Source organism: Papaver somniferum, unplaced genomic scaffold (assembly GCF_003573695.1).
Source record: "Papaver somniferum cultivar HN1 unplaced genomic scaffold, ASM357369v1 unplaced-scaffold_128, whole genome shotgun sequence".
Classification (NCBI taxonomy): domain Eukaryota; kingdom Viridiplantae; phylum Streptophyta; class Magnoliopsida; order Ranunculales; family Papaveraceae; genus Papaver; species Papaver somniferum.
In genome coordinates this window covers 9,467,761-9,539,849 of record NW_020621936.1, presented here as the reverse complement: position 1 = coordinate 9,539,849, position 72,089 = coordinate 9,467,761, and the positions used below count along the sequence as shown (strand labels likewise).

Genomic DNA, 72,089 nt, shown 5'->3' with positions numbered 1-72,089 from the left:
AGCAGCAACAAGTCTGAATTTTATCTCTATGCAACTCCAACAACGGCGGCAAGCGCGTCAAATTAGGTCTGAGCTGTTTTTCTTTCAATATCCGACAACATCAGCAATTGGTGAAGGCAGTGTAATGACTACAAATGACAAGGAAGAGTATATCAGTGGTAAGTTCCGAGAACCCCCAAAATTTAATATTGTTTCTGTTGTTGATTAGGGGGATGGATAATGGAGGGTAGAAACTGTATAAAAAATGGTCATTGATATGTAATTGAGGTATGCAGTGAGCGATGAGGAGGGGTCTGAAAAACACTTTAATTAGCTCTCTCTTGTTCTAAGTGTTCTTAAGAAATCAGGGATAAATCATTTTGGTTCAGTTGCTTCAATGGGTTTAATTATAATAGAATCTCATTTATCCCCTGCTTTAGTTATGTGCTAAATTCTGCAGCTAGGGTTAAGATGAAGGGCTTACCCTGATTAGATTATTTTAGAAAAATATGTTGTTTTGTTTGAATATTACTGCATATAGAATGGTTTAATACTTGTTTACCAACATATATATATACTAGGTATCACCCCGGCCTACGGCCGGGGCTCAACCTCTTCCAAATTTTATTTGGTGTTTCGTCTATTAGTATGTATCTTTCCACAATATTTGAGCAGGACCATACCAAATGTTTAGGAAACATAGGCAACCGCCTAGGGTCCCGGATGATAGCCCCCCCCCCCCCGCGCAAAAAAAAATCGTGTATATATTAATTAACCCGGGAGAAACCCTTATCTTTGGCCTCATAATTTAGTATCCAACTTTGTATAAGTAAAACCTAACCGGATAAATTTTGTTACTTTACGGTTTACACGAATTGATTTCGATATTCCCGCTCTTGACTTTGTATCCCTCGACACTCTCTTCCATAAGTTCATCGATTAGAATATGTTTCTCTTTTTTTTCTTTTAATTTATGTTCAAAATCGACATGACATCATTGAGACGGGAATCTATATTTTAAGATTAGCAGTATACATTAGTAATTTCGATCAATTTGCTAGTTAGGGTTTAATAAAACTAAAAGACTACGCTTTTAGGATTTTCTTATGTTATTGGTCGTTTTATCACTTATCGTTTCTATTTGAAACTTTTATTATACACACACTTCTGTTCTTTTTTAGCCGAGGGCCCGAGGCCTATGGCGCCGATCGATGTTTGGTTAGCCGCGTTATAGTATCACTTTAGTTGTTGTAGCATCGTAATGGGAACGACCCTGGCATTTAGTTACTCGGGTCAGACTGATCCATTATCGCCATAGTACCATTGACTTAAATTCATAATTTCATCCGCGGGTTCGTATTCCTCAATGATTTTTTATGATTTCACATTTTCAAAAACAGCAGTGTGCATTGTCTAGAGTTCGTTTTTTTTTTAAGAACGACATGAAAGTTTGTAGTTATAAAATAGAATTCTATTACAACTCTTTTTTACTTTTCTTTGAATCAGATTGATACTATGTTTCTATGCTAGCCGTTGCAATGATTTTTGATTTCTTTCTGTGAGGCTGACTATATGTTAAAGTTTGTACATCATCATATACTCATTTATGCTTCAAAATAAATAAAGTGTATACTCATTTCAAATAGATTCGTCTCTTCATTGTTAAACTACTAATGATTGGACCTTTTGTTGCATTTTGGTTTTCTTGTTATTGATATTCTCTTTTATCATTTAAAACGGTAAAAATGCCGAGATTAGTGATGGGAATGTTAGCTGAACATATGAGAATAAATCTTAAAGAAAAATGTCAATAAGGAAAGGTGGTTTAGCATTGGTGACTTGAGAGTTATTCTTAATGGCTAAGTGGCTTTGGGAATCAAACGGTAAAGGGGAACATGCTTTATGGTGCAAGATAGTGAGGCGGGGAAGTCTGGGGCTAGATCGATGGAGTTGTCACCTGGATTGACTAATATGACGCAAGGGAGAGGAATGTGGAAAGGTTTTAGAAGTCGCAACCAATCAATTCTACAACAACACAACAGGCATACGGTGAATAATAATTCTATATTTTTTTATGGTTAAATGGAGTCACGACTGCGATGGAAATTGTTAATCAGCTTGTTAAGAATGGTGACCGAGGCTTAGACTTAGAGTGGCATGGTATTTTATCCTCCACTGATATTGTTGCTCGTAACCAGTTGTATGTTGTGCAGGGAAACTTCTTAAACACTGGTGATGTACTGGTGACTTCAAGGTGAAACCGTGCTATGATTTAATGCTTAATGGACAGTCGATTGACATTCAAATTCAAGACACCTCTCTTTATTGGCCAAAAGACGTACCTCCGAAAGTCTCGTTTCTGTTGTAGGCTGCGAACACAAACCTATGGTTATGCTACGTTTTAGAAGCTAGAGGTATCAACGTCCAAGAAAACCTTCCCAACAGATAAGAATATTAAGCTGAACTGAAGACTTACATTAAGTTAGATCAGGAAACGTAGTCACCGCAATAAGGCAATTTTTTATTAATTACGTCAAGTGGTTAGGTTAGTCAGCGTTGATCGGGCCGCGGCATAATCTGTAACGTCCAAAATAATAAAATCTCAGCTTATTTAATTAATGGACGTTCGGATTTGTCCCACTTCTTTTGGACGGTGGATCTATCCCGAAACAAAAGCAACGTTTTTCTATTATATATATATATATATATATATATATATATGTAATTTTCACTTCAAACGTCTTGTATCTGTAGTTGCTAGGATATTTATATGTTGTTGATCCAACTCATGCTTCATTTGATATGATTAATCTTGATTAGTTGTGCTATAAAAAGACATCTAATTTTAGGGATTAATCCTTTAGTTGACATTAGACCATCTACTTAAGAATCCTTACATTATCGGAAGAACTGAGACTTGTATCTCTACCGCCGATTAAAGGGACAACACTGTTAGCTAAACTATCTAATCTAGGTTAAGTACTGGATTCAAGTGCCCTAGTACTTTCCACTTGTGTGTTTGAAATCCTCTATTTCATTTACTTTTTGCATTCTAGTTTGTACTTAATATCAACTGTTTCATCGTATCGACAACAACCTCTTGATCTGAATTAGCATTGGTTAAACTTAAAAATTCAACTTTACACCGACCTAGTCCCTGTGGGTCGACCTGTATTTTCCCTGTCCTACGTAGTAGAAACTGTGCACTTGCAGTTTAATACAATTGTAGGTATATTTTCTTAGCCTACCAGATGTACTAGGAATCATTCCTTGATCTCAAATAGAGTGAGTCGTGCTTACAAGAGATATGCATATGTCCGTTCTGGGTCATAAGTCCACCGGGGACGGCTTTACGCATCTATGGAGCCTACATTACCAGCAGTATCTCGTCGAGGATGTATACTAGGAATCATGGCATCACAATCAGCTGCGTCTCGCAAAGACATGCTGGAATTGTGGCTCTTCTGGTTCATAAGTCCGTCGGGGATGTTTTTACGTTCTACAGAACCTACGTGACCAGCAGTATCTCGTCAAGGATGTACGCTATGAGTCACGGCATCACGACCAGTAGTGTCTCGCGGGACGTATACTAGAAATCGTGGCTAAGAGTGTCTTGAGGGCAAAGGGCTTAATCTCTCCTGTGAGAGTTGAATTTTGTCTACGGTCTTGAATCGACACTTTTGCCCCTTATCCAAATTCCACCATCTACATTAAGTCCCCTACTCAGAGTAGAACCTTGATTGTTCTATGATGAGTATATAGATGGTTATGAATCGTTCAGGCACGAATTTACAGTCTTTCTTGCAGAGTCCCTGAATTGACGCTTAATCTTTGCTTGCTCTGATTCTGGATTCCGAATCAATTCTGGACTTGGGAGCTTTCTGGAATTTTTTATTAGGAGACACTACTAGCGTTACAATTGAGCCTTGATGAAGTAAAATTTCCGTTTTGAGATACTAGACTTGCGAATTAGGGTTTCTTTGACCAAAACCCTAACTTATTCCTCATGTGCAACTCTGAGCTTGGAATTGACCTTGGACTTGGAATCCTTTTAGGCTTTCGCATTGGGAAGCGTCATGGAAATAGAGTCTTGCGGAGGAAACTTCCATCTTGGTCAAATGGGATTTACAAATTAGGGTTTACTTGGACAAAACCCTAATTTTATTTCTTTATGCGTCCTTGAGCTTCCGAGTTTTTGCAAGCGAATATTTGGCGAAGAGAGGGATTTGAGCGGCTTCCTGGATGTCCGGGAAGTTGGAAAAAATCCCATGAGAATAAATTGGCACTTGATTTTGCAGTTACGGATTTCTTATCCCATACAAATTCTGAATTGAGGCTTGTACTGCACATAAATCCTAATTTTTCTCTTGTTTGCGTCTGACTCCTTCAGACACTCTGGATAGGCTTGACGAGTCTTGGAAGGTGTGCATGACGAGAACTCGTTCAATTCCTTATACTAACCAGACACTCCTTTTCGAGAGAAAATACCTATCTTTGAAACCAAGGGTATCTCCATCAAAAGATAATATGAGCATTATTTTTCTGACATGAAATACTTCGTGAGACTCCTTAGGCACGGTCACATCTTGAGAGAGGGAGAGAGGCGCATGTCTGGTTTTGGTTTTGGAAATTTTGAACTCAAACTTCCTTGTTTGAGCTAAACTCCCTTTATTTTCTATGACATTTCCTGAATTCCGTTTCAATCTCGTTCTTCTTCGAACATTTGGAGAACTCAGTATTCACGCGTATGAGGCCTTTGGAATGAGTAGATGAGATCTTGGTCGGTATCTAGCTGTATTAAGGCCTTTTTCTTTGAAAATACTCAAAATTGCAGTATAAGGGTATTCTGGTCAAGATCCCTTATGAGCTCGTTTTTATTGAAGAGTAATGAGCTAAAAGGGATTTAGAGGGTCTTAGATAACCGTCCAATAGAATGGGAGAGGCTCGGTCCCTTCTTTTTTAAAATAAATCCCCTTTTCACCAAATTCTTGAAATTAGGGATATTTTCGTCAAAGCCCTAATTCTCTTTGACTTTGATCCCTCTGGAAAACTTCCGAGAGAATAATCACGTCCCACTGGCCTAGGAGAGAATACTCACGCATGAAAAGGTCTTGTCCACGGTTTGGAGGAATTTTAGAAGAAAGAAAACCCTCAGTTTCCTTATTTGATCCAAATTCCTCTAATCTCCTCTTTTAGCTCCAAATCCTTTTCCTTTTGCTTCAAGGCTTCCCATTTGAAATCAAATTGAAAAAGAGAGATACTTTGACGTGCCATAATGTTTGGAAATCGGTCTACCTGCTCTCACGAATTCTCTTTCCATTAGAATTCCATATCTTTTGATATATATATATACACACACACGCATGTGTAGTTGAATTTCATGAGCAATTTTCGTTTTCTTATTTTTATAGTAAAGCAAACTTCATTCATATTATTCCTTCTTTTGATTATAACTTACTTTCCATCATGGCTTCAAACACGCTCAACGTTATGATTTCCAGTGATGTTAACAGTAGCAGCGATTCCGCTTATTCTCGTTAGAGTTCGATGAAACCCGCAAATACTGTTAACTCAGTTGTAAAACACAAATCTTCTGACCAGGTATGCGTTCCTACTCTTAATTCATTATTACTTTTTTTGTTGCTTCATATTCTGACAGAATATATTTCTGTAAAATCATATAATGCTCAGGCAAGTGATCTTGAACATATGCTAGAGTCCCCGGGCAGGCGAACCAGAACTCTTCCTTGACAAACTATCCTGGAAGAATGCTATGATAAACTTCAAGTTGGTCTTGTGATTTCGCGCACGAGCACTTGCTTTATTAGAGCTCGAGTTTTAGTTTTCATTAATGAAGCAGGATTTAAAGTGCTCAAAAATAGTCATCCATTCTTCATACGTATTCGGCTTTGAACCCTCGACCCCAATTGTGGAAAGAAATATAAATATCTAAACAATCCAAAAGGAATAGCTTGACTCTGATTTAGTTAGGTTAACCAGCTAGGCATATGCTTTCGACTTCATTTTTCCATTCCCTCGCTCCTCATTGTGTGATAATCTGAATTGATAAAGGAGTCTTTGTCTTGTTTGGACTCCTGACATGCCCCAATGTTTCAACGTCACCATGAATTTGAGTCAGATCATAGAGCGTAACCCTCGTTCTTTGGAATACTTAGATGCCAACATGGAAGCTCCAATTTATTCTTCACTTAAGACCGGTCCCGCCGAGTTGTGTGGTGATGGTTTGACCGCTGGTCTTCACTTCATCCCAAGCATGGAAACTATTTACCCTGGTTATGAAATTATAGGTGGATTTAGTGTTCCTAGTCGTCATACCTTACTGTATTCTGAAATATGAGAGAAATTTGGTCATGTTGCTACAACTGAAGTTTTAAAACATAGATCCCTTCTTTTTACGTTCGTGGAAGAACTTTTGTCTACTGTGGAGGAGATACGTTCAAAATCCTTCAATGAGATTACCAAAGAATCGATATCCAGATAAGAAAAGATGATTTCTTCTTGCGAAGGCGTTCGCTTCAACATAGGATGGTTGCACTCCGAGTTTGAGTCCATTTAAAAGGAATATGCATCTCTTCGAGAGTTCCCCGATTTTTCATATCCTGTCTTGGTATTGGAAGAACAATGGTCGAGGAAGGATTGGCTCTCGGACTCATGGAAGAGAATTTGGACAACAAAGTTTCGACTTGCAGAAGGTTGGAACATGGGCACGCAGGGAAAAGAAAGTGCTGAGAGGTTTCCTCTAAAGGTTTTCTCTTTTTCTTTCGAGTGATCTCAATTCCTTAGGTTAAATAAGTTTTGATTTGAAATAACATTACTTAAAACTTCCATGAGATATTGCAATTTTTTTGTGAAATTACATTTTTTTAAGAAAAGAGATGTTCAATTCTAAACAAAATACGCCTTAAGCCACTTTTCATTGATTTCCAGACCTTCCTGCTTGCCATTCATGTCTACTATATCGTAATGCCCACTAGTTGTAGCCTTCGAGATGACAAATGGCCCTTCCCAGTTAGGGGAAACTTTGGAGCTGACTGATTTTGCCGAACGTGTTTTGCTGTCATCAAAACTAAGTCTCCAATTGGAAAATTCTTGGCCTTAGTGTTTTATTATACGCGCGCGAAAGTCGTTTCTTGTAAATATCAAGATGATCTTCTGCCTTAGCATGTCTGAAGTACACTGTATCCAAATCCGCTATTCGAGAAAGCGAGTCTTCAATCGTGTCCCATTGAACTCCGCTTACCATATCAATTCGAGCTGACTGAATCTTGATTTCCACAGGTAAAATTGCATTTGTTCCTTAAACTAAGGAAGAAGGAGACACACCTGTCCGCCCCTGGGTAGCAAGGCAGTCAGCATGGCTGTTACCTGTCCTCCCCACATGAATCATGATTGTTTTAAAAAAATGTTATAGGAGTTTTTGTTCTTCGGCTCTATATGGCGCAAACGTAATCTCCTTTAACGATTACAACCCATTCATTTGGTTTATCAATAATTTAGAATCACCTCTAACTTCGAGACGTGAAGCTCCAGCTTGTTTGGATAATGACAACCCTATCAGAAACGCTTCATATTCGACCGAATTGTTGGTACATTTAAAGTCAAGATTGAATGAGTGAGAAAATATCTCCCCAGTCGGGGATACCAAAACCATACCAGCTCCTCCTATTCCAATGTTAGGGGCGGCTGACCCATCAAAGTAGAGAACCCATTCATCATCTTTTATTAAAGAGATCTTTAGGAATTTTCCGGGTACGTCTTCATGTAATGAGGTACTATCCTGTCCTGGAAAAGATGCTAGGATATCTGCTACGGCTTGCCCTTTTATTGCTTTTGGATGAATACAATCTATATCGAATTTGGACATCTATAATAACTACCGGGTCGTTCTTTCAGAGAGAAAATGTTTCGCCAATAAAAATCTTATGGGATCTGTTTTGGTAATAAGCGCGACTTTGTTTTCCAACAAATAGTGTCTAAGATTTTTGATAGCGGACACAAGGGATAGACATGCCTTTTCTACCTTCGGATATCTCAGCTCTGCTTCTTTCAATGTATGACTGATGTAATAAATTGGGTGCTCGGTTCAATCATCATCCTCTTGAGCGAGCAAGGCACCAAATGTTGTATCACTCGAAGCAGTGTATAGAAGTAATGGTCGTCCCTGCAATAGAGCTTTCATGATGTTAGGCTAGAGTAACAATTGTTGAATCTTTTCGAAGGCGTGTTGTTGGGAGGAAGTCCATCTGAATTGAGCATCTTTTTTAAGCAGAGGAACAAAGGCAGCTACGAACTACGCCAAGCCTGAAATGAATCGCCGAATGTATGAAACTTTCCCCATGAAACTTTTAAGTTCTCTCGCCTTTTGCGACGGGGTCATAGTGGCTATCGCTTGAACTTTACTGGGATCCACTTTAATCCCTTCCTCTGTCACCTGGAACCCTAAAAACTTTCCGGAGGAGACTCTGAAAGCGCATTTTAAGGGGTTCATCTGAATATTGTACCTCCTGCATACTTCAAAAACCTGTCGGAGAATTTCAAAGTGGGAAGCTCTGGTTTTTGATTTGACAACCACATCGCCAACATAATCTTCAATTTGTTTATGCATCATGTCGTGAAAGATCTTCGTCATTGCTCTTTGGTAAGTGGCTCCTGCGTTCTTAAGTCCAAAAGGCATGACGGTGTAATAAAAATTCCCAATGGGAGTGCGGAACACAGTTTTTTTGGCATCTCCCTTGAACATTTTTATTTGATTATATCCGCTATAACCGTCCATAAAAGAGAACATGGCATGGCCGCTAGTGGAATCTACCAACATGTCAATATTTGGTAATGGAAATCATCTTTCGAGCAACCCTTATTTAGATCTCGGAAATCTACACAACACCTGATTTGCCCATTTTTCTTCTTGACTGGTACAACATTCGCTAACAAGGTAGGATGTTGGATAGGTTTGATAAACCCGGCTGTGAGCAGCTTCTGTACTTCAATTTTTATCTGTTATTGTACTCCATGTATGAAGTGCCTTGGATGATGCTTCATTGGTTTAGATCCAAGAATTATATGAAGATGATGCATTATCAATTTTTCATCTAGCCCCGGCATCTCGTCATAAGTCCAAGCGAAAATATCATGGTATTCTTTGAGTAAAGATGCCAATAGTAGACGTTCTTCTGGTGACAGGGACGCACTGATAGGTATATGTCTAGGAGATTCCTCAGTTCAAACGTTTACCACGTCAAGGATATCTGTTGTGGACATTGTACCATCTTGCAGTCGGGGAGGTGCTTCCTGGATCTCTTCTTCCTCTAGATTATGAGGTTGATCAAGAAGTCGGGGACGAGGGCATCGTTTCTTCTTGTATTGCTTAGATATGATTTCCATAGATCGTTTTCCATTAGAATTCATAAATCTTCCCATCTTGATAGTGACCATGTTTATAACCTAACCTTGCAACTGACTGGACAACCTCCTATTGTGGTCGCCAAAATGTAATTACCTAAAATATGAGAGAGGTTAGAAGTGGGATTCTAGGGTTTCTGAAAGTGAGTTATGGGAGGTTGAGCATAAACAGTCTTCGCCTAGACCACACAAAGTGGCCATTCAAAGGTTGCTTCAGTCATATAGAAGAGATTTAGGGCTGGTCTTAGGGATGGAAGCAGATGAAGAGAGAGATCAGAGAATTCTAGGGTTTGAATAATAATTGCTCTGAGAGGTTATTAGAAATATGATTGTAGCTTGGAGAAATAGATGACCTATTTATATATGAATTCTCTAATCTCAGGTCGGTGAAGATAAGGATTGCTTTCCGTACCGTGCGGAGCAATTCTCCCGTCTCTTCAGGAATAGATAGAGATAAACTAGGTTGAGTTTATCTCATTATTCCAACGCCTTTACTCTCTTCTGCGGTGAGAAATAAGTCGGGTATTTCTCACACGTGTCGTAGACTGCCAGATCAAAACCCTAATTGTTATCCCCCCATTTGTGTGAATCTGAGTCAGCCTTTGTGATGATGTGTTGAGAGAGAGAAATATTCTCTTTAGCTGAGTTGGCCAAGATAAAGAGATATTCTCCGGTTGGTAAGAATGACTAGGATGAGTCACGTAAAAAGGCATGGGATTCCTCAGAATTCATGTGGAGAGTCTGAAAAAGATATTTGATTCCTACGTGAGGCTCGTGCATACCATGGGGAATATTCAGCCTTGTCTGAGATTTCCCTAGAGATTTTGAAGAGAGGTTTGAATCTCTCCGAGATTTTGCAGAGAGATTTGAATCCCTCCGAGATTTTGCATACGGATTTAAATCTCTCCGAATATTTTCTTAACGGATCTGAATCTCTGTGTGGTCAGTTGGGACTCATCCTGGAGATAGAGAAAAGGCTTTGATACGCCTGATTAATATCTCTCCGAGACTTTGGCTCACTTTTCTTTGACCAGCCTATCTTGCAGAGATGTGATAGGAATCAACTGTGTGTCCATATGATAGGACAACAAGACCGGTGTATCTATAAAGGATGTTCTATGAGTCTGTCGAAAGGGCCCGGAGGTATAATATCCAGCGTATCTCGCGGGGATGTCCTAGGAGTTATTCGGACACCTCAGTAAGTCGAGTCAGAGCCTAGATCAGACATGACCAGTGTATCTCGCGATGATGTACTAGAAATTATTCATTGATCTCAAATGTGGTGAGTCGTGCTTACAAGACACGTGTGATAGGATCCGGAGATACCTATTTATATAAACCGCAATCGCACGGTGTCCAACTAATAGACAGAGGCAAGTACGGGTCGTTCCCACAAGGAGCGGTGGAAATACTGTAACCAATATTCTTAATCGATTAACCAACAAAAGATGTTTTTGATATTTTTAGAATTGTAAAAACAAAGAAAATAAATTAAACAAACTAAACGAATTCAATGGAAAAGTTGGTAATCGGGGTTTATAGTATCCACCACAACTTCTACTCAATTACTGAAATGAAATATAATCCATGAATTATTTATCGTTCGTTCTATCGACGTCACCTATTATACGTATTAGAATCGCAAATATCACTGGACACCCTAAGCATGGCACATCAAAAGATTGAACCAAAGCATGCACCATCAAATTGCGTTAGCGAGAAAGTTATACGAAACTAATTATAGGTTCACAAATAATACCCAGCTATTCTAAGCATATCCCATCAAAAGATTTAACCCAAGCATGGAATATCAAATAAGTAGACAAATATATTTCCGATCCTAACAATTACGCGCAAAGGTTATACAAAACCGGAGAAGCGAAAACTCATATTTCGATTAATCAATAAATAAGATCATGAAATTAATTTATTCAAATCAAAATAGCCTCAAAACCATATATGTTTTCAATCAAGGTAGTCTAATGCTCCAAAGTGGTTTCAACATAAATCCTAGTTACAAAGAAATTAGGACATAGCTATGAGTTTCTCAAAACCCATACCAAATAAATGACTAAAAAATTAAAAAGATAAACCAATAACAATCGCGCCGTCAACCACGATGAAATCAGTCGTTCTCGCCTTCTGTATCTTCACATCCGCACCTCCTTTTCCTTCTCCTTGTTTCGGCTCTGTCGCCGGCTCCCCCAAAAACCGGCCTCCACTTTCTTTCTGTTCGTTTCTGTTCATATAGGTGCTGCTTCGAATCTCATAAGACCTAGCAACCTTTGCAAGGCCCAGCCCAATACCACCGTTCCATCATCTGTCCGTCGATGGTTTAGCTCATGACTAACCCAGTTCACCATCAGCCGACTCCGGCCATCAGTTCATCTTCGGAGCCTCCATCTCAACAAACACGATGAAAGACAGTCCATCTAAATTCCGGCCACAGCATCTTCGTCCATTCTCTTTCCTTTTCCATCGCTGCCATACCCAGACTAACAACTCCGACCCGGCCAGAACTGACAACTTCACTTGCCTATTCACACCCCATGAAGAATTAGTCTTCTATCCCATCTCCACTGCTCGAACACTTCAGCCAAGAGCTTCTCAAACTCGAGCATAACACGAGCAATATCATCTCAGTCACGTCCAAATCCCGCTTCTCCTTAATGTAACAATCAACAGTATCCATCTCTGCCTTCAATTACTTCAGCCACTTCAAGCTTCTTCGCAATCTTGTACCCCCATTACTCCGTCGATGATGTCTTATCACACCTTCAGCTGGCCTTCGATATGCAACTGCCAGCAACCATCGAACTCAGTTCACCACTGCATGCTTTTACTCTCTCAAGAAATTCCTCCATTGTTGTTGTACAACAAATCTATTGCGAACCCCAGCTATATGTTAGATTGATTTAAAATTTGACCCGTCTCCATTTGCATCTGCCGAGCACTACATTGTAGTGGATAAGCTTATTGTTTTTTTCTCTTGATAATGGAAGACGAAGTACATCATCACCTGATGATTCGAAGCTTCTCGTCCGCAGATCTTCCCATTTCCGTTCACGACAACCCCATTTTCAACCATCAGAACCAACTGCCTTAACATCGTTCTGTGTCTGCCAAAGAACTTTCTTCACCTGCTGGATTTAATCGAGCAGGCGACTGCACAGCTTATGTTTCTTCCATGTCCTCCAATTTCCGAGCTCTCTTTACAGCCACCGTAACCGAGTGAAACTTCTCTGAACATCTCACTACCCCAGAAATCTTCATTCTGTCGGTTCAACGTAAACACCAGCGTATACCAATTCATTCTTATTCACGGCTACAACACCATTTCTGACCTCCTCCACTCGAGCACAACCCAAGAGATTCAGTTGAGCCACTGCCTACAACGGACCGTTTCTGTTTGAGACCAACTCTCTTCGAGCACAAACACATCTTATTCCTTGCTTCGCTGTTGCTATTAAACCCGTCACTGCCATCGACATCTCGGCTACAGCAATGAACTCCATCTTCTTACCTGCGAACAATCCCATTATCCTGATTGCACGTTCAATCATCATCTTACTTCGTTGCTGTCAATCACCCATCAAACGGATTGATCTTTCTTCTCTGCAGCTGTTCATTTGCCTCACTGAGTACTGGCAATCGAAACCTGCTTCACTATCGTAGTTGCTGCCAGATTCGCCGCTTCAGCTTTCGATCTGCAGTTCCATGGAGGGCACACAACCATCTTCAATTACGAACTTCTCTTGTTACTGCCTGCACAGCCAAATTTAATCGAGACATTCTTCTTGAGACCATCGTTCACAGCCAAGAACTCCACACAAATCCCATCCAGCTAAAGCACCAAGCTGCTGCGACTGCAACCATCTCCATTTCCGTCTCGATCCTGTCCAACACCACAACAGCACCAAGCACACATACAACTCCGACCAACTCCAGCCGAAAGAACTCCATCTGCTGGCATTCAGCTCACCAAAGATTCTACACACAGCCGTTGCAGACACCTTCTCGATTCTCGTCTCAGATTTCCAGTTCAATATGTTGCCAATCCGAATCAACTTCAGACCCTACAGTTCCTCCTCAACTGATTCCGTTCTGATTTCGGAGGTAGAATTTGAACTCCATCTGCCGAGAGATGATGAAGGGAACGCCATGAAGCACCTTGGTGGAAACTAGATACGAATGTCTCCATTTCTTCCCTCTTGAAAATACTGAGATGCATTTGATGCTTAATAAAGTGAGTTGTGGCCTAGAGTCTGCCACGTCCTCTGCCTAAGCCAATAGTGGGACCCTCATACACCATGCTGGTAACAACACCATTTCTTGTGTCACTTTTATTCATTCTCCCTAGTGCACCTTCAGGTGCTTAAGCAAAGGCAGTTCTTTGTTGTCTTGAGTTTCTGACCTTTGTGGTGATTTCTGTAGTGCCATTACTATGCCGACCAGGGCGAGTCACAATCAATTCAACTGACTCCTTCGGATGCTTTGAACCGCAAACACCATAATAATTCTTATTTAGGTAGTTATCTCTTTAATGATTGGATTCATTTGTATTTTCTACAAAAACACTAAAATAGTGTTGTTAGTCAAAATATCGAGTCCTAACTAATATAAATATGAGTGTAAAATGTCGCACTTACGTGCTTATCAAACACCCCCACACTTATATTTTGTTAATCCTCGAGCAAAACAAATAATTGACCCGCTACACAGCTGGTCATATCATAAGAAAGAGTTAGACCCGCTACACAGCTGGTCATATCATAAGAGAGAATTAGACCCGCTACATAGATGGTCATGACAAATATCATACACAAGACCCGCTACACAGCTGGTCATGACCCTAAAAATTTTAACGATAATATTTTTTTTATACTCTCTCCGTCCCACTCCTAAGTGACCTATTTGAAATTTGCACAATTTTTAAGGCAAGCAAGTAAAATATTACTTTTAAGCAATTTTACAATTATACCCTTATGAATAATAACTATCGAAATTTAGAAATGGTTTACCTCTCAAAATACTCCACGGATGTTCGCAAACTTCATACCATTGAAAAGCATTTTAAAACACCTACGTAACGAATATAAACATGCCTATCAAATTATGCATATTTCGTATATTCTTTATAATTAACTAAAAGGATAATTCCCGAATATCTCATTGTTTAATGATATAGGTCACTTATCATTGGGACAAAATCTAAAATCAAATAGGTTACTTAGGAGTGGGACAGAGGGAGTATTTTTTTAAGACCCGCTACACAGCTGGTCATAGTATGCATTTTTTATTTTTTTATTTTTTTAACAACGAAAATGCCACTCCCCCACACTTAAACATTACATTGTCCTCAATGTAATTGAATCATCCAACGTAGAAATTAAGATGGGAAATTCAAGCAAACAAATAAAAGAAAGAGGAAAGAAAACAAATCTGATGGGTTGACTCCCATGAAACAAAATCGTATGGGTTGACTCCCATAAAGCATAATCTTTGTATCCCTGGAAAGCATATATATAAAGTCTGAAAAGTTGGGGATCAATCCAACAAATCAGTTCAGCTACGAATATGAACCTGCAAAGACTATAAATCTCCAAAAAGATGTGTAAGTCCATTCCTAATAGAAAACAATCCTTAGTCGAGATAAGTAAATCAGTCACATGGACAACCGACATAGAATCCATATTAGTTTCTATTCGAGAAGCACACTCTAAATCAGGTTCTAAATCAGCTGAAATACATCCGGTCGACACATTATCTTCATTAGAGATCATAGGATGCAATGTATTGACAATGCAAAAAGGTACCGATTTATCAAACTCAACACAATGGTTTAAACTTGTATCTAATGGTTCAAGTTTATCAAAATCAGAAACCCCTAAATCTGGTTCTGAGTCCGCGGAAATAACTTTCATTGTTGAGTTACCTTGATTATCCATTGGAGACCGCAATGCATTGACGATGTCAATAAGCATAGGATCATCGGAATCTGCAAAGTGGGATAAACAAACTGGGATCGGTTCAAAATCAGTAGTTACCTGATCAGTACCAATTGCCTCCACATCCACATCAGCAATCAGAAAATCACAAGATGGGTCAGCAAAACAGGAGCTCAATGGAGCAACAATATCATGAATAATCGCCTCATTATTATCTGCAACTAAGTGACCTATAGGAATCTCGTTATTCAAATGATTAGAAGGTATCTCATTACGAATGTCTATTGTCTCTAAGTCGTTAGACTCAACAATAATATCTTCTGTATAAACAGGTTCTTCTAATTCATCATTATCTGAATAAATGGCATCTCTAACACAACTCTCGTCCTTTTGAATAGACAAATAATCAGTTAGATCATGAGTTGTGTAAGATACAATAGATTCAGATATTATATCGGTATCATAACTCCTAAAATCACTTATAGTATCAAGTTCCTTTTCACCCTCATGGTATTGGGGTAGATACTCATCTGAATAACCATCGATAACGAAATTACGTGGATTCCAAGTTCCATATCTGAGACGATTATAAGCAAGAACTTCCTTATACCGTGACCCATACATGTATTCCCCAAGCGTCATAGACGACGTCTCGCGCAAAGCACTCATTGTTCTCAAAAAGGCTCCTGAAATAAAATTCTGAAGCACAAAACAAGTCAAAAGGAAAAAAAAAAAATCCTAAAAAATAAAAATACAGTACAAAAATAAAATAAAAATAAACACCTAACTATTTACAAAATCAAAAATACTAATTACAATATTCCACAACCGCTCCCCGGCAGCGGCGCCAAAAATTGATAGGATCCGGAGATACCTATTTATATAAACCGCAATCGCACGGTGTCCAACTAGTAGACAGAGGCAAGTACGGGTCGTTCCCACAAGGAGCGGTGGAAGTACTGTAACCAATATTCTTAATCAATTAACCAACAAAAGATGTTTTTGATATTTTTAGAATTGTAAAAACAAAGAAAATAAATTAAACAAACTAAACGAATTCGATGGAAAAGTCGGTAACCAGGGTTTATAGTATCCACCACAACTTCTACTCAATTACTAAAATGAAATATAATCCATGAATTATTTATCGTTCGTTCTATCGACATCACCTATTATACGTATTAGAGTCGCAAATATCACTGGGACACCCTAAGCATGGCACATCAAAAGATTGAACCAAAGAATGCACCATCAAATTGCGTTGGCGAGAAAGTTATACGAAACTAATTATAGGTTCACAAATAATACCCGGCTATTCTAAGCATATCCCATCAAAAGATTTAACCCCAAGCATGTAATATCAAATAAGTAGACAAATATATTTCGATTCTAACAATTATGCGCAAAGGTTATACAAAACCGGAGAAGCGACAACTCATATTTCGATTAATCAATAAATAAGATCATGAAATTAATTTTATTCAAATCAAAATAGCCTCAAAACCATATATGTTTTCAATCAATGTGGTCTAATGCTCCAAAGTGGTTTCAATATAAACCCTAGTTACAAAGAAATTAGAACATAGCTATGGGTTTCTCAAAACCCATACTAAATAAATGACTAAGAGATTAGAAAGATAAACCAATAACAATCGCGCCGTCACCACGATGAAATCAGTCGTTCTCGCCTTCTGTATCTTCACATCCGCACCTCCTTATCCTTCTCCTTGTTTTGGCTCTGTCGCCGGCTCCCCCAAAAACCGGCCTCCCCTTTCTTTCTGTTCGTTTCTGTTCATATAGGTGCTGCCTCGAATCTCATAAGACCTAGCAACCTTTGCAAGGCCCAGCCCAATACCACCGTTTCATCATCTGTCCGTCGATGGTTTAGCTCACGACTAACCCAGTTCACCATCAGCCGATTCCGGCCATCAGTTCATCTCCGGAGCCTCCATCTCAACAAACACGATGAAAGACAGTCCATCTAAATTCCGGCCACAGCATCTTCGTCCATTCTCTTTCCTTTTCCATCGCTGCCATACCCAGACTAACAACTCCGACCCGGCCAGAACTGAAAACTTCACTTGCCTATTCACACCCCATGAAGAATTAGTCTTCTATCCCATCTCCACTGCTCGAACACTTCAGCCAAGAGCTTCTCAAACTCGAGCATAGCACGAGCAATATCATCTCAGTCACGTCCAAGTCCCGCTTCTCCTTAATGTAACAATCAACAGTGTCCATCTCTTCCTTCAATTACTTCAGCCACTTCAAGCTTCTTCGCAATCTTGTACCCCCATTACTCCGTCGATGATGTCTTATCACACCTTCAGCTGGCCTTCGATATGCAACTGCCAGCAACCATCGAACTCAGTTCACCACTGCATGCTTTTACTCTCTCAAGAAATTCCTCCATTGTTGTTGTACAACAAATCTATTGTGAACCCCAGCTATATGTTAGATTGATTTAAAGCTTGACCCGTCTCCATTTGCATCTGCCGAGCACTACATTGTAGTGGATAAGCTTGTTGTTTTTTTCTCTTGATAATGGAAGACGAAATACATCATCACCTGATGATTCGAAGCTTCTATCCATCCTTATTCTCGTCCGATGATCTTCCCATTTCCGTTCACGACAACCCCAGTTTCAACCATCAGAACCAACTGCCTTAACACCGTTATGTGTCTGCCAAAGAACATTCTTCACCTGCTTGATTTTATCGAGCAGGCCACTGCACAACTTATGTTTCTTCCATGTCCTCCAATTTCCGAGCTCTCTTTACAGCCACCGTAACCGAGTGAAACTTCTCTGAACATCTCACTACCCCAGAAATCTTCATTCTGTCGGTTCAACGTAAACTTCAGCGTATACCAATTCATTCTTATTCACGGTTACAACACCATTTCTCTGACCTTCTCCACTCGAGCACAACCCAAGAGATTCAGTTGAGCCACTGCCTGCAACGGACCGTTTCTGTTTGAGACCAACTCTCTTCGAGCACAAACACATCTTATTCCTTGCTTTGCTGTTGCTATTAAACCCGTCACTGCCATCGACATCTCGGCTACATCAATGAACTCCATCTTCTTACCTGCGAACAATCCCATTATCCTGATTGCACGTTCAATCATCATCTTACTTCGTTGCTGTCAATCACCCATCAAACGGAATTGATCTTTCTTCTCTGCAGCTGTTCATTTGCCTCACTGAGTACTGGCAATCGAAACCTGCTTCACTATCGTAGTTGCTGCCAGATTCGCCGCTTCAGCTTTCGGTCTGCAGTTCCATGGAGGGCACACAACCATCTTCAATTACGAACTTCTCTTGTTACTGCCTGCACAGCCAAATTTAATCGAGACATTCTTCTTGAGACCATCGTTCACAGCCAAGGACTCCACACAAATCCCATCCAGCTAAAGCACCAAGCTGCTGCGACTGCGACTGCAACCATCTCCATTTCCGTCTCGATCCTGTCCAACACCACAACAGCACCAAGCACACATACAACTCCGACCAACTCCAGCCGAAAGAACTCCATCTGATGGCATTCAGCTCACCAAAAATTCTACACACAGCCGTTGCAGACACCTTCTCGATTCTCGTCTCAGATTTCCAGTTCAATATGTTGCCAATCCGAATCAACTTCAGACCCTACAGTTGCTCCTCAACTGACTCCGTTCTGATTTCGGAGGTAGAATTTGAACTCCATCTGCCGAGAGATGATGAAGGGAACGCCATGAAGCACCTTGGTGGAAAGTAGATTCGAATGTCTCCATTTCTTCCCTCTTGAAAATACTGAGACGCATTTGATGCTTAATAAAGTGAGCTTTGGCCTAGAGTCTGCCACGTCCTCTGCCTAAGCCAATAGTGGAACCCTCATACACCATGCTAGTAACAACACCATTTCTTGTGTCACTTTTCTTCTTTCTCCCTAGTGCACCTTCAGGTGCTTAAGCAAAGGCAGTTCTTTGTTGTCTTGAGTTTCTGACCTTTGTGGTGATTTCTGTAGTGCCACTACTATGCGGACCAGGGAGAGTCACAATCAATTCAACTGCCTCCTTCGGATGCTTTGAGCCGCAAACACCATAATAACTCTTATTTAGGTAGTTATCTCTTTGATGATTGGATTCATTTGTACTTTCTACAAAAGCACGAAAATAGTGTTGTTAGCCAAAATATCGAGTCCTACCTCTGTGTCGCTGACACTGTTGAAAAACGACTGTCTCTGGGAGTCTGTTCTTCTCGTTCTTCAGCACCAGCAGCAGCAGAAAATAGCAGCAGGAAGCTTGATGTTCGTCTTGATTTCTCACTCCTCAGCCCTTCTAAACCCCCCCAAAATCCCGACCCCCTCTCTAGGACTCCCAGGGAATCTATTTAAAGAAAAAACACGCGTTGAATCTCCTCCATTAATCCCAAATAATCTTCTTTTACTCGGGATATTTTCTTTCTTTTTTTATCAATGATTTTGATTTTTACGCATCTGCAGCTGGATTAAATTCCTTATAAATCTTCTTCACGTTCCAAAGTGTTGATTAAGGCTTCCAGACACGTGCAATACACGTTTAGATTCACCACAACTTGTGTAAGCTCATGTTTTTCCTCCAACTCCCTGTTTGGATTAAACCAAGTTATCCAGACAAATTTGATCGAAACAAACACCCATACTAGATTTGTTAGGACATATCACAACTACCCATGAAGTTTCAGCGATTGAATCACACAAAAACTCCTCCAAAATCCGATCGAAAACTCTGCCATTGTTGCTGCCATTTTTCCCGCCTTTTTTCATTTTTGAATTTTGGGAAGAAGATGTTCTCCCCTTAATCCTGTACGGGTGTCCCTTTAGCACTTGCCCTGGGGTGCAAATAGTATTTTTGGGCGTAAATAGTAATTTTTCTGGGATTCCTTCAGCGCATTTCTGGGGTGCCTTTAACACATTTCGGGGGTGTAAAACACCACTTTTCGAGCCAATTTCGCCGCAAGAGCTTATTTTTCCAAAAACATCTACAAAAACATAAAACACCATAATAAGTACGAAATCGAGTACTAATAATACAGAATATTGAGGACAAATTAGACACAAAAATGTGTCTATCAAATACCCCCAAACTTATTATTTGCTAGTCCTCGAGCAAAACTAATAAAAAATAAAACCGAGTTAATCTCGGGAGGGTTTACCAGAGCTGTACCCACAAAACAATTACTTCTAATTAGTCACAAGTATCCAAAGAGCTATGAGGACATATATATTCTCAACCTATCTCCAAGTAACTAGAATGCCAGAGAAATTAAAGGTGTCAGCTCTAAAGCTGACTGAAGAAAAGGGGAGACACATCCGCAACACTGCTAGATAAAGAGATATCCGCTACATAGCTAGATAAACATTGTAAGATGCTTCCGCTGCTTTACAGCTGGATAAGATTAGGAGAGAGATAAAGATGAGAGGGACATCTGCTACACAACTGGACTAATTACGTGTGATGAGTTAAACCAGTGCTAGAAAGATCTTGTGCCAGATTGAAAGCGGACTAACAAAGCAACCAAATGTATCTTTCTTCGACTCTCTCATAGTGCTCAGTAGAAACAACGTCTTCTTCGGTCTTCAACTGTTGATGATAAACTATCGAACCTCATAGAACCTTGACAATTAACTTTTCTTCGATTTCTTCCTTGACTTACAAATTTCTACTTCCCTTTGGCCTTATTGAACAAAACGTAACGATGATTTTTTTCATTTTTCATTTTTTTCATTTGTTTTTTTTTTTCATTTTTTTTTTGTTTTGTTTTGGAAACAAAAATTACAAGACAACAATATACATGGCCATGAGAGAAGGACTTTCAAAACTTGGATCTTCGCAACTTGTGATGTCTTGGTATCATGGATTCTAACAACTTATATCATTTGCTCTTATAACTTCAACTTTGATTTTTGAATTATTCTTTTCTATTATTGCTTCTAAACCTAAAACGTCTTCAACTTTCTTCATAGATTTTGATGTCGCTCCACTTGTTGATGATGATAAGTTTCTACTGAGAGAGACTCGCAATCCAGTAACTAAGACTACATTGTGAGGTTGCTTTGTCTTTCTGGAATTTCCTGACCTACTTGCCTTTCCATCATGTATGGTTAGGTCCATCACGGTTACCCTCTAAAAGGAACAAGTTCTCTCCTGAATTTCAAGGATCTCAATGTCTTTTTCTCTAATGTCTCAAAAGGTTGTTATCCCTAGCATTCTAATTTCTATCTTTTCAGTGAGAAATAATATGTAAACTTAGCTAACCGGATACCATGTGAGGCTAGAAGTTTCAAAAGTGCAACTAAAAAGTTCTTCCCCACCCCCAAACTTAAATCTAACATTGTCCTCGATGTTCTAAAGACAAAATTAAAAGCATGAACAAGGAGAAATTGTTACCACTTGAAGAAAAAGAGTTAAGGAAAGATATTACCATGTTGCATGAGCATGGGTTACCTCCAAAGAACTGAGCTTAGAAAAAGTGGGGGTCTGTATAGCAAATGTCCTCCGGGGGTGCCTTGAGTAACTTTTCGAGCCGAATTTTCCAAAAATGTTTATTTCCGTGTCGCAAGAATATTGGGTTACCTCCCAAGAAGTGCTAAGTTTAAAGTCTTCAGACAGACATTGGAAGAATTAGTCACCTCATAGAATCATATAGAAGTAGCCGGAATAACTGTGGGTCATCTGGATCAAAAAGTATTACCCACAAGAAGAGGAAACTGCAACAGACCAAAAATATACCGAACATACCCTTGTTTAAGACAACTACATCTAGTTGTGGCTCAGGTTCAGGTTCTATAACTGGGTCTAGATAACAGGTTTTCATCGATTGGATTTCCTCAAAGCTAAGATCCGGTTCAGGTATTAGAGTCTGGAAAAACTCAACTAAGAACTTAGAAGCACATAACAACAACCTGAATAACTGGGGATCCTCTAAGTCAATCAGATTTGACTCACACAGCTGACCACAATGAAAGAGGTGGTACTCCTTAAGAAAATGTGTCGACCCTAATATCCTAAAGTGATTAGGGGTAGTCTCAAAACTTAATAACCGACACATCTTAAAATCAATAGTTCCCATAATTGGAAGAAAAGTTTTTGGTGGGAAAACAAAGTCAATCTTGGTATCATAGCCTGGGTTAACCATATCAACCAGAGGATGGGTTTCTAACAACTGAGCTTCTTTCTGGACATCATTAGGTTCGGGAAAACGTGTATGAAGATAATCTTGTAAGATGGTTGAGGCACAAATGTCAAGTCCTACAGGAGGGTACTTAAGAGTTAAAGCACACGGAGAATGATAATCACCCCCAAACTTAGAGTTTTCTATGTCTCTAGAAAGACTAGTCACAACTTCCCTAATTTCTAGGTCATCAGATTCCTGGAAATGGTCAATAGATTCTTCTAAGTTGGGTTCATCCTCACTTATTTCTACGAGTTTATCATCTTCTAAGACTAGTGTTTCTAAATCGCTAGATTCTAAAACAGTATTCTCAGGGTAAACTCTTTCCTCTAAACCATCATCACAATCATATAAAGGATTATCATAGAAAGTTTCATATAAAGGCTCATCAACTAAGGTTTTAATCATAGTTACCTCCTCCGATTCACTGATAGACACATCAAATAATGGATTATCCAACATACTGCAGGCTAAAGGATCATGAACAACATCGTCTAAAACGGTGGTATCTCTAGGAAAATCCACATCCTTTTGAATAGGTGAATAATTATTAAAATTATTTGGATTTGTACTAGAAATAACACGATCATTATAAAGCTCAACCGGAGTAACAAATTCCTGATCACTATGCCTACATATTTCATGTTCTTCATCAATACTATCCTCATCATAATCATCACTATAATAATATGAAAATGATCGAACCTTGTCAAAACAAGTAGTGTTACCAATTCTAACCTCGTCATCTTGATTATGTGAATAAAAATTATCCTTATTTTCGAGGGTGTTATTGGGAAAACTACACTGGAAATTAAGACTATCGTGAGCAAGTATTTCCACAATCCTATTTGTACTCTCAGTAAATTGCTTGAGGGTCTCTTCTAGAGATATCTTAGTTGACCGCTCTACGGACTCTTCTGGGAGAAGAATATTATAAGTATCTTTCATAAATAACTTATGTGCTGACTCATTGAAACTCTTGAGAGACTCTTCTAGAGAAATAGAAGAATTGTTTTGCTCGTATGACCTGTAGGTATGTGGATAATAATTGGGCTCAAAATGGTATGGACCATAACCTTCAAAGGTTTCGCGTTCCCAATCACTATTCACACTATGTCATAAAAAGGATAATGTCTAAGCTGCTCAGTTGGATACTCATTGTGTTGGCTATTATAATACCAGTTCGACATCCTAACTGCAAGGGAATTCTAAACAAACACAAAGAAGGCTGACTCGATCACAACAAGCCTATTTTATCTAGCAAACAAAAAGCATGATGGCTCCACTTAGATTGTTTCTAGACCAACTTCTAATCCTTCGAAAGGGAATTCGTTACAATTTGAGCAAACCCCTATGGAATCAATCCGAGTCAAAGTAAGTTGAATAGAGGCGAGGGAAGTTGCGTAGAGCTTTGATACCCAAGGCCTCACCGCATTACAAGGCGGCGCAGTCACGCATTCAACTCACATAAACCATCATGAACTTTGAAGTATGCTTAAAAGAGTAACCAATATTTTTCTAATGACTTTCCTATTAAGCTCGTTACCCTATCGGTCTCGTTCTAGTCCAAATTTTAAGGTTTAGGTTCGCGTGGGTTACGTGTTCCTAAGGAGGGAAAGAAGGAAACGGTGATGAAATCCGAGTCCTTATCTTGATTTGGCCAGGCCTTGCCCTTTACTAGAAAATTAAATCCGATTTCAGGTCCTCAACATATAAGCATACAAAATCATCCAGTAAACCCAATGACAGGGGATTCGCGGGTGTTTAGAATTCTTACCTCTCGTTCCAGACGGAGGATGAACCGTTGAAGTCGACTCGGGCCACCGACTCCAATGTCAGTGTACGAACCCGAGGGGCCGAGGCGATATCGTAATCGCCGTCCTTCTCTGCAAACAGTTTATTTAAAAGTAACCCTTCCGTAGGGTTTTAAATAAATAAATAAATAAAAATGTCCAATATCCAAAAATAAAAATGTCCAAAAATAAAACTTTACAAAAATAAAAAACTTAATTACAGTTTCTAAAAAAATAAAATAAAAATTATTTACAAAATCTTCTTCTTCACTCCTTTTGGATTTCTCTTTTCTTTCCTTTTTGGGCTTTGCCTTTCTTTTCAACACTTCTCTTTTTCTTTAGCTTAGCTCCAAATCTGAAAGCAAACAAAAGTACCAAAACGCGTAAAAAAGAACAAATAAAATAAAACCTAAAAACAAATCTATAAACAAATCCGCGTCGGCGGCGCCAAAATGATAGTATTTTTGAATGATGTTGTAGTAATGAGGTTCAAACTCTCGGACTTGTGAAGATTAAATTTAAATATTTAATAAAATTATATACAAAAATATTAACAAAGTGGGCGAGAGGTAACCAAGACACTAGATTCCACTATAACGCAAAATTGAATGATACATATTTCAAAACTCTAATTATCTTTTAAGACTCTTATTTCTTAATTCACAAATAATCTGGAAAATTCTCAAAAATTAATTGTATCCCCTAAGCATAGATTATCTAAACAAAGCATAACCTATCTAATTGAATCACAACTAATGAAGAAATTTTTTACAAACAATTAAAAACTCTGCAAAAGCAGTGATTGAGTGAATTATAAATTATAAATTATAAATTAGAGAGAATAAATAATTACCAATTATTCATGCGTAAATAGCTTCCTCATTGCCTTGGTTGTGAGAGAATTAGCCGCTCATCATGTTGGAAAACCTCTCGAAGAATTTCATTGATGCTCAAAAATGGTTTACAAATGATGAGAATATGAGAAATACAATAAAACCGGGTTTGTAACAGTTATAAGTGTTACACACCAGCTGTTACAGAAAATGACAGACAGAAAGTGCTGTAAACACTGTGCTGCGATCCTCGCCTCTGTGTCGCTGACACTGTTGAAAAACGACTGTCTCCGGGAGTCTTTTCTTCGCGTTCTTCAGCACCAGTAGCAGCAGAAAACAGCAGCAGGAAGCTTGCTGTTCGTCTTGATTTCTCACTCCTCAGCCCTTCTAAAGCCCCCCCAAAATCTCGACCCCCTCTCTAGGACTCCCAGGGAATCTCCTCCATTAATCCCAAATAATCTTCTTTTACTCGGGATATTTTCTTTCTTTTTTTTATCAATGATTTTGATTTTTACGCATCTGCAGCTGGATTAAATTCCTTATAAATCTTCTTCACGTTCCAAAGTGTTGATTAAGGCTTCCAAACACGTGCAGTACACGTTTAGATTCACCATAACTCGTGTAAGCTCATGTTTTTCCTCCAACTCCCTGTTTGGATTAAACCAAGTTATCCAGACAAATTTGATCGAAACAAACACCCATACTAGCTTTGTTAGGACATATCACAACTACCCATGAAGTTTCAGCGATTGAATCACACAAAAACTCCTCCAAAATTCGATCGAAAACTCTGCCATTGTTGCTGCCATTTTTATCGCCCTTTTTCATTTTTGAATTTTGGGAAGAAGATGTCCTCCCCTTAATCCTGTACGGGTGTCCCTTTAGCACTTGCCCTGGGGTGCAAATAGTATTTTTGGGCGTAAATAGTAATTTTTCTGGGATTCCTTCAGCGCGTTTCTGGGGTGCCTTTAACACATTTCGGGGGTGTAAAACACCACTTTTCGAGCCAATTTCGCCGCAAGAGCTTATTTTTCCAAAAACATCTACAAAAACATAAAACACCATAATAAGTACGAAATCGAGTACTAAAAATACAGAACATTAAGGACAAATTAGACACAAAAATGTGTCTATCAATACATTACTCAAACCTATGGGCCTAAACTGATTTGCATTCCTTGCACCTTGTGTTTTTGGTAATAACACCAAGAAACTAGAATTCATACCTTTAGGAATGAATCTCCTTCTCCAACAAAATTGAATTGCAGCCACCAAGTCATGTTGAATAATTTCCCAACAACTTCTATAAAAAACTCCTGAGAAACCATCTGGACCTGGAGAACTTTCAGGATCCATATCAAATACTATTTTTAATTTCCTCTATACTAGGAATTTCATCCAAGTATTTTTTTGTCTTCTTAATCAATCAACTGAGGTACTGCTTCTAATAACTCCTTCTTAATAGTTACACTTTGCTCTTCAAACTTTTTTTTGAAAATGATTTACTAAATAATCTGCAATTTGCTTTTGATCTGATATCACATTACCATCAGAATCCTCCAATTCACTTATCAAATTACTAGAAGACCTAATTCTTAAGTTGGTATGAAAAAAACTTGTGTTTGCTGCTCCCCCTTTGATCCACTTAACTCTGGCCTTTTGTCTCATTAGAGTATTGAGTTGAACTTCTCTATTTGCATGATCATTTTGAGCTGCAACTAATACATCCAATACCTCTGAATCAAATGGATTAGAATCTGATGCTTGCATTGCTTCCATTACCTTGTTTTCAGGTTCTTTAAGTTTAACATGTACATTTCCAAATACCCTCCAATTCCAATCATTTAATATATTTTTTAACTCCTTCAGTTTCTTCATGAATGTGAATGCAGGATCACCATTAACCTCAGCAGACCAACTTTCCTTAACCACATTTAGAAAATCAGGATGACTTATCCACATTTTTTGAAATTTCCTAGGTACATTACATGGCTTAGGAATATTTGCACAGCCTCCCAACAAAGGAGGATGATCTGATACAATTCTAAGTCCTACTTTATATCCCCAGTCTTCATATTTCTGCAACCATTTTTGATTAAACACCACCCTGTCTAAAGTACATAAAATTCTTTTGCTTCCTTGTTGACAGTTTGACCAAGAAAACTGCAATCCTGTTTTTGGAGCTTGAAGAAGTTCACATTTGTTTAAACATTCACCGAAGTCCAACATGGAAGTTCTGTTAGGATTTCTCCCCCCAACCTTTTCATCTGAAGTTAAGATTGCATTAAAATCACCTAGAATTATCCAAGGCTTATTCATATCACTTATCATTTCCATTTCTGACCAAAGAAATCTTCTTTGAACTAACTTCACATGAGTATGCACACCATAAACCAACACATCACCAACACTGACAGTGACCATCTGACTTGACATTGATATAACAGTTGGCTTAGTTATACTTGCATTACAAAAGAGCCATATGTTGCCTTTATTGTCTGAAGTAGAATTATGAATAACCATTTTCTGCATTCCTGGAAGATTTAGTTTGCTACAAAAAGATGTACTACAATAAACTTTGGGTTCTGCTATCCGTTACAAAGAAGGGATAAATTGATTTACCAGGGATCATAATGTTTCTTGAGCCCTTCTTCTTCTAAGGCCCCTGATATTCCAATAAGCTATCTTCATTGTTTGTTTAGGGGGTTCTTAGTACCCCCTTTGTTCTGATTTTTCCTGAAGTTGTATTTGTTGTTGACTGGAGCAGTTTTAACTCCCTTTATTTTACTTGGTGATGAAGAAGAATTTCCTGTCACCGTTTCTTTTTCAACCATATTTGCCCAAGATGTAACTTGAACAACTTCATTAGTTACTTTACCATTAGAACCATGAACAAATGTAACAGTACTATTTTGCAAGCTATTTTCCTCAGCTAACTTGAGTAATTTTGGAACATCAAGAATACCTAATTGATCTTCTATATTATCCCCCATATTCTTATTTTGACTCTTATATTTTTTAGAAACTTTACCTGAAACAACATCAACAAATTTAACTACACTCTCCACTTCAGGGATTGCAGTACTTAAAGATTGTTTTGGAGATTCCTGTTCTGCAATAATTTCCTCATTCACACTTATGTCATCTTCTTGTTCAATTTCATCTTGATTAATAATATTAAATCTTCCACTGTTAATAATATCTGGTATGGAGTTACTAACAATATTGATAGGTGTAACAATATTAGAAATAACAACATCTTCTTCAAGCACTTGAGTATTTGTAACACTAGGTATACTACTCTGTCTTCTTTCTGTATTAGAACCACTCTTCACAACCTCAGACCTATCACAAATATCAAAAGGAATATGAGGTTTACCTGCCTTAGGAGTTTGTTGTTTAATATTAGTTGTTGCAGAAGACATATTATTCTGAATATTACTTGCTTGCTGTTTTTTGTTCTTATCAACTCTACATTCGACAATGTTATGACTTACAATCTTGCAAGTGTGACAAAATTTAGGACATACTGGAATTGATATGCTTTGAAGAAAACCTCCGTATTTAGTACCAATCCAGACCTTATTTGGAACAGTTTTTGCAAAATCAATTTCAACTAAGACATTTGCATAATACCCAACCTCACATCTTGCAGTAGCTTCATCTAGTTTGATTGGTGTACCAATTTCCTTGCAAATCTTAAACAATATCTTCTCACTCCAAAATTCAAGTCCTAAACCAGGTAATCTAACCCATACCATATCTTTTGAAGTTCTTTGACTTTCAGGGCGAAAATTAGAGATCCACTTTCGTACTTGTAATACTTGATTCAGACTCTCCCATTTTCCTTCCTTAATGTATTGACGATCAATTTCATTGTCTAACTTTATTGTGAAAAACCTCTTCCTAATGGTATTATCTTGCAATCCCCTGTTAATTTCCATTATCGACGAAGAAAAATAGCAGCATCAACAAATTTAATTTGCTGTAAATTTAATCTACCAATTAACGAAAACCTCCAAGGATCTAAACTTTCTTCAAATGAATCATCAGGTAATTCAATCGAAGGAATTACCTGGGAGTTTTTTTCTTTGTTAAAACCTAGCATATCTGATTTAAAACCCTCAAATAAAGTGGATTTAGGACACGAATCCATAAACCCACCAGACTTAATGACTAATCATCACCAGATTCAACTTAATCAAGAATTTTTTTAAAGTAGAATTCACCTGGATTAATGATTTGAGCACTGAAAACGAAGATTGACGAATTTTTTCACTGAGTCAGTTGCCTGATTTGCAGAGCAAAAATCGCCCGATTCCCCCCCTTCAATCTTGCGTGTTAGGTTCGAGATTTCTCTTAAGTTATGCTCTTTATTCTTTTTGTTTGTTACTAGATAAAAGATGAGTAAATTTTTGATGAATTATGTCTCTTAAGTTATCATTTTGATTCTTTTGTCTGTAATTGGCTATGATGAAAAAAGTTACGATTTTAACTTGAACATTCGTCACTGGCTAGCAGGAGAAATCTAATTAATATTGGATTATGCCCAAGAAAATCCTCCTCTTGTAGAGAAAGGTTGCTCATGTTGTTCTCTTTGAGAATAATATCAAATGAGGAAATATTTTAATTTTGAACTTGTGCTTAATTGATACATTTTTTGTGGAAAGTGCAGATGTGGATTTTTAGGAGAGAACTGTGCATAAAAATCTTTAGTTGGTAAAGATGCAAAGTTGTGAAACTTAGTGGAATCAACTTAAAATTTGGTAAGTTATCTTATTCTTGATTGTTAGAGCATTGCTCGATTGAACCCACTAACATTAGTATGTCAACTTAGTTATCAAATATAAATGGCAATACGCATTCTTGATTTAGTCACTAAAGTCAGTTTCAAACTAGACTAGGTTTAAGAAGTAGAGTATAAAATCAAAGATATCCTTGAACATTGGAGATTGAATACCACACGAAAACATCAAAGAGAACTTCATTAAAGGTTGGTAATCAGGGACGGAGCCAGAAACTCTATTAAGGGGAAGCAAAATATTTCTAGGGGGTGCAAGATAGCAAAAATAGGCTTAGGTAGGATTCCAAAATCTCATACAATTTAGGCTTGAGATCCGTTACCCTTGCTATTAACTTCCTCTTGATTCTTTTGTTTATTCTACCTCTCTATATTGAAACAAGTACTCACTCTGTGGAGCAATCCTTTGGTGGTAAATATATATTTATATGTACACTACAGGATATTTGACTCCGTTACTTTTGTGAGAATAACCTTTCTCCCTAGTAAGGTCCTCATGTTATGGTGAATGAAAATACGAATGGCACCTCTTTTAAAGTTTTTTCTCTCAGGTTCAATGAGTGAGAGTGTGGCTCAAGAAAATTAGTGTATTTAATTTCTTGAATCGGGCATAACTCAGTGGAAAATTTTCTTATGCTTTCATAAATTTCTTTGATTCCTTCCTAAACTATTAATTTGCATGTCGTAAACTATCAATTCTGCATCTTTCTATATAATTTTCAATCTTTGATTCACTAATATGACTGTATTTTACTTCTTATTCTAGGTCTGGTTAGTGGTGCTTAGACTGCACATGATCCGGTACAGTCCGGTTTTCTATTGGAACCGGTACCTGTATCTGGTGTTGACCGGTTCCTCATTTTGAGGTCCGGTACTTGTACCTGTAATACCGGTCCGGTTCCACTCCGGTACCGGGTTTTTACCTGTTATCTTAATACTAACTTAACAGATTGAAAGAAAAAAAAGAAGTTCGTAATTCATAGTAGGCGAGTACACAATCATCTTCACAAATTTTATTAACTTAGCAAACACAACATTTTAATTTAAAATTGAACAAAGCACTAGTAATGGAGAAAAACCAAATCAATGTTGAAGGCGATTACTCTGGCAGTTACCAACAGATCCATCACCTATTCTATCAATCTCCATAAGTAGAAAAGCCCTTCTCTCATCTGAGTTCAAATACCAACATCACCACCATCCATCTATTCCATCACAGACACATAATACCTGTACATCTTCACTCACTCTTAAGTATTCATCACCAGCAGCAACACAAACCCAATTCTCTGTCAAACTACAGATCCATCTGCTTCTCCATGTTCTTCAATATTTCAACCAATGGAAGATTTATCCCACCATCAATCGATCTTTGAATATTAATCAATAAAATTCAGTCAAAACCCATCTCAATTTTACCATCAATTTTATCAGGAGCATTTTCCATTAAAGGAGATAGGGTAAAAACCATACAGTGATACAACAATCCATGAAGAAATAAAAATAAATTACAAAACTAGTGGAATCAATCCAAATCGATCCCAATAAAACCCTAAATCATATTCAGACATACAATTGAACACGCTAATCAAACATGCAATTAAATAATTAAGATGAACGAATTACATGTTATTGACTTGTGAGATGGTGAAGAATGGGAAATTGATTTTGTTTCGCTGATGATGAAGAAGAAATTGTTGGTGATATAAACTCATAGATGGTGAAGAAGAAGAAGTGAACGATGGCGCGTCTGTGTGGTTGTTCTTCACTTTCAGTTCAGAGAAAAAAAGAAAAGGAAGAAGAATAATGATGAAAGAAATAGATGGTCGATAAAAAGATAGATATCTAGACCTAGGATCGATGGCTACCACTAATTTCTTATCAAAAGATCAACGACTAATATCAATCGGGTTTTTCAGACCAGTACATGCCGGGAATGTGTAAGAACCCAGTACATGTACCGGTACTACACCTGTTCTCAGTTTGGTTACCTGTACCTGTACCGGCTACACCGCTTCCGGTACGGTTCTGGTCCGATTTTTCCGGTTCCAGGCCGGTTCACCGGTTCCAGACCGGGTCTTGTGCAGCCTTAGCGGTGCTGGATGAGTTGCTGAGACAAGTGAGCGGTTTTGCCCTGTCCCTTTCCCCAAACTGTTATACTATGATTCAATACCCACCTTTTAATCATTTAATACTATCTGATACCTTTCTGCACGAGAAGATCTCAATATCCACTTTTGGCAAAATCTTCCTTCTTTTATTCTCTTTCTTCTTCATATTTAATTAAGCAAATACGTTAACCTAGAGCTATGCCTATCATCCACTTAATCGTCTACCAAGTTTGCACGCGCTTCTCCAAGTGTAATACATTCATTAATCAGCATATCGGCAAGATTTATTTACATCTGATGGTTCTTTTCCTTCTTCTTCTGTTATATCATGATACAACAACTCTCTTAACTCAGTCTCTCTCAATGGAGAACCAGCTTATGGAGGTTCAACAAAGAATAGGTCTACATCCTTATCTGATAGATTGAGGGCCCTTAAGAAACCAGTTCTCTTTTCAGATGACCTCCTTGAGGGAGCAAAGCAATGGAAGTTTAGCTTCCTAGCAAAACTATATTATGACAAGAACTACTCAATAAGTGAGATGGATAAAGAACTAAAGAAGTTGTGGATTAAGAGTAAGGAAATTTTTCTCAAGAAAGAAGACCCAGATTTACTCATGATCAAATTCTACTCTCAGGAGGAATATGATCTAGCTCTGAAGTTTACACGATGGTTTGTGGAATGAGACTTGCTGGCAATGCAACCATGGAATCCAACAATACTCAAAAGTCAGGTGGATCTCACAAAAATACTCCTTTGGTTACGGCTATACAACATGCAACCAGAGTTTGCAAATGATACAATAGTCAACCGAATTGCTTCTGACATGGGAGAAGTAAAAGCTCTTGACCCACCAGATTGTATTGTACCAAAAGGAAAAGTACAAAAATTTAAGGTACTTGTTGATGTTCGTGATCCACTTCGTCGAGGATTCTGGATGAAAAACACAGTTAGTGAAGAGGTTTGGATTCGTCTCTTTTATGAAAAACAACCTTTCAATTTATGTGGGTATTGTTATACAATCGATCATAAGGAAAACGAGTGTATGGAGATAGTTGATTTCTTGTTACAACAACAAAGAGGTTATTTATCTTCAAACTCTATCCTTGATCCACCTTCCTGGAATAATCCTGATAATAGAGGCGCAAGATCTTCTTCTATAATCAATCCACAGATGCAAATTGATGAAGAAAACAAACATGCAATTGACAATAATAATGATCCAATGCATGGGAGAGCTGACGTTCAGCATGTTGTGGCTCTTGTTGTTTTTAATGAAGATTCTGCTCCAATTTCTGCACCCATGGTGATCTGTATTACAAACCAAAGATAGATGGAAAATGACTCTATTCAACGAGTTAACTCAGTGATTCAGCAAATGCCGAGTACTACTATTGGGTGTAACATGCAAGGTATGCTTCATGTTAATGTTTCTCGTAGCATAGAGTTTGAGTCAATAGGAACAAAAATAGGAAAGAGAATACGAATGGAGAAGGGGGAGAGTAGCAATCCTAAAGATAGTATTACTGTAATAGAAGGGTCAAATGATTTAAGTAATCTCTTAAATTATGTAAACAATCCAAATCTAGAAAAGAAAATCTCATCAACTGATCCATCTACCAATCTAGGAAATGATATAAACCCTAACCTCTTAAGAGCTTATCTTCAAATCGGTGAATTAGATATTTCAATGGATAACTGTAACTCTGAGAACATAGATCCGTCAATAATTCACACTACTAGAGGTTCTAAGGGTCCGATTCAATCTCTCCTTCAGATCTATGAACAAAATCAGATGAACCAATCTTCCACTTCTACTGTAGCTGAATCTTTAGAGAATACTCAGTTAATTTTGGATAATCAGAGCTGCTCTTCACTTTCTTACCAAACTAATCATGGGACTGTTTCAGAGCAAAACTACTCAAGAGCTTTTGGCAACAAAACATCCAGCACTGGTGACCAGGCACAACTCAAAAATAATCATTCCTTAATCTGCATCTCTCAATTCATTACATGTTCTACTTTTAATTTAAATCTTGCATGTCACTTTGAGCTTTTCCATATATATAGTCTAATTAGCGTAATGAAGATTTTAACTTGGAATGTGCAAGGATTTGCATCTAAGGAAACTAGAGGCAATTTGTCAGATATAACTAGAGTTCATAATCCTGACATTATCTTTCTTTGCGAAACAAAAATTGGAGAACCAAAAGCGAAGGCCTTTATTCAGTCATACTCTTACCCAAATTCACTAGTAGTTGATTCAATTGGTAGAGTTGGTGGTCTAATTTTACTTTGGAAAGATGGCTTTCCATGTGATGTTGTCTGTGTGAAAGATAACATCATTCACCTTCTAGTAACCTCTAATCCTGCAAAGGAATAATTGTTGTTATCATGCATGTATGGCTCCACTTATGAATATGTTAAAAAGTTGCAATGTGGTTTTTTGAAGGAACTCAGTTACAATCTTTTTCAACCATGAGTGGTTATAGGAGATTTAAATGTTCATCTCCATAACATGGGTCAATCTTCTAAGTATTCTTCTATTAATGAATGGGTATGTAAAACAATTGATGAAGCTGGACTGATGGATTTAGGGTATATTGGCAAAAATCATACTTGGACTAACCAATTAAATGGTAAAGGATTTAAGAGAGCTAGAATTTATATGGCACTTCACAATGATAAGTGGCAAATACAATTCCCAGACTCTAGACTCCATCATTTACCATTCATTGGTTATGACTATTGTCCAATCCTTTTACAGACTGAAATAAACAAGCATGTAACTAGGAATGTTTGGAAATTTTATAAGTGCTGGTTAGCTGATCCTTCATGATCTCAGCTCATTGCTCAGTCTTGGAAATCTTCAAAAGCCAACTTTAATAGAAAAATTACATCAACTAGGAAAGATTTAGCTAAGTGGAGAAGATTGCATTTTGGGGAAATAGACACGCATGTAGCTTTTTATAAGAGGCAATTGGAGTATTATCAATCTCTTCCTTATAGTGATTATAATGCTTCACAAATTCAGTGCAACATAGAGCTTCTAAAGCACTAGAAAAAAAAATAGAATCTGAATATTGGCAACAGAAATCAGGGGATAAATGGATCAAGGAGGAAGACAATAACACAACCTACTTTCATACAATAGCTAAGAGAAGGAGAGTTAGTAATAACATAATTGCCTTACGTGATCATAATGGAAGCTGGTTAACTACAAGAGAGGAATTATCTAAATTTCTTACTTCTCATTTTTCAGCCATAACAACCTCTACTTCTCCACATCTGCATGATTACTTCTTCAAGCACATTCAAAGTAATATCTCCACTAATGATAATATTTCTCTCATTAGCGTGCCAACGGAAGAAGAAATCAAATGTGTTGTCGAGAGTCTATCTAGATGGAATTCTCCAGGACCAGGCGGCTTTCCTGCTGGCTTTTATCAATCACAATGGGACATTGTGGGTGCATATATCATTAGTTTGGTTCAGAATTTCTTCATTCCGAAACAACTTCCAACCTATCTCAATGAGACCGCTATTTGTCTAATACCCAAAGTTGGTCATCCGTCTACGCCAAGTGATTACATGCCGATAGGGTTATGCAATAACAATTATAAGATAATATCTAAATTATTAGTTAAGAGGATGCAACCTTTGATGGATAAACTCATATCTCCAACTCAGGCTGCTTATGTCACAAAAAGGTACATAAACGACAATATTACCATAGCACATGAAGTAATACACTCAATGAAGAAGTCAAGAAGTAAAAAGGATTAATAGCCCTTAAACTAGATATGTCTAAGTCTTTCGATAGTTTGGAGTGGACTTTTTTGGATAAAATGTTACAATGCATGGGTTTTTGCTCTGAGTGGAGAACTCTAATTCAGCAGTGCATCACAACTACAACTATTTCAATCAGACTAAATGGAAGTCCTTGTGATTCATATGCACCATCCAGGGGATTACGGTAGGGAGATCCTTTATCTCCCCACCTTTTCATCATCACCATGGAGTATCTCAGTAGAGCTTTATACAAAGCAGAACAAGATCACTTGATCAAAGGCATCAAAGTGGTAAAGAACTCTCCATCTATCAATCATCTGCTTTTTGCAGATGATTGCCTGTTATTTTTTCAAGCAGATGACAGGACAGTTGATAATGTTCTCAAGATTTTGGAAGATTTTGGCTCCATTTCGGGACAAATGATAAATTTTTCAAAATCAGCTGCCTTCATTGCAGGAGACATTACTCAGGAGAGAAAACAATATATTACTACAATATTAGGTGTCAAACAGTTGTGTTCCTCTGATAAGTATCTTGGATTACCAATCTTAATAGGTAAATCAAAAGCTACTTCTTTTGGAGATCTATCTAACAACTTTTCCACAAGGTTAATAGGCTGGATTTCCAAAACTTTAAACCAAGCAGCAAGAACCACACTTGTGAAATCTGTGTTAAACACCATTCCTTCTCATTATATGGGGAATTTTAAAATTCCAAAAAACATCATCAGGAAACTAAACTCAATTCAGAGAACATTCTGGTGGGGGCATAAGACAAGCAAGAGTATTAATTTCTTAGCTCGGGATTCTCTTAATGCTTCAAAACAAGAAGGTGGTTTAGCTTTCCGCAACCTGGAACAGTTTAACAATGTATTAATTGCTAAGTTAGCTCGGAGGTTGTGCACGGAACCAGACAAACTTTGTGTTCAAATATTAAAACCAAAGTACGCCCCTTACTGCAACTTTCTCCATTTACAATAAGAAAATAAAAATGCTTCTTGGATTTGGAAGGGAATAAAACATGGTCTTCAGTATGTTAAACAACATCATAGGTGGGCAATAAGATGTGGTACCAAAGTATTAGTCTGGTATGATAAATGGGTCTATGGTCTTCCGGAACCTCCAACCCCTAAATCATCTTTTGCTGAGCCAGCAAGAATTGTTTATGTTTCAGATTTAATGCTTGCTAATCCAAGAAGATGGAATGCTCCTCTGGTATGGGAGTTGTTTGATACTCATATTAGCTCTGTTAATTTTGGATATGTACATCCCTCAACATGGAGAGGATTCACTTATCTGGGAACCAAATAGATTAGGGTCCTTCACTGTTAAATCAGCATATAAGGCACTTACACCCACAAGAAATAATACAAGTCAAATTCCTTCTCAAGTGCCTAAGTTAGTCTGGAAAAAACTGTGGAGCATGAGAGCACCTCATAAGGTCAAACTTTTCATTTGGAAGTGTTTAAAAGGAATTATTCCAACTTTAGTCAAGATCAGCCATTACAAACCAGAAATGGACATCATCTGTCCACATTGCAACAAGGAGAGTGAAACCATTGAGCATTTGTTAATCACCTGCACATACTCTTCTTCAGTTTAGCTTGATATGAATGTTAATGTTTCTAACATCCATGCTCAGAATACTTCATTTATTAGTTGGATTATAAGTTGGTTCTCTATTGATCAGAACATTAGTAGTGAGGAACAAGACACTTGGATTCTCACCTTGATGATCACTGCTTGGCAGATATGGAGAAACAGATGTGATAAATTTTTTCAAAACAAAAACATGAATAGATGAGTGACATTAAATAATATTAAGTGGTTGCTAAATTAGTGCATAAAGTTTTATCACCAACATAAAATATTCTTAACAAAGTCTGTTAGTTGGATACCTCCAGTAAATTATCAATTTAAGATCAATATAGATGCTTCTTTTGACGACACTTCAAAAACCTTCGGCATTGGGCTAATTATTCGAGATTCTACAGGTTGCAGCAGACGCATCAGAGGCAGGTACTTCAATGGAGGACTAGATCCAGAGCAAGCGGAATGCTTGACCATAAAAGAAGCACTAAACTGGGCCAGCAACTTCAATTGTGATCGGTTTTTGCTTGAATCAGACTGTCAAAATGTTGTTTTCTCTATCAACGATGCTAACCCTCATGTACATTGGATGAATCAAGGTCTTGTAAATGAAATAAAGCATCGACTATCTACTAGGCCGGAAACTACTATAACATATGTACATAAATCTGGCAACAATGCAGCTCACATAATAGAGCTTCTTTTGATATTTTGGACAATATCCCAGCTGATATACATAAAGCTATAAGGGATAATGTCGTCATCAGTCTTTAAGTTATGTACTTAATCTTTGTTCAATGAAGTTCAGTTTTTTTTTTTTTTTTGAACCCCAGGTTAACTATAATTCCTGGAGGTTCATAGGTGCTTGTTCGGGCTTTAGACCAACCGGACAGGCTAGGCTCTAAGAGCATTATTATGTCTTGAGATTATTAAAGGCACAAACCCTGATTGGAAGTCAACTTCGAGAAAAACTCGTCAAAATTAGGAAATAAAACCCTTCGTTCGTTTGGAAAGAACTTCAACTATTACAACTTGTTTGTCTTCGACCAAAACCTAGGGTTTCCAAAGTTTTCCGTTTGTGAATTTTAGTTCGTTGATCCAAGACAATGCCTCCTCGTAAACTGAAACGTCCATCGACTTCTGTTGCACCGAAGAAGAGAACACCTACAAAAACCCTAGTAGAAGAAGAACAACAACAACATCAAGAAGAAGAAGCTGAGCTCGTTGATAACAGTAACACAACCACAACAACCATGAATGAAGAATACAGAGAAACTGAGTCTCCTCCTAAAGGTTTTTCCTTTCTCTATCTTTCTTTGATTAATGTGCAGAGATTCGTTGAAATTTTGGAAAAGAAAAAGGAGAAATCTTGTTTCTTTTGTTTGTTGGATTAAGTTTTGTCTGAAATTTGAGCAACCCTAACCCTAGTATGAATTACGGATAAAAAGTGTAAATTTGAGACTTATTAATGTTAAATCAAGTTGGCAAATTTAGAAAAGAGTAATTGAAGTTATTATATTCTAAGAACCATACCGAAAATTTGAAAGCCAGGATAAAATCAGGGGAAAACACGAGGTGCAAGAAGACTTGTGGAACAACGTTATAGTTTTTCTTTTTGCATTATCTAATTTGTCACGAGAATACGGATCTATTACTTACTGTTTATAATTGGAAAGTATAACAAGACGAGGGGAAATTTTTAGTTTAATTATTGGATATAATCTTTGAAATCAAGGAGAACTTCGATGAAAATTTGTTATGTTTTACACTATTGGTGTTAATGTATCAGAGGATAAGGAGGATAAGGAGCTAGATTCGGTGGATTATCAGGAGTATGATGGTTCTGAACGTTTGGAGCTAGAAGACAAGGATCCCCAGTCAGAGGCCGAGGAGGAACGTGTAGCCAATGTTGGAATTGAGGAAGATCCAGAGATGGAAGAAGAGTACGATGATGAGGGGATTGTGGGGAATGAAATGATGGAAGACATTGTGGAAGGTGAGGATGAAGAGAAAGAAGCAGAAGATGATGGTGGGAACGAACACGGAGAAGATGATGATGGCGAGAAAGAGCGTCATGATGTAATGAAAGAGAGGCGAAAAAGGAAAGAATTTGAGGTATTTGTTGGAGGATTGGATCGCGATGCTACCGAGGAGGATCTCAGAGAGGTTTTCAGTGAAGTTGGTGAAGTCACTGAAGTGAGACTTATGAAGAACCCATTGACTCAAAAGAATAAGGGTTTCGCATTCCTACGTTTTGCTACAGTTGAGCAGGCAAAACGAGCTGTCAGTGAACTTAAAAACCCAACGGTAATCAATAGCCTAAGCGTTTGCAGTCTGGGGTTTTCTTAATTGAGAGTTTCTTTTAGATTTATCTAACTCTGGATAGGGAATTTTCTTTCAGATTAATGGAAAGCAATTTGGTGTTGCTCCAAGTCAGGACAGTGACACACTGTTCGTCGGCAATATATGCAAGACATGGACAAAGGAAGCTGTAAGTATGATGACACCTTCTTGATTGATCTGCATTGAGTTGGATGTTTCCCTTGATCATCAACATAGTCAAGGTTCTATCCCAGTCTGTTTATGTACTTACTCCTCTTTCCGTGTAAATCTGTTAAACTGGCCACATTGTTTGTTGCACAGTTGAAGGAAAAACTGATACACTATGGTGTTGATAACTTTGAAGACTTGACACTGGTTGAGGATACTAGAAACGAGGGGATGAATAGGGGGTTTGCTTTTCTGGATTTCGGTAGTCGTCCAGATGCTTTGGATGCATGCAAGCACTTGCAGAAGAGGGATGTTTTGTTTGGTACTGATAGGCCAGCAAAGATTGCTTTTGCAGATACGTTCATTGAGATGGATGATGAAGTCATGGCACAGGTCAGTTGTTTGGTTCAGTAACCATCTGTTCCTTTTTTTGTTGTTGCATAATGTGATCTTATCAAACCAAACCCGTCATATTAATCAAAAGGGTATGTTCGTAGCCGTGAGATTTGTCTTTTCCAATATATAAAGAACATCAAAATTTTGAGATTGCAAAAAGATATGAAAAAAGAAAATATTAAACTATGCAATTTTGAACAGTCACGATATAAAGAGCACAAAGTAATCAATTTTGAATAAAGAGAAGGTAATATAGGAGCCTTATAGTGATATATCACCTCATGTCATCAGTTGTGTCACGTTGGGTAGTCAATTAGAACATAGTTGAAAACGTGCCTGCTTAGTTTGTTTCATTGGAATCTTGCACACTCCATTAGGATTCTCTATAGATATCCATTCCTTACGAAGTCTAAAACTTTGTTTGCCGTTTGCCATATATTTGAATGCAAATTCCTGCCCTGTAAAATTGTCAAGAGATTGTAATATTCAAATGTTTGCTTGATCAGGTTAGGGCAGTCTTTCTGGATGGTTTGCCTATTTCCTGGGATGAAGACCGTGTTAAAGACCATCTCAAGAAATTCGGAAAGATTGAAAAGGTTGAACTTGCCCGGAATATGCCAGCTGCTAAAAGAAAAGATTTTGGCTTTGTAACCTTTGACTCCCATGACGCTGCAGTTGCTTGTGTTGAAGGTGTCAATAATACTGAACTGGGTGACGGAGATAAGAAGGTTTGTGGCTGTTCCACTGAAGAATTGGTTAATATTTGTCCCCATGCGTTGATCAACAGCGACTGTTACAGTTAAATGCAATTAATATCTTTTAAATGTATCTACAACTTCAACAGGTTAAGGTTAGGGTAAGATTGTCGAGGCCACGCCAAAGAGGTAAGTCAGTTAAACATGGTCAAGGGGGTTACGTGGAGCGTGGCGGAGCACGGGGTGGCAGACCTTTCTGGAACCCTAGCTTGCACCGCACCGAGTCAAGGTTTGCAGCTCGCAGTGGACGCGGGTTTCAAAGTTATTCCAGTTATGGCGGTGATTATAAGCGATTTGGTCCTAGAGATAGATATGCAGATATGGATATTTCCCGTGATAGAGTTGGAAGTAGAAGGGGATACCCTTCTTCAGAGAGATCCTATGATCCCCGGCCTTCTGGTATGTTTGTAGTGATATCTTCTCAGCAATAGCATACATTAGAATATCATCAGTTTAGAACTAATTTCTCTGTATCTTCTTATGCAACACATTTGGCTTCAGCCAGTTCAAGTTATGGAAGGAGCACTACAAAGAGGGATTATGTTCGCCGTGAAGACACTTTTCATCGGTCATCTGATTATGTTACGAGAGGACCTGCCGAGAGACCTTCATCCTTTAGGGACACTTACTCATCCCACGGATCTGGATATGCTGACAGTTCTATGAGGACTTCTTCACGTGCACATCGAAGGCCAGAACCTCTTTATGCTGATGAAAGCTACGAAAGATATGCAGAACGACCCTCGAGCTACCGTGGTGGTCATAGCCGTGAATATAGTTCTATTTCTGGTTCAAAACGACCTCATTCTGCTACGGTGAGTCCCATTATGAAGTTTCCTCCGATATTAGTGTTCTTATTAATATTTTCTTGGGTTTAACGCCATACCTAAATTCTTTTAGGAAGAAATTGATTCTCGGTATGCCGAATCAACACTTCGACAACCCAGAGCTCGCTATGAATATGAGGCAGCTACTGCTTCTTTGCCATATGGCAATAGTGCTTATGAAAGCGAATCCGCAAGGTAATTACTTAGGACGCCAAATCTGTTGCTGTTCTTTGTGCTGTTTCCCTTTCTAATTACGATTAGTGGTGTTGTTATGTCAGGCTGGGCCATGGTTCTCATCTAGGTTATGAAAGAAGTAGCCGGAGTTCTGCTGGATATTCTCGTGACTTGTATGAAACGCGCCCATCCAGCATGGGATACGTCCGAGGTATGGGAAGCACATACTTTTAAATTTCTTTGATCGCGAACTCATAGCAGTCTTTGACTCATATGATGTCATTTTCAGATGAAGTGAGCAGAGGTGATGCAGGTGGATTCCAACCCAGCTATGGCAGCAGGGAATACATGTCTACTGGATCAGATGTTTGTCCCTGATCTTCTATTTTGAAAGATTATCTCTAATTCAAATATTTTCAGAGGTCATCTTATTGTTTTTTTTTCCCATCTCCCTTGTTTTTTTTCCCCCAGGTTGGACCAAGTTCATACTCATCTATGTACCCAAGTCGTCGCGCGAATGATGGCTATTCAAGTGGCAGAGGTTCTGGTTCATATTATTAAGGTGAGTTTCCCTGATTATCTTTCTGATGGCTTCAAGCCTTTTAGTGGATCCTTCAAGTTTTAGGGTAGCAACCCAATCAAGGTGGTGTCAAGGTAAGGTGGGAAACCTGCCTACAGTTTCAACAATATTGTGACAAATAGAACATGACATGGTGTAGGTGCTTCAGGTATTGAGTTGAGCAGTTGGTGACTTGTACCATGAAGGTTTAGCGCAATGGGGGATTGCCACTATTAGATAATTAGCTTCAAGTGACTCCACTCCAACTCCGAGCGTTTAGATTATGATTAATGTTGATGGTGCTTGGAAAAAGAGCACTTTGCTCATATTGTATTGATGAAATGGTGATACTATATTTGGATCCAGTTGACTAGTTATGCACATGTTTCACCTTGAGAATTGTTTTAATTAGCTATCTTGATCGATTTCTTGAGCTTTTACTACTGGACTAGAATAAATCAGTTTATATCAGTATGAAGTGGAATTTTGATAGACATCTCGTAGGCATGGAACTCGTTGATTCACATTTGTATTTGAAGTCACGGCTATAAGATGTTTAAGTGATTGGTTTTCAGCTAGCATTGCTACAAGAAGTTGGATTAGAATGATCTGAACTCATGACATGTCTATAGTTGTTTTTTCATGTATCAGTTGAGAATTCTGATTTTCCAGATGAAGGATATAACTTTCTTTGAGAACCATTTAAAGTTTTGGTAGTAGCTAGGATGATGAACCTATGAGACACTAAGCAGAGATTGCTTTAACGATGGATTTTTGGTGCTTAATTTTGAATATAGTTCATCTGAAGTGAACTTATATTGGAAACTTGCTCCTGTAGGACAATTATCTGGACAATAATTGGATAATGTAACTGACTTTTCTATATTATATTACTCCAGGATAATGTAACCAACAACTTAACGGTGAAAAGTTTGAATCTAATGATCTAAATCCATCTTACTTTCTGACTGTTCTTTGCTTCGTCCAAGCTTCAGATATAATGTTGCCAAGTGAAAATCAAGGGAGAATTGGTCTCTGCATATAGTATGATTTTGCCATTACTAATCCAACAGATAATGCAGCTCCAAACATGGCATGTAACCTCACACAAAAATACTTGGCCATGAATATCTTGCTCTTATCCTGCAAGTCAAGTAGCTTTATGAATGCCCCTAAACATAAAAACCTTGAATGCCCTAAACATAAAAACCTTGAAAATGCTAGAGAAGGAAAAGACACTCACGGAGTAATTTTCTTCAACGTAGCTGACAACCAATTTGGCTACGGGCAAAGTCAGTGCACAAGAAACCTGCAGCATCAAACAATTGAAATGAAAAACTAAAGGGAAGGAAACCAAACCTAGATTTACAAAATACTTTCCAAAGATGAATGTTCCAAAAAAACTTACGATGCATGATATAGGCAGAAGTTTGCTTATACCAAAAGCAAACAATAATGTATATAGTGTAAGAATTGCCACTTTAACGAGATGTGAACCAGCTTTAGTGCCAATACGAACCTGTAGACATCCAATATAGTTGAACTCATTGCCAAAAATTATTTCAAGAACTTTAGAATCCCATAATTCCCATTGCTTAAAGTTCTTCTTACCAGAGGAGACATCTTCATAACTGCTTTGTCTTCATCCACCTGAACTCGTCGATAGTTTGTATATTAGCGCATACCATGAATGGAAATGGAAAGGTAACAGTTAGGTGGAAAATTTACCTGATGAAAGTGACTACAAAAGAGAATTAAGGTTGTTGTGAGGCCAACAAGAAGTGATGCAGATAAAATTGTCCCATTTATTGGAAGACACTGTATAACACTAAAAATCAATGCAAAATTCAATGCGAAATCCAAGAATATTAGAAAGTCAGGTTAATCGAAATCCAAGAGTACAATTGTAGAAAGACTACCTTTGGCTGTTGTGCATCAAGTAGAAGGCGGTAGTAGCAAATGGGCCAAAAGCTGCAAAGCATAAAGGCTCTCCCAGTCCTCGATAGCTCAGTCTAAATGGCGGACACTGTAGTGGAAACTGAGAAAATCAATATGGGGTACAGTAAGGGGTGAAATATGGGGTGCAAGAACTGAGAAAATCCGCAGGGAAGGTTTTGGAGTCCACCCAACAAGAATTTCAGATTTCCTCACAAGTGACCATTAGTCACCAGGAGGCATTTGGTACAATCAATAAACAGTTACGGCATTGAAAGAAATCATACCTGATAAATGTAACCCAACATAATGGAGCAAGTTAATAAATATATCGTGCGGATATCCCCTGCTTCAACATATGCCCATGTAAGCCCCATAAATCCCAGAGCAAGCAATGCGTATGCAGCGATAAGGGTTCCTGTACGACTTCTCAAACGTATAAACTGACTATTAATACTTCAATCATTGATTACCCACAATGGGAGTAGAGTATATGGAGCGAGAAAGAGAATTGTATGTACCTTCCAACAATGTTTACGACAGATTCTTTCTTGTTCTTATCTGCTCCAGTATCAAAATCGTAAACATCGTTGCTGCCAATGAGTCATAAGTTTCCTTGAAGAAATCATACATCAGTCGTCTTCTAAATCAAAAGTATCTATGAACAACTTATCAAAGAAGATACTAGAGATTCTCTAACCTCAAATTTAGCCATGTTATGATAAGAACCGAGGAAGATAAAAGCACAAAATACCGCCTCACCGAAAATAGCCCAGCTTGTAAATAAGCAGCTGCACTTCCTACCTGTAAAACATTAGGATGCAAATAAGATAAAGAATGCGAGGCTTGTTAATACCCTGGTATGAAAGAAACAAAACGTAGGAGCCTCTATGTAGATATGGTAAAGTCCCAGTGCGCCTAAACTTCTGATTGTGAGCCACACACCTATCTTATCGGCAAAAATGAACTGTTAGCTAAGAAACACTGAAATTCAATCTCAATTTCTCCAAAAAAAAAAAAAAAACCTGAATGGTTAGATAAAACTAAGGAGAGAAAATATAAGATGTTAAAAGCAACATATCATGACTTACAGTTAGAGGAACTAAAGCTACAGAATAAATAGGTAATTTGATTGCTCTCCATATTAATGTAGATTGTGATATTACTTCTTCTACTTCATTGTTATTATTATCAGCTTCTTCTAATACTACTGCATTCTCATTTTGAGAAGAGAATTGACGGTGATTTTTCCTCTCCATGGATAATAATTGACTACTAATGTTACTTTTAAAGGATTGTCTTTGGAAATGTTTACATGATTGTAATGGTTTTCTTTTAACATGATAAATATGATGATGAACTGGTAATGAGTTAGGTATGGGGTTCGTGATTGTGAGAGCAGTTCTAGTAGTCATCGTTGTATTGGTAAGAATTGAGGAAGATGATGAAGCACACACCATTCTCATCTCTATCTCACTTTAGGAGCCTCTCTGTTTTCTCTCTCTGTAATCCGAAGACAACAAAGATTTTGGAATTTGGATAAAGTGATGGGTTGGACTTGGTGGTCGTGTTTGGTCCCTTGGAAATGCCTATCTTAGGTTGGGTTATCAAGAAAATACATTTAAATTATGTTTGTCTTGTTATAATTCTAGTTTAGGATATGAACAACTAAATCTTCCTTGATTTTAGGAAGCTAAAAAAGCAAGGTTATGCTATTCTTCAAAATAGTCAGGATACCAATATCCTTGCCTGGGTTAGACGGTTATAGAGGTAGTTATTTTAATTAATCAAAATATTTTCAATTTTTTTAACTTTATTGTTATGTTTTTATTTTTTTCTCCGACAATTTTATCCATAATACATAATTATTTTATAAAAATACAGATTTAAAATATGGAGAGACAAACATAATACATGATAAACCCGTGATGGATATAACGGAAAGACAAACATCATCTTTATTAATACATCTTGAGATAATCCTGCTCAAGTTAGAGAAAAAAATTCCCTAGCTAAGCTTTATGTAGTCAAAGCTCCCAAACGCGGCCGGCAAGTCTTGGGTATACTTACGAACCCAAGGCGTGGCAAGCGCCAAAAAAAAAAAAAACCGCAGAAAGTGTCAGAAAAAAAAAAGTAGTCTTGGGTACACTTGGTGTATCAAACATTAGATGTGAAAAGCCGTCGAGGAAACGGATCTACCCGTTTTGCAACTGGCCAGGAGCCACTTGGAAAAGATCTAAATCGTGCAATCTTACTGACAAACCTCTCCTCTCTTTGCCTAAAATATTCCCAGGTTATCTCTTTCTGAGCCGTTAGGCCGGTTCCTATGCACAAGTTAAATGACATAGTTTGTCATCTTTGCACCCATTATTGGTATGCTAAAGTGGCAAACATGATTGCCTACGTTCAAGTATACCATTTGGCATACGCGATAAAGACCATCGCCCGATGGTTTTCAGATTGCTCGAGTGTCGTTAAATCGTCAGCGTTAGTCTTTATGTCGATCGTCATTATGATCATCGCTTAGTAGTTCATCATCTAACGACCAAGAATCTATTCCCTCTAAATACCCAATTTCTAATTCATTTCAACTCACACTAAAATTTCTAAATCTTTATAGAATTTCTCAATTTCTCACTATTCTTCTAATCTAAACAAGATAAATTAATCACACCTTCTCTACACTTCACAATTTCCTAATTTTCTGTAATATGGATCCTCAATCTTAACCTCAATCTCAAGAAAAAAGTAACAAAAGTTACGACGTTTGAGGTTCAAAATTCATTATCGCTGAAGATGACTGTATTTGTTGTAATTATGTTTTTTTTTAACCAAGATTGTATCGATGATGCACATCAACATGGTAACACTATGTGGGATAACATATTTCTGAAATATCAAGAACAAACCATGAACATTAATGATCGTGATGTAAATTAAATGAGCTGTCACAACACTTCATTGCAATCAATAAGGAAATCGTCTTATATGTTGCTGCGATAATGCAAGCCAAAAGAGGCTGGAAGAGTAGTGATATTGATATTAATGCGGAAAGAAAGTGTCGTGTAGATTGGAAACGCAAAAATGGAAAAAAAATCATTATGAGAGTTGCTACCATATTTTTAAAGTGTTGAACAAATACAATCCAGACTTGTTATGAATTAATCTGCAAGTACCTGGCAGATTACCATACTATTCTTCTCCTTCAACATCAAATTCTTCACCATTTCCATAAGGTACATCAAACCCTTTTTCATCACCAAAAAGCACAACAAACCCAAATTTCAACTTAATTGTCGATGATGGTACTAAGAGAAATTACGAGGGAGAAACAATGCAAGAATGGAAAGAAAATTAGCTCAAGAAGAAGTAAGCTCTGACAGTATTAACGTGTGGGGTGAAAAGACGAGGGTACCAAAATACACTACAATATTTTTGTTTCAACCTATAAGTCCTCTACCGAATGTGATCGTCTATGGACAGAGTCGAGAAATATGAAAATTCGGTTCACACTTCGTGTGGTCGGTCTATAAATACGAGATCGAGACAATATGACAACAAGATAACTTGTGTTATTGACTATGGATACAAGATCGAGACAATACAACAACGGAATATGTTACTTGATAATAGGTTCGGACTTAACCAAACTCTTTAGGATCACTATCAAGTAATGCATATTTAACGTATATGTGTATTTTACTTTGTTATAATAAAACAATTAAAATGCGAAAAATCAAAGTAAAAGACACAACAAGATTTTGTTAACAAGGAAACCGCAAATAAAGAAAATCCCGGGGACCTAGTCCAGCTTTGAATACTCTCAGAATTAAGTTGCTATACAAAATCTAAACCAACTTCGTATACTTGAGACCAAGCAGACTACCCCTAGCTACTTAGTTCCCTCAGTATCCCCGTGCCTTCAACTTCTAGAGTCACACACGTGAATAGCAGGTCCTTCGGATCGTATTCCAAATAACAAAAGAAGAATCTGTTTGGTAACCACTCTAATCAATCTTTGCTACAAGATATAAAAGAGTTGTTGACAAAGGCTCTTCCTTTTAATATAATAAACTCCTTTGTCTGGTTAGATCAATCTAACTTTAACTACCGAAATAGTCAAGTATAGATTCACACTCAATCAAAGTAAATCTCAAAGAGATATATTAAGAATGCCGATATCAAACAACTAATCAATAGATTAAATCCGAATCTAGTTGGATCCCAGCCGATCAAGGTTTGTGCATACAATTCACAAGATACGAAAACCAATAAGAAATCTTTTTCCTCTTCAAATCTTCTTTAATCGTCAATAACCTGCACAACACCACTTGAATATCTTGTGATCAATCACACACAGAACAGTGTCTGTTAACAATGAATTATCACAAGATTTCTTTAGATCTAAAAACAACTATAAAGATCCCGTCGATACTTCGATCTATCTTGAGTAAATCTTATATCTGAAGAGAAGATTCTCAAGAATAAACAAACTAGGTGCAATCAAATTTTTAACAACCGTTAGTTAATCAAATCAATCAAGGATTAATAACACTTCAATTATCTAGTTTCTCACAAACGGTACTCGTAGAACTTCTTGATACCACAAAAGTATTTAAACGATCGGTCGTTAGAGATTTCACCTAATTATGATACTTTCCTCTCGGAATATACGACTCCACCAGAAACAACAAATAATAAAGTTTGCCTGGCTCTTAGGATAGTTTGCATTAGTATTTATAGACCAAGGTTGATTGGACACTAAGGAATTTCCAAAATCCAAGATATTCTCAAGATATGCAATGAATGGCGAAATTCGGTTTTGCTAATTCCAATAAATGCTTGTCCAATATTTCCAAAATCTCTCAATTGAAAATCTCCAATTAGTAAATGCACATTACTAATTTTTATTCTCTAATGATATGCATTTAATTGCTGGTAATTCAAGCATATAAACTAAAAACCTTAATTAAAAGATTCTTAGTTTATTTCGGCACATGATCTCCTTGAGTACTAAGGAATATATCTGAACAATAAATGATAAGATTTACTGTCCGTGTTCAAAGTATGTTAATATATTTTCACTGTAAATCCTTATTCATATTTACATGGATTTACATTCTTGGAATCAGTTATACCACACTTCCAAATAAGTTTAGAATTGGTTCTCGTGTATTCCAAGACTACTATGCGATTGATCAAATACCAAATTACATACATGGGTTCAATCGGTTCTACCAATCACTAGGATCAGTTATACCTAATTATGGGAATACTTGTGATCGGTTACACCAGTTACAAGGATTGGTTCCATATACACATGGTATTACTTGTGATCGATCACACCGATTACTAGGACCGGTTACACCACGACCGATTACATCAATTACAAGGATTGATTACACATACTCATGATCGGTCACACCAATTACTAGGATCGGTCACACCAATTATAAGGATCGATCATACCATCACATGGTGATTACTTAGGATCGATTACACCAATTAATAAAAACCAGTCATACCAAATCATAAGTCGGGCATTGTAATTTGTTATACCAAGATACATAACAAATTAAGATCGGTTCTAACATCTCACACATATTGGTCATCCATAGATATGCAATGAATAGCCAGACTAATAAGCCTAATGATTTCCCTTTTGATTTGCGAAACAAGTTCATGAATGTATTTCCTTTAAACAAATGTAAAACATTTTTTCCTAGGATGAAATCTTCATCATAACCCATTCACATAATCATAACAGTATATACCAGATTATGTGGATGTCGTATCTATGAAGTTCGAAAGATAAACGTTATACTTCGTTGTCTAATTCCCTAATACTATGATCATACTAAAATGATCATGTCACATCACTAAAGTATTATAAAATATGTACAGTATATACAGCTTTGCAGTTATCTTTTCAATATATCACGATTTGAAAGATACATAAGGAATGAAACAGTTCAAGTCAATATTACTAACCTCAAGAGGAAGGATGATGTCGTCGTTGTAGTTTGCTACTTCTTTAAATTCTTCAGGTTTTCAGAGTAATACTTGTATGTATCAACATTCCTAGACTTTCTGGTCTAACCTAAACGAGGTTGACTCTAGTATTTAATCAAGCGACTCTAGATGAGTTTTGATACTAAAATATGAATATCAACAAAAGCAACCTTTACCATAGAAAGGTTGAATCTGTTTTAATTAATGCGTGCCAATAGAAAAAGTTGAAAACCCGAAACATAACTCATGTAAACATAAATTGATTCAACATATTGTGACTTTTCACATATGAGTTTCAATCGGAACACCTTATGATCCTTTGATCAATCCTACCAACATAGGCTACAACATATTCCCGCTAAATCAAAAACCCACACAAACCATAAGGGTTTCATCCATACGAGATAGAATGTTAAGGGAAAGAATTTTGCTCTCGCACTGCTAGATCAATATTGATCTAGCAGCACCATATACGAGCATGCGGATTTTTTCTGATGTCATCTAACCCCTTGTTTAACCACGGCTATATGTAATCACATACAGCGGTATAACTAAAGTAAATAAGCTCTGAAATTTTAGTTCCAGCTGAAAAAGCGGAGGTCTAACAACACCACCCAATATTTCGATTAGCAATCTGTATGGACTAACTCCGAAATACTTTGCTAGAGAATCAACTAGACATTCAGACTCAATCTAGATAAAAAGTATCTCAAGGAGTTATTATCTCAATCTCTCGATTTGATATTTAGTCAAGCAAATAGAAATCTGCGAGTCTTTATCAAAGAGAGATAACTTGGACAGTACCAAAGACCAATGTCCAAGGATCAATAAACTACAATCAACAACCAAAGGTTGGATTAGAGAAGTTGATGATCTTAACGCACAACCTGTATTATTTTAATTATATAAAATATAATGCGGAAAAGAAATAACACAGACACCAGAAGTTTTGTTAACGAGGAAACCGCAAATGTAGAAAAACCTCGGGACCGAGTCCAGATTGAATACACACTGTATTAAGCCGCTACAGACACTAGCCTACTACAAGCTAACTTCGGACTGGACTATAGTTGAACCCCAATCAGTCTCCCACCGATCCAAGGTACAGTCGTACTCCTACGCCTCAGATCCTAGCAGGACACTGCGTACTTGATTCCCTTAGCTGATCTCACCCACAACTAAGAATTGCTGCATCCCAAAATCACAGACTTGATAATAAACAAATCTGTCTCACACAGAAAAGTCTATCAAAAGGATAAATCTGTCTCCCACAAATAAACCCTAGGTTTTGTTCCGTCTTTAGATATAAAATCAAGGTAACAGGAACCAATTGATAATCCGGTCTTATATTCCCGAAGAGCAGCCTAGATTAATCAATCACCTCTCAATAATCCTTCCTCACTACACAAGCGGATTATCGAGGAATCACAAATAGTGAGACGAAGATGTTTGTGACTTCTTTATCTTGTCTATCGGAGAACTCTCACGTTCTCAATCCAATCAAAGATTGTACTCGTATGATCGAAGATGCAAGATCAGATCACCCAACTACGATACAAGTAGTATCGGTCTGGCTTCACAATCCCAATGAAGTCTTTAAGTCGTTAACCTAATTTTAGAGAAGAAAATCAAAGGTTAATGAAGATCAACTCTAGCGAGCGCACTAGTATCACACAGACGTGTGGGGATTAAGTTTTTACTCAAGCTAGATGCCTCATATATATAGTGTTCAAATCAGGGTTTTGCCTTAGTTACAAAGCAATGCATATTAACCGTTAGATGAAAACCTGATTTAGATTCAAGCTAATATTTCTCAACCGTTATATCGAAATCATATCTTGTCACACACACTTAGGTAGACGTTTACTGGGTTCGTGAAAACCATGCCCAAATGTGCACGTGTATGTTGGTTCAACATGATAAGCCAAAAGGTCAACCATATGAACATTTCATATTAACCTTGTTCTTCTTCACCATAACTAGTTCAATTGAATCAAATGAATTAGTTAGAGAGTTGTTCAATTGCTATGAGATCTTATGTAACTACACAAGACACAATTGAATCAAAGATGATTCGATTCGATTAGAATCAGTTCATAAACATTAGCATTCCTTAATATTTAAGGTTTCATGTTCAGAGCACATCTTTATATCATAACCTCTTAAGCTCACAAACAAGTTCGCGAACTTAAGTTAATCGGTTGAGTTTTCCAAACTTAGCAGAAATTCTCGGAAAGAAAACTTCCGCCAGTTCGCTGACTGAGCACACAAACGAGTTTTGGAAAATCCAGCAGAAATTCTCGGTCGGGGTTCGCGGACTTGGCAAGCCAATTCCACAATCTTCCCGATTACTCTTGATCAACAAAGTTTGAAAAACTTTGGTTCAAGGAATACATGGTTATGTAATCTAAACTCTCATTTCGATCATTGAGACATTCTCAGAGGACGCTATGTAGCCGTTATTCACAGACCGATTCACGTCAGAGCAATTCTCAAAAGTGATTGAAACTTTTCATGACTTTCGTCACTAGGTGAAGATAAACTTGATCAAAACGAAACGCTTTACCAACACACGATTTCGAGAAAAAGATAAGCAATGAATACTCAGCTCGAAATGTCAAGTGTGTATGATCTAGTCTATATAGCATACGACTTTTGTCTCATTATAAGTAGGAGATAAAATAGATAGACTTTTGAGTGATAGATACGTTCAAGTCTTCACATACCTTTTTGTTGATGAAGTTCCATGGTTCCTTGTGTAGATCTTCGTCGTTGTCGTTGAATCACCATGAAGTCCTTGAGCTCAGCTACACTTTTCCTATCCTAGTCCGAGACTTGGCTAATAGGCTAGAAATCAAGACTTATAGTTTTGATCACTAACATTGACAAACATGCTTGATATAGCAACACATGCGAGGTTGACTGAGCTATGCTCTAACAATCTCCCGCTTTGTCAATTTTAGTGACAAAACTATTAATACATATGGGATACAAAAATGATAAACTTTAGTGGCTCCTATTCCATAGTCTAATCTTCAACGTTCCTTGAAATCTTCGTCCTTCCAAGTACTCCAATGATCCCAAAGGTTGTAAGTTTAGTACCATCGTTTTTGAAGATCCGTAGCTAAAACAATGAGAGAAATCGAGATTCTCGATCATTATTTTACAGTGTCATAGTAACATCAAAGTCCAATTGCATCACGACTTTAATTAACAACAATACTATGGTGATATGTATAACTCCTCCTTAGTCAATACTCCATCTCAATCATGGAAACCACTCCCCCTTACACAATGATCCGTAAACCATATGTATTTGTAGTGTGACTTACAATATTTATCCCCCTTTTTGTCAATAAAATTGGCAATGGTACAAGAATGGGATCATAATGAAATTTCCACAAGAGACATTTCATGACCAAAAGAAAGAAAACACATCATCTTAATTTAGATGCAATCTTATAGCCGAAGCTAACAACATTCATCAAGGAGTTTTAAGATACAAGACAACCCCTTTAAAATTCCACAGCCACACTCCCCGCAAGATATTACTATTAAGCACAAGTTCAAAAGAACTCTCCCCTATTTGATGTCATTCCCGAGAGAACAACATGAGTGACCTTAATTTCAAAAGAAAAGAAGGATTTTTATTGGACACCAAAAACCGTGGGAATGATTTTTTATATCCAAAACACAACCAAACTACTCACAAGTAAACCCATGAATATTTTAATTGGAATATGCAATCAAATCAAAACCACAAAAGTGATCAATTTAATTGAAAGTGCTTAACATAAGTATACTTACGAAGCTACGACTAAGTCAATCATACGGAGATGACTAACAAAATCGTTCAAGTACTCAACATAAGGAAAACCTTACGGAATACACGACTACATTAACCAATAGAACATGATAGTGTAGTCATTCATATACTCAACACAAGAACTTGTGGAATATATGAAAACTCAACTAGATTAATTACAAGAGAAACTATAATTAATCCAATTGGATTTTACAACCAAACTAATCACCGAAGTAATCAATCTAATTGTAAAAGATTTTGCTCGACAAAAGAAGACTTTCGGAGCAAATAACTAAATAACCACACAAGATGATTTATTTAGTTCATAATGCTCAACATATAGCATCTCATGGAACAACCAACAAAGCCAAGGTAAATCGACTTAGTTGTAAGGTGCTCAACATAAGACACACAATGGAGCCTTCACGGTAAAACATAAAAATGAATCAATGAAGATCAATACCGTGGATAACATACAAGGATCTATTCTATTTTCCATCATAACGACATAATAGACTTTATCCTTGTTACACAAAAGATTTTATCCTATTTTCCATCAAATAAATGACTGCATAGGCTTAACTTTTGTATATGTCAAAAGTCCATTCGTCCTTTCATCAATAAGAATACCGATTCATGAACGACTTTACTTTTGACAACAATATGGGACCTCAAGTTCACGGACGCAAACAATACATATCCCATAAAAATATTGCAATACATAAAAATCACCCAGATTGCAATAATACCATCCTCCAAATATTTTTAGAATTTAATAAAAATAAACCTAAAAAAGTAATCATAAGAAGATGAAACCAAAATAGTTATGTGTAGTCACAATCTTCGCTATTCAAAACACTAGTTATTCTTCCAACTAACCAAAAAGAAGACATACTAGGCATCTAAACAACTCAGTTTTCCTTGATGATTTCATACCTCTGAAATGGTCCATCAAAGCAGGAGTCACTGATATCCTTGACCCTATTGACCGTAGAGACACAATGTTCAAAAGTTAGAACGTGAACTTTTCGATCAATAGTGCGAGCAAAATGTTGAGCCTTTGCGCAGTCAAGGATAACTTTCTTCTGATTCCTGATCAAGATATTCTGAGTACCAAGGATTTTTGCCTGTCCGTCAATAAGTTAGTTTATCTGCAATTGAAGATTATCCAGTTCGTTCTTAACTTCTTCCTGAACACGAATCAGATCATTAACAGATTCTCCAACCCAATAGTTATACTCTTTTCTTTCAAGCATCATCTTCCATATAAACTCTTGACCAGAATCACATCCTTTGAGATTATCCTCAACCATAGGGTTAACTTCTTCTTTGGGAACAGTTTCCATAGCGCTCATTTCTAAAGAGAAAATGAAACACATATAAGGATTATATATGTTCGGGAAAACCCTGGTTAGAAACCCTAGAGTCCCTTGAGGAGATACGGACGTTCGTGGGCCGACTGAACACAAATGGCCCTAAATAGATATTGCACACTATGCAGCTTCCAAAAATCATCCATTCCAATAGATCATAGAGACAAGAAGAAAAAGAGGCTAGAGGAGTGTAATACAACAAAAGATATACAAACTAGAGAAAGCATAGTACAAAACTTGAGCATCTTTCAAATCCTCATCCTTGTATCTCTCAAGTTAGACATAAGAATGGACCATTCTGATGTTAAGTAGCAGAGGGAGACATAATCTCACCATAGGTTCTGAGAGAGTAGCTGTAATTTCCTCCGGGATGTATTATCGCAGCCTTTCTTGTCCTTTCACCGCAACTTTCAGGGAAAGGGGTGCGTCTTGCAGTTCTTCTGGGAAACACAGGTGAGAAACCTTTCTGATAATAAAGTCTAGGACCTCTATAAATAGGTTCTAAGGGATTTTTTGAAATTGGTCTCCACACACTAGACTTAGGTTTACCAGATTTGTTCTTATAAACACAGGACATACTTTCATCCCGAGAATTTATAAATGTCCTGTAATGATTTCATACGAGAGAGATCATTTTTATAAGCTGTCTGGTTTCTCGTGAAAGGAATCTTCACTGCAGTGATCGTCCGACTATTTACTCCATTAATAGTAGAAAGAAGCAACATGTGAAGTTCAGAAACACGTTCCTTTCTAGCAAAACAATGGATTGCATAATGATTTCCTTTTCAACAGAAGGTACATATTCGTGGAGGATAAGTAACAACAGGTACTTGTTTAAACTTCATAGCCACCGGAGAAGATTGTAAGTTATGAAAACTTTTCTTGACACAATCTTCATCAGGAGAAGATTTCATTCTCTACAGTAACTTATGAGAATCAGTTTGTCCAGAAGATTTTTTTTTTAAAACAGAGTTTTCCTTTTCAAAGGATTTGCACTGTTCATGGGCTATGACAAGCGATGGTTCAAGTTTTTTCTTCTCAACACGAAGTCTGTCTAGATCAGATGAATGCGTCTTGATCAAACATTTTTCTCTAATTGAGCCTTCTTTAATCAGCTTTTCAAGATTACAAATCTTTTCACGATGTAGATTGTTTTCTTGAAGAATTTTCTCAATTTCCAGCTGATTCTTCCGAATCCCGAGGTAAGAAGATTGTTCCATCTTGTGTCAACATATCTATTTCCGATGAGACATTGGGAACTATGGCAAAAGCTGAAATGGAGCTCACCAGAATCTCAAAAAACTCTGCTGAGATTATTGATTTCCAGGATCATGATCAACTTATTGATGAATTTGAAAAGTCTCTTGATCGAGAGCATGAACTCTACAACATCATTGAATCCTTCTCTAAGAATAATTAAAAACTTCTCCAAGAAACTACTCAACAACGTGAAAGATTAGTGTTCTTAAAGATATGGTTAAGTAAGACTCAATTTGAGAGAAACGTTTGATCGAGACTCATTCATCAGATATTAACAGACTTCGTGTCGAGAAAGAGAAACTAGAAGCATCTCTTATTCTAGCCCATGAACAGTGTAGATCCTTGGAAAAGGAAAACTCTGTCTTAAGGAGAAATTATTCTATACAAACTAATTCTCATGAGTTACAGTACATAAAGAAATGTTCTCCGGAAGAAGATTGTGTCAAAAAAAGTTTACATAACTTACAATCTCCTCATATGGCTATAAAGTCAAAACAGGTGCCATTTATTTCCTCATCTCCACGAACCTGTACATTATGTGGAGAAAGGAATCACCATGCTATTCATTTCTTTGCCAGGAGGAAACAGATTTCTAAACTTTATAATTTGCTTTTTTCCACCGTCAATGAAATAAATAGTCCGTCGACTACTGCAGTGAATCACATACCCATAGAAAACCAGAAACCTTATAAATATGATCTCTTTCTTAGAAATCATCACATGACTCAAATGCATTCCAGTGTTGCTGATAAAAGCATTCCCTGTGTTTATAAGGCTGTTGGTAGTAAATCTAAGTCTAGAAAATGGATCCCTTTCTATCCTGATCCTCTTGAACCTGTTGCAAGAGGTCCTAGATTTATTCCTCAGAGAAAGCCTTCTGACGGATATATCAATCAAGTTGTGCCTTTTTTCTCTGGGATGGATGTCAAATCGAAGAAAGGCAAAACACACAAAGATAAAGCTGCCAGATGAGATGTACATCTCCCTTCTCAATAATCGTAGTGGGATTGTTTCTCACTCTACCGCCTAATTACAGGTAGTCTTTTCCTTGTTCCTAACTTGATAGGAAAGGACAATAATTGAGAATTACTCAAGTATGTTGTGTATTTCTCTATTTAAGTGTGTTTTTGTGTACCGGCGGTCCACAATGTTCGCGTCCTCCTATTGAGAGTTCTTAGGGTTTCCAAAAACAAGAGTTCCTCTCTCCTGTTTATAAACACACACACATATATATATATATATATATATATATATGTTATTCTATATTGTGTTTTTCCATCCCTAACAAAAATTATATGGAAAATCCTGCAAAGTCTCAAGAGATTGTGCATCTTGATATGGAGGAAGACGCTCAAGAACATGAGTCAATGCAAGAGCTTGTTCTAAAGAAGATGCTTGAAAGAAAGGATCACAACTCTTGGATTAGTGATTCTGTCAAGGATTTAATTTGTTTTCAAAATGATTCAAAGGTCGAGTTTGCAAATCTTCAGCTGCAGATAAACCAACTCTTGGATGGTCAGGCCAGAATCCTTGCTAATAAGAATCTTCTGATACGGAATCAAAAGAAGCTCATCATGGACTGCGTCAAGCCTAGACAGCTCGCCCGAGTTATTAATCGTAAAGTTAGTGTTCTAACTCACGAACCTGGTGTTTTTACGGTCAAGAGGATAAAGTAAATCAGTGATACCTTCTTTGATGGATTCATTGAAAGATATGAGGTTCTTAACGAACTCTGATTTTCTTTAAGTTTGTCTAGTAAATCTTCTATTTTTCTGTTTTTTTTTTTTGAAGAATAACTAGAGTTTGGAATAGCCATTATTGTGATTACACATAGCTATGTCCAACGTTTTCATATTCATGTTTTTAGATTTATTGGTTTAAATTCTAAATTTGATTGGAAGATGATTTTTGCAGTATTAATCTTTGTGGTTTTATATTTTTTAATTGCTTATGGGATATGTGTGTTTTTGCGTCCGTGAACTATGATTGTCCCATATCTTATCAAAAGTAAAGTCTTTTGTAAGTAGGTATTCATATGTTGATAAAGGAATGAATGAGACTTTTGAAAAATACAAAAGTTAAGCCTATATTGTCAATTATTGATGGAAGATAGGTTAAAATCTTTTGTTTTCAAGGATTATGTCTATTGATTGTCATTGTGCAAATGGTGATGGAAAATAGAATGAATCCATGTATATTCCAGAGTAATTGATCTTCCCTGATCCATATTTTTTGTATTACTGTGAGGCTCCGTAATGTGTCTTATGTTGAGCACTAAACGATCAAGTTGATTATTTTATGATTAACTTTGTTGTTGTTCCGTAAGGTACTTTATGTCGAGCATATTGAACTAAATTAATCATCTAGTTTGGTTATTTAGTTATGACTCCGTAAGGTTTCTTATGTTTGAGCGTTTTTGACTGGGTTGATTATTTTCATGATTAACTTAGTCATTGCTCCATAGATTCTCTTATGTCGAGTATGACCAAATAAATTGATTACTTTTTGTGAAAAAATTAGTTTGGTTGTGTATTCCGATTGAATTAATCATGGGTTCTCTTGTGGTTAATTTAATTGAGTATTTTGGATTCAAATTCATACTTGTATGTGATTTGTTATGTCCAAAGAAATCCTTCTTTTCTTTTGAAATTAAGGTCGCTCTTGTTGTTCTTTCGGGAATGACATATTATGGGGGAAAGTTATTTTTGAACTTGCACTTAATTGCCAAATCTTTGTGGGGAGTGCGGCTGTGGAATATTATAGGGTTTGTCTTGTATCTTTAAACTCCTTGATGAATGCATTTAGCTTCGGCTTTATGATTGCATCTAAATAAGTTGATATTTTGCTTTCTTTTGGTCAAGAAATATTTCTTTCGGAAATTTCATTAGGATCCCGTTCTTGTACCTTTGCCAATTTTATTGACAAAAAGGGGGAGTATTAATATGTAGTTCACACTACAAATACATATAGTTTTCCGATCATTATGTAAGGGGGAGTGGTTTCCATGTGAGATGGAGTATTGACTAAGGGGGAATGATACATATCACCCCTAATATTGTTGTTGAAGTTGTGATACAATTGAACTTTGATGTTGTATAATGATACTATGACACTGTATAACAATGATTGAGAACTATTGTTTTCTTGTTGTTATAGCTACGGATTTTCAACAACGATGATGCTAAACTTACAACCTTTGGGATCATTGGATTACTTGGAACTGATGAAGATTTCGAGTAATTTTAGATTAGGCATGTGGAATAGGAGTTACAAAAGTTATTTTTTTTTATTCCATATGTATTAATAGTTTTGTCACTAAAATTGACAAAGGGGGAGATTGTTAGAGCATTGCTCGGTCAAACTCGCATGCGTTGCTATCTCAAGCATGTTTGTCAATGTCAGTGATCAAAACTATAAGTCTTGATTTCTAGCCTATTATAGATAAAGGTCTCGGACTATGATATAAAGTTTAGTTGAGCTCAAGACTCCATGGAAATCATCATACAAGACGAAGGACTACTCAAGGAACTGGTGGAACTTCATCGACTAAAAGGTATGTGGAGACTTGAATTTATCTGTCACTCAAAAGTATATTTACTCTATCTCCCATTCTTGAGACAAAAGTCGTTTTGATATATAAACTTTGTTTATACACATTTGCTATTTCGATCCGAGTTTAACTCGCCTATCTATTTCTCGAAATATGTGTTGGTAAGCTTTCGCTTTAACCAAATTCATCTTTACCTAGTGACAAATGTCATGTTATGTTTCAATCACTTTGAAAATTGCTCTGATGAAAAATGGAATGTGAATAACGGCTATATACCGTCATCTGAGAATGTTTCAATGATTGAAATGAGAGTTTAGATTACATAACCATTGGTAGGATATAAACATTGTTGTGGAAACAATATATGTATAAGTCTTTATTCCTTGAACCAAAGTTTGCGAACTTTGTTGATCAAGAGAAACGGAATGTGGCGTGAGCCAAGTCCGCGAACTGGCGGAAGTTCTCGACCCGAGAATTTCTGCTGGAGTTTGTGAACTCCTTCCGTGAGCTTAAGTCCGCGAACCCAGTCCGACTTGAGTTGGTTATATCTAAAATCGGTTGTTCTTGAACTCATGTTTATATAAACTAAGGAATGCTTTTGCAAACCGTGGCTATAAAGTTCATGAACCGATTTGAGTGAATCAAACCGTTTTTGCTTCGATTGTGTCTTGTGTAGTTACATAAGATCTAAGTAATTGAACAACTCTCTAACTAGTTCATTTGAGTCATTTGGACTAGTTATGGTGAAGAGGAATATGGTGGATATGAAAGTGATCATATGGCTAACCATTTGGTTAACTATTGTTGAACCAACAAATGTTAATCTTTGGGAACGGTTACATAAACCCAAAACTGGACATTTCATTTTTGTGTAACAAGCTAAGGTTTCGATCCAACAGTTGAGAAATATTAGCTTGAATCTAATCAGGTTTTCATCTAAAGGTGAATATTGAATGCTTTGTTACCAAGCTAACATTGATTGCAAACCTTGATTCGAAATACTATGTAAGGGAAAACTCTAGCAACTGGGAAACTTAATCCGCACACCTTACGTGTAATATTAGATGTATAAGCTAGAGTCAGTTCTCCTTTAACCTTGGGTTTTCTTCTCTAAACCAGGTTAACGACTTAAAGACTTCATTGGGATTGTGAAGCCATACCGATACTACTTTCCTTGTAGTTGTGTGATCTGATCTTGCTGTTTCTATCGTTTTAAGTACAATTGTAGTAATTGACTTGAGATTTATATCTCCGATAGGTAAGATAGAAAAGAAATCACAAACATCTTCGTCTCATCGTTTGTGATTCCGCAATATCTTTTTCGCTGCGTCGATTAAGATTATTGTGAGGTGCTTGATAATGTTAGGTTGTTCTTCGGGAATATAAGTCCGGGTTATCAATTGGTTCCTGTTCACCTTGATTTATCAAAAGATGGAACAAAACTCGTAGGTATATTCGTGGGAGACGGATTTATCTATTACCATAGACTTTTCTGTGTGATATAGATTTGTTTATTAAAGTCTTCGACTTTGGGTCATAGAAACTCTTAGTTGTGGGTGAGATCAGCTAAGGGAATCAAGTACGTAGAATCCTGCTGGGATCATAGGCCTAGGAGTATAATTGTACCTTGGATCAGTGTCAGATTTATTGGGGTTCAACTACAGTCCAGAACAAAGTTAGTTTGGAGTAGGATAGTGTCTGTAGCGTCTTAATACAGTGTGTGTTCAATATGGACTAGGTCCCGGGGTTTTTTCTGCATTTGCAGTTTCCTCGTTAACAAAATTCTGGTGTCTGTGTTATTTCTTTTCTGCAATATATTTGTTTATATAATTGAAATATCACAGGTTGTGCGTCGTTCAATCAATTAGAATATTCGACCTTTTGGTTGTTGATTTAAATTGATTGACACTTGGATATTGGTCTTTGGTACCATCCAAGTTATCTCTCTTTGATAAAGACTCTCAGATTTCTATTTGCTTGAGTAAAGATCAAATCGAGAGATTGAGATATAAACTCTTTGATATCTAGATTGAGTCTGACTGTCTAGTTGATTCTCTAGAAAGTATATTGGAGTTTGTCCATACAGATTTCTAATCGAATTGTTGGGTGTGGTTGTTGTACCCCCATTTTTTCACTAACGAAAATATAATATTCCTATAAATATGAATATCTTAAATATATTTTCAATTACTAGATCTATTCACATAATCTACACATAAGTGCCTTGATTTTTGCTTCCTTACACACATAATCGGCACACAAGGTGCGGATGCAATCTAATACCGATTAGGTGGCATTAGTACGTGATTTTCTCTCATCATGGGATCTAGAACAACTAGGGTGTTATTGATCTAGTAAAGTATGATTAAAATAACTTCTCTTGTTACCTCGAATTAACGAAGTTTCCTGAGATTGGTTGGAATTGCATATGCACTTCTTAGTAATCCTTGTTTTTGAGACAGTTTTACACTTTGTCTTATTTTTCCCTTCATCATTAGACGAATTTTCAACATTGGAAGACATGCCCATTTTCAAAATGGTTAAATCACTAATAGAACATGAGGGAATCAAATTAACAACAAGTGCAATGTTGTCTGTTTCTCATTTTCAAAGTTTTATGAATCAGAGGTCTCGTCTAGAGTTACATCTAATGCTTTGCTTCCAGTGTATTTTCTTAGATTAGGGCAGTCTTTAGCCAGATGACCAAAACCTTTACACTTGAAGCACTGAGGCTGATATTTATCATCTTCCTCTTGATCCTTTTTGTTCTTGACCGGAACTCGATCATGGGGCCGAGAAGACCGATGAACATATTTTACAAATATCTTATTCCTTTTCTTTAAAAGATATTGAAACTATCTTGTAATCATTGGTAGTGTTTGTTCTACATCATCATCAGATTCTTCTGCAATCAATTCATCAAAATCATCCATCAATCTATTTTTCTCCACATGAGCTTTTGGAAAATTTTCAGCTTTGAAAGCGATTCCTTTAGCTTGAACATATTTTGATTCATGATCAAAGATCTTTAACTTCCCAACAAGTGTGGTTTGTGATAGAGTTGAAAGATCTTTTGCCTCTATGATTGCATGCTTCTTAGAATCGCTTCTAGATAACAATGATCTGAGAATTTTGCATACTATGTCCTTTTCAGAAATAATATTCCAAAGAGAAAAAGAAGCATTTATTGTCTCAGAGAGTTTAATATGAAACTCTTCAAAAGTATCATTGTCATCCATTCGAAGGTTTTCCCAATCAGAGGTGAGAGTTTGACGTCTAACTTCCTTTTCTGATCTGTTACCTTCAAATACAATATGAAGATTATTCCAAGCTTCCTGTGAAGTTTGGAATGTGGATACATGATGTTGTAAATCTCGGCTTACAACTTGTATAATATCATTCAAACCATATGATTTCTTCTTTGCAAAAACCTTTTCTTCGCCCGAATAATCCACTAAGCGCTTAAACTTAGTTTCCGACCCTTCCATTTTTTGGGAGATTATAACCATCAATGACTAATAACCAAGTATTAAAATTGTGTGATTGAAGAAAAGATATCATAACAGATTTCCACCATAAATAGTTTGTTCCGTCAATACGTTAACTGAAATCGATTCATGTGAACTCGAGTTCGTCTCTTATAGGTTGGATCGCGCCAAACACAAATATTTATACCAATTGAAAAGACGAGGGTACCCAAATACACCACAATATTTTTTTTTCAACCTAAGTCCTCTACCGAATGTGATCGTCCATGGACAAAGTCGAGACAATACGACAATTCGGTTCACACTTCGTGTAATCGTCTATGGATACGAGATCGGGACAATACGACAACACAATAACTTATTTGATTTACTATGGATACAAGATCGAGACAATACAACAATGAAGTATGTTACTTGATAGTAGGTTCAGAATTAACCAAACTCTGTAGCATCACTATCAAGTAATGTGGAGTTAACATATATGTGTATTGTACTTTATTATAATAAAAGAATTATAATGCGGAAAATCAAAGTAAAATACCCATCAAGATTTTATTAACGAGGAAACCACAAATGTAGAAAAACCCCGGGACCTAGTACAGTTTTGAATACTCTCAGAATTAAGCCGCTATACAAAATCTAAACCAACTTCGTAAAGTTGAGACCAAGCAGACTACCCCTAGCTACTTAGTTCCCTCAGTATCCCTACGCCTTCGACTTCTAGAGTCGCGCACGTGAATAACAAATCCTTTGGATTGTATTCCAAACATCAAAGGAAGAATATGTTTGGTAACCACTCTAATCAATCTTTGCTACAAGATATAGATGATTTGTTGAAAAAGGCTCTTCCGTTTAATCTAATAAACTCCTCTGTCTGGATAGATCAATCTAACTTTAACTACCGAAATAGTCAAGTATAGATTCACACTAAATCAAAATAAATCTCAAAGAGATATATTGAGAATGCCGATCTCACGCAACTAATCAATCAAATAAATCCGATTCTAGTTGGATCCCGACCTATCAAGGTTTTTGCACACAATTCACAATATACAAAAACCAATAAGAAGTATTTTTCGTCATCAAATCTTCGTTAATCTTCAATAACCTGCACAACACCACTTGAATCTCTTGATCAATCACATATATAATGAAGTCTGTTAACAATGGATTATCACAAGATGTCTTTAGATCTAAGAACAGTTCTAAAGATCCCGTTGGTACTTCGATCTGGTTTGATCAGTGAATCTTATATCTGAAGAGAAGATTCTCAAGAATAAACAAACTAGATGCAATCAAAGTTTCCACATCCGTCAGTCAATCAAATAAATCGAAAACTAATAACACTTCAATTATCTAGTTTCCCACCAACGGTACTCGTATATCTTCTTGATCCCACAGAAGTCTTAAACAAGCGATCGTAAGAGATTTCACCTAATTAGGATACTATCCTCTCCGAATAGACGGATCCATAAGAAACAAAAAATAATGAAGTTTTCCTGGCTCTTAAGATAATTTGCTAGAAATGGAAACTTAGGTATTTATTGACCAAGGTTGATTGGACACTAAGGAATTTCCAAAAATGAAGATATTCTCAAGATATACAATGAATGACAAAAATCGGTTTTCCTAATTCCAATAAATGCTTGTCCAATATTTCCGAAATCTCTCAATAGAAAATCTCGAATTAGTAAATGCACATTACTAATTTTTATTCTCTATATGCTTTTAATTGCTGGTAATTAAAGCATATAAAACTAAAAACCTTAATTAAAAGATTTTCAATTTATTTCGGCACAATATCTCCTAGAGTACTAAGGAATATCTTTGAACAATAAATGATAAGAGTTACCGCCCGAGTTCAAAGTATGTGGACATCTTTTCACTGTAAATCCTTATTCATATTCACTTTGTTACTTGTTGGTTGCGTGGATGATAATCCATGTGAATGAATGGGGAATTTCTTCATGATTCGTCATCATAAAATTCCAGGAATCAGGGTCTTCTTATAAACGTTTTAGAATCTTCATACGATGTCCGTTTTTTGATGATCTACCCCAACTTTCTCATGTCCGTTTTGTTGGGAAAATATTTTCCAAATACTTCCAAATGAAAATCATAACTCAATGAGGAAGATTCATTCCCCATAGTTCCTTCCACATATTTTTAGGAACATCATTAACAGCTTCCAGATTGTTGATTCTATTTTCTGCCAACTTGTTTTAAGCACTATTGACTGTAGAGACACCATCTCTTGTGTGTTTCCATTTAACTTCATCTTGTTTATTAGGATAAATCACCATGCACTTAACTCTATCAACAACTTCAGGAAGTCGAATATTCCAGGCTGCATAATCTGGTAACATTAGTTCACTAACTATTATATAAGAAAGATGAGCAGGATTTTTGAGAGTTGGTCTAATGTCTAGACCAATTATCTAGTTTTCCAGCCAAATTCTGGTATTCTTCCCATTATTAATTTCCATGCAATAATTTTCCTGAAGTACATGTAAACCAACTTCAATATTTCTCCAGACCCATGAAGTATTATATTTCTTAGTGTTGATATGCAAAAATTCTTTTTGTTGAAGTACTTGGCTTTAAGAACCTGGGAAACTAACTGATCCCTCTGATTACATATTCTCCAAGCAAGTTTAATTAAAAGAGCATGATTCAACGTTTCCATATCCCTAAAAGCTAACCCTCCCAAGTCTTTAGGTATACAAAGAGTTTGACAGGAAATAAATTTGGTACCTTTATTGTTCTTGTGACCACACCAGAACTTTCTTTGTTGAGTATCCATCTTTTTAATCAAAGTCTTAGGCATTTTGAAGTTGCTCATCTGATACACTGGCATTGAGTTAAGAACAACTTTGAACATAGTCGCTCTTCCAGCTTAAGGTTTCCTGGCTCTTAGGTATTTACTGATCAAGGTTGATTGGACACTAAGGAATTTCCAAAACCGAAGATATTCTCAAGATATACAATGAATGACAAAAATCGGTTTTCCTAATTCCAATAAATGCTTGTCCAATATTTCCGAAATCTCTAAATAGAAAATCTCGAATTAGTAAATGCACATTACTAATTTTTATTCTCTATATGCATTTAATTGCTGGTAATTAAAGCATATAAAACTAAAAATCTTAATTAAAAGATTCTCAATTTATTTCGGCACAGTATCTCATAAATTACTAAGGAATATCTTTGAACAATAAATGATAAGAGTTACCGTCCGAGTTCAAAGTATGTGGACATCTTTTCACTGTAAATCCTTATTTATATTCACTTTGTTACTTGTTGGTTGCGTGGATGATAATCCATGTGAATGAATGGGGAATTTCTTCATGATTCGTCATCATAAAATTCCAGGAATTAGGGTCTTCTTATAAATGATGTAGAATCTTCATACGATGTCCGTTTTTTCCAAAACTCGTTTGTGTGCTAAGTCCGCGAACCCAGTCCGCCAACCCAGTCCGCAAACTGGCGGAAGTTCTCTTTCCGAGAATTTCTGATGAGTTTAGAAAACTCAACCGATTAACTTAAGTCCGCGAACTTGTTTGTGAGCTTAAGAGGTTATAATCTAAAGATGTGCTCTGAACATGAAACATTAAATATTAAGGAATGCTTTATGCAAACCCTGGCTATAATGTTCATGAGCCGGTTCTAATCGAATCGAATCATCTTTGATTCAATTGTGTCTTGTGTAGTTACATAAGATCTCATAGCAATTGAACAAATCTTTAACTAGTTCATTTGAGTCAATTGAACTAGTTATGGTGAAGAAGAACAAGGTTAATATGAAATGCTCATATGGTTGACCTTTTGGGTTATCATGTTGAACCAACATACACGTACACGTTTGGGCATGGTTTTCACGAACCCAGCACGTTGTGCGTATTAGGTGAATGCCCCACCATTGTGACATGTTGATGTCTCATGAACGTGGAGTCTGCAGGGCAGACGTGTATTTAGTCAGTTGCTGACTTCATGGGACGATGAGTCCATGTATTTGCTGAGTTGAACGTGATTCTGCAAAATGTTCTGAAACTCATGAATTGAACGTGTCCGTTGAGACAGAGATGTAATTCTCACGTTGAGGTGAGAAAGTATTTCTCATTCGATGAATTGTTGAATATTGATAGTTGAACCAATATTCCTTGGTTTGAGCAAATATTCCTCAATTGAGCAAGTGTTGCTCGTCTGATGAATTATTGGTAGTGTGACCAAAATAAAACATTAATTAGTATACTGGTAGTTGAACTGAGCATAATAAATAAGAATACTGATCATGAGATCATCATAAAATTATTAGTGTTCGAGTCGGGAATTATGATCCTTGGACTCGGAAACCCTAATTTGATCAATTGATGACCAATTGATGGTTTATTTCAAAATCAACCATGGAATGAAGGAGGTATCGGCTACATGGGATCATGGATCGACCATGTAGCGCCCATATGCTCATGTGAGCAAATACCAAGGTCTTTTGAAGAGTTGGTGACTTGTTGATGAAAGAATGATTAAATACTGGTTCAATCATTTCTCATATAATGCTTGTCTAAGCCTTAGGTGATAAAACCTAATTAATTATGAAGAGGTGAGGGAGAGACCAAGGGGTCATGAAACCGGCCATGAGTGGTCACGGGATCGACTGACGATCATTCTATAAAATTCCAAAATTATTTGGAAGAGTTTTGGACCTAATACGTGCAATTGCGCAAATTAGGTCAAATCGTGAAAATACGTGGGACCGGATTCTTACAAGCCAAAGAGCCAACCTTGGTCGGTCAAGGTAACATGCTCACGTCGCCAGGGTGTCCGTGTCTCAGTCCTGAGAATTTTGATATTTTTTGGCGTGCGTTTGAGCAACAATTTGAGAAAATATGACAAAATCAGAGTTTTGCTGAAACTGAGAAAACTTCATGAGATGAAGGAAAATAATTATAAAATGAAGGAATAATGAGGCGTAGGACCGCTGAAGCCAAGCCATGGTGCCTTTTTCTAATTTTATATTATTTTTCATGATTTTATGAAAATATCATGAAATCAAGGAGTTTTGTTAAAATTAAGGAGTTTCCTTAAAGTGAAAGAGTTTCCATGGGATCAAGGAAGAAAATAATATTAAAAAATAATAAAATAAGGGCGTGTGGCACCGTCTGAGGCATGGCCAGCCGGCTGGGGCCCGGTCCCGTGTGTTTTCCTAATTTTATGTATTTTTTCCATGATTTGAAAGAATTTTCATAATTTGAGAGAAATACCATGAAATCAAGGAATTTCATGGGATCAAGGAAGCCTTAAAACAATAATAATAAAATAAAGGTAGTGTGGGACCGGCTAAGGCATGGCCGGCCGGCTTGGGCCCGGTCCAACGGGTTTCCCTAACTTTATATTATATTTTTCATGGATTTATGAAAATACCATGAGATTAAGGAGTTTTCATGAGATTAGGAAAATAATAATAAAATAATGAGGAACCATGAGGTGCGGGGCCGGCCGGGATCAAGGCATCACCGTTTGGCCAGTAATCACGGCCCCACAATGTTTTTCCCAATTTTGTATTATTTCCTTGGTGCGAAGGAAACACCATGAAATTAAGGAGTTTCCTCAAAACGAAGGATATTTGTTCAAATGAAAAGATTTTCATAAGATCAAGGAAAATAACAAAAAATATGATAAAATATAAAACTAGCGTGGATTGGCCACGGCACGGCCGGCCGGCCGGTGAGACCAATCCCTCAACACCTTGGTCAATATTTAATTATTTATTACTTTCCTTCCTATTTCGAATGGGTTCATCGTTTCGTCGTATTTTGAAATACTCGTTTGTGCGGTGATTGTTAATGCATCATCGTTGAGTACACTTGCACCTTTTGAGCCGAGGCTTACTCGGAGGTAGCTCAGACGCCCGTGCGTGGAATATTTATTACTAACCCATGGAATTCTGCTGGGAAGAACCATAGATTGAAGTAACGAAATATTGCGAAAATATTTGAATATTTTCGAAAATTCAGTGGATGAATCCAAGAATTTAGGAATAATTAACTTATGGCTCTATACTAGCAGAGCAAGCTGTCTAGGAGCATTAATTATTCTGACATGAGCTTACTAGAGCTTCATATTCTTTATATAGGCAGGGAAATTTGTTGTTTGTATCCTGAAGACGTTATCGCTCTATACTAGCAGAGCAAGCTGTCTATGAGCCGTCAATCTCGTGATTCTATATAGAAATAATTACTGAAGTGTTCAGTATTCATGAGATATGCCGTTGTCCAGTCGAGAGACTACATATCTGCATGTACTCTGAGAGAAAGTATTCTCAGTCAGAGATTTGATGAGAGACCCGTGTCTCAATACTCACGTCTGATTGCTGGATCAGAAGTTCGTATAATTATGGGTTTACTATTTTAGCCTTTGTCAAAAATCCACCATCTATATTAAGTCCCCTGCTTAGTGAGGAAAGTCGTGTTCCTCAGTCAGCATTGAATGGTGATTTTCCGGTCATAAACAATATAAGTAATTGAACTCAGTCGTAAGTTAAGACGTTACCGGATTTTGATAGTGCGAGCAAACCATGACTTGAATGAAGATTCCAGTGGCATGATAAAGCATCGTCTAATGAGCATAGATTGGTGTTGAACCACTGATTTGGATGACGGGACCTTGGTCGTTTAGGATTCGCGGGCCGGGCCCAATAAGGAAATCCTTGTTTTAGGAATAGACGCTCGTTTGTTCGTTAGTTTAAGGAACAAACAAAATAGACCCGAGTCTAATGATATAAAATTTTGTCTATGAGCTATCACGAAAACCAAGATTTTGTCTTTGCGAGATTTCACAAAAATGGAATAAACTCTCGTTCCAAAGGTGAATGCTCGTACGAGAGAATTTTTTTTTTTTTTTGTGAGCGTTCACGGAAAATTTTATTTTCGATATGTGAGCGTTCACAAATATTTTGAAAATATACTCTCGCTTCAAAGACAGACGCTCGCGCGAGGGAGCAAAATATATAGATATATTTTCAAATTTACGTGAGTTTCACGTTAAATATTTATATATTTTGTAAAATCATGTTTTGATTTTGAACAACTGTTGAAAGTAGACAATTATGTATGATGAAATAATGTCTGTATGTGAGTTTTCACAATTGTAAAATGGACGTCTGTCCAATTTTTGAAAAACCAGTGGATGTTAAAATTCATGTGGGTTGTTCACGGTTTGATGAAAATCAAGTCATGATTTTGAATAATGAATTTTGCTCGACTTTGCAGGTTTGAAGGAACAAGAAAATTTTCGAAACTTTGACGTTATAATCACTACAACTAGTGAAATTGTAAATAGGCAAGAGTTGGATTGTTACCGTTTCAGCGCGTGCTTGTTGTTGGTATATCCATGACTCCATGTAGATCGCCTTAGATAATGGTGACTTCTGGTTACAACCACCCTTCTGGATCTTCCGGCGAATGCTCCAGAAATATTAAGTCAAACATGAAGACTTTTGCAGATGTTCATCCTGGGATGAATCAACCTTTCAGAGACGCTGGAAAGCTGGTACTTTGTATGTCTCTCGATCATCTGCGAGTCGTCCCTTATCAGCATAAGCACCGCCGACTTCAGCAAATGAGACTATCGGCTGACGATGAAGTCAGGATTTGCGTTGATGGTGTAGCTCCTGATTCAGATGTGGATGAATGAAGAATCTCGTCATAATTCTTCATCAGATAAATTCAGAAGTTAGGTCTTCATTGAAATTGTTGTAGAATCTTCGTCTGATGTTGGATTTTCGCGGTCTACCCATGTATCCTCATGCGCTGGAAATTTCCAAACTTTAACAAAGAAGATTTTTGAGTTTCGAGCATGTTTAGGATCCGAAATCGACGAAATAGTAAACTTCCAGGAGACCTTCAGAAAATTTTCAGATTGTATGTTGTCCAATGTTTCGGCCACGTCTCCTTGCTCGTTTCTTCAATTTCTTTGAATTTTGGATATGTTGTAGAGGACATTCATAC

General features: G+C 37.1%; 3 protein-coding genes across 4 annotated transcripts; 1 reads left to right on the top strand and 2 right to left on the bottom strand.

Moving 5' to 3' along the window:
• Positions 1-27,855: 27,855 nt before the first annotated feature.
• Positions 27,856-29,112, bottom strand: LOC113331886. The gene has a single exon (XM_026578528.1). The coding sequence runs from the start codon at positions 29,110-29,112 to the stop codon at positions 27,856-27,858; it is 1,257 nt and encodes a 418-aa protein (XP_026434313.1).
• Positions 29,113-38,432: 9,320 nt separating this feature from the next.
• LOC113332099 (nucleolin-like) lies at positions 38,433-43,234 on the top strand. 2 transcript variants are annotated; one of them, XM_026578772.1, is made up of 12 exons: positions 38,433-38,752; positions 39,249-39,766; positions 39,861-39,950; positions 40,103-40,342; positions 40,852-41,073; positions 41,190-41,499; positions 41,602-41,915; positions 42,001-42,122; positions 42,206-42,312; positions 42,391-42,467; positions 42,573-42,663; positions 42,830-43,234. In XM_026578772.1, the coding sequence occupies exons 1-11, from the start codon at positions 38,566-38,568 to the stop codon at positions 42,660-42,662; spliced, it is 2,277 nt and encodes a 758-aa protein (XP_026434557.1). In that variant the 5' UTR covers positions 38,433-38,565; the 3' UTR covers position 42,663; positions 42,830-43,234. The 2 variants fall into 2 exon arrangements, with proteins under 2 accessions (XP_026434557.1, XP_026434556.1); XM_026578771.1 differs by having other exon boundaries at positions 42,821-43,234.
• A 284-nt stretch (positions 43,235-43,518) lies between these two features.
• On the bottom strand, positions 43,519-46,127 carry LOC113332100 (2-carboxy-1,4-naphthoquinone phytyltransferase, chloroplastic-like). The gene is made up of 10 exons (XM_026578773.1): positions 45,687-46,127; positions 45,296-45,399; positions 45,117-45,188; positions 44,883-45,021; positions 44,580-44,686; positions 44,389-44,488; positions 44,272-44,310; positions 44,069-44,179; positions 43,904-43,969; positions 43,519-43,803 (listed from the first exon to the last, which is right to left on the bottom strand). Exons 1-10 carry the CDS (start codon positions 46,059-46,061, stop codon positions 43,678-43,680), a joined length of 1,239 nt encoding a protein of 412 aa, XP_026434558.1. The 5' UTR covers positions 46,062-46,127; the 3' UTR covers positions 43,519-43,677.
• Positions 46,128-72,089: the final 25,962 nt, after the last annotated feature.

Excerpts from the sequence above, each read along its gene's own strand:
- LOC113331886 (XM_026578528.1), bottom strand. The coding sequence starts at position 29,112 with ATGGAAATTAACAGGGGATTGCAAGATAATACCATTAGGAAGAGGTTT.
- LOC113332099 (XM_026578772.1), top strand. The coding sequence starts at position 38,566 with ATGCCTCCTCGTAAACTGAAACGTCCATCGACTTCTGTTGCACCGAAG. Across the intron at positions 38,753-39,248 it reads AACTGAGTCTCCTCCTAAAG|AGGATAAGGAGGATAAGGAG; the intron begins GTTTTTCCTTTC and ends TTAATGTATCAG. Across the intron at positions 39,767-39,860 it reads GTGAACTTAAAAACCCAACG|ATTAATGGAAAGCAATTTGG; the intron begins GTAATCAATAGC and ends ATTTTCTTTCAG.
- LOC113332100 (XM_026578773.1), bottom strand. The coding sequence starts at position 46,061 with ATGAGAATGGTGTGTGCTTCATCATCTTCCTCAATTCTTACCAATACA. Across the intron at positions 44,687-44,882 it reads TGTTGGGTTACATTTATCAG|TGTCCGCCATTTAGACTGAG; the intron begins GTATGATTTCTT and ends TTTCCACTACAG. Across the intron at positions 44,180-44,271 it reads TTATGAAGATGTCTCCTCTG|GTTCGTATTGGCACTAAAGC; the intron begins GTAAGAAGAACT and ends GGATGTCTACAG.